The 69,726-nt window shown below is 37.0% G+C and overlaps 3 protein-coding genes across 10 annotated transcripts; 2 read left to right on the top strand and 1 right to left on the bottom strand.

Moving 5' to 3' along the window:
- The first annotated feature begins 20,190 nt into the window (after positions 1 to 20,190).
- LOC132644127 (classical arabinogalactan protein 25-like) lies at positions 20,191 to 21,095 on the top strand. The gene is made up of 2 exons (XM_060360685.1): positions 20,191 to 20,842; positions 20,913 to 21,095. Exons 1-2 carry the CDS (start codon positions 20,561 to 20,563, stop codon positions 21,093 to 21,095), a joined length of 465 nt encoding a protein of 154 aa, XP_060216668.1. The 5' UTR covers positions 20,191 to 20,560.
- Positions 21,096 to 24,541: 3,446 nt separating this feature from the next.
- Positions 24,542 to 26,098, top strand: LOC132644126 (uncharacterized). Its single transcript, XM_060360683.1, has one exon. It carries the CDS (start codon positions 24,542 to 24,544, stop codon positions 26,096 to 26,098), a length of 1,557 nt encoding a protein of 518 aa, XP_060216666.1.
- A 16,003-nt stretch (positions 26,099 to 42,101) lies between these two features.
- Positions 42,102 to 48,648, bottom strand: LOC132644464 (beta-glucosidase 12-like). Of its 8 annotated transcripts, XR_009583854.1 has the most exons (6): positions 48,257 to 48,646; positions 47,982 to 48,059; positions 47,504 to 47,759; positions 43,652 to 44,611; positions 43,144 to 43,200; positions 42,102 to 42,375 (listed from the first exon to the last, which is right to left on the bottom strand). XR_009583854.1 is itself a non-coding variant. In XM_060361061.1 (4 exons), the coding sequence occupies exons 2-4, from the start codon at positions 48,274 to 48,276 to the stop codon at positions 44,477 to 44,479; spliced, it is 411 nt and encodes a 136-aa protein (XP_060217044.1). In that variant the 5' UTR covers positions 48,277 to 48,332; positions 48,449 to 48,639; the 3' UTR covers positions 42,102 to 44,476. The 8 variants fall into 8 exon arrangements, 2 of the variants coding, with proteins under 2 accessions (XP_060217044.1, XP_060217045.1); XR_009583853.1 differs by having other exon boundaries at positions 43,144 to 44,611; positions 48,257 to 48,648; XR_009583852.1 differs by having other exon boundaries at positions 42,102 to 43,200; positions 48,257 to 48,645.
- Between the last annotated feature and the right edge of the window lie 21,078 nt (positions 48,649 to 69,726).

Raw genomic sequence — 69,726 nt, 5'->3', positions numbered from 1 at the left:
TACAGAGATATTTTGTATAGATAATTTTTACCACGGCTCCACCCCATCCCCAACCCCACCCCCACCTCCCACCTTCCACCACCCTACCCCCAACACCACCCACTACCCCACCCCTACACCAAGCCCCTACCACCCACCCACCCACTCACCACCAACACAACCCCCACCACCCCCGACCACAACCCACTCCCCTCAACCCACCGGCCACCACAAAAAACCCCACCCACCACCACACACCTATCCTACCCACTACTACTACAAAGTATCTCCACCATTACTAGCAAACATAAATGTTTCATTTTTTTATCAATTAAATAAATTTTTTATTTTATTAAATTTGTATTTTTTTTCTAATATTTAGTAACTTTTTTATTTGAATTGTATATTTATTATGTTTAAATAAATACGTTATGCTTATTTAGATGTTAAAAAACAAATATTCTTAATCATTCAGTGTTCAGATCTAGAGACAACATCTTAATCATTCAGATGTGCATTCAGATTCAGACGCCTTAATCTTAATAAAAACAAATGAGGCCTAGGTCACGAGCCTTTATAAAATATCTATATCTATCTATATTAATTTAAAAGCATGAATATAAATGTTGGTTGACCAAAATGTCCTTCAAATATTAAACGACTTTTCTATCCTTAATTATTTCATTACTTTGGACAAGAATATACAATGAAAGGATACTGGAATAATGCATGTTAGGATAAAAAGTTGTAGTAGACTAGGAATTTAACTTACGGTAATAAACTCTAATCCTATTAGACTAATTGGTTGACCAAAATATCCTTCAAATATTAAACGACTTTTCTATCCTTAATTATTTCATTACTTTGGACAAGAATATACAATAAAAGGACTTAATTGGAATAATGCATGTTAGGATAGAGAGTTATAGTACACTAGGAATTTAACTTATGGTAATAAACTCTAATCCTATTAGACCAATTAACTCACGTTACTCGACTTTTACACTCTCTCTCTCTCTCTCTCTTTCTCGTCAAAGCTGCTATTAACATGTATGATGCAATGGTTTCTCATCTTCTCAATTATGAGCTCTCTTGGTTGTTGGTCTCAAACCCGTAAGGTGAGGCATGCTCATTCCTTTTCTCTTTTTTTCTTTATAATGTTTATTTTGTTAGGCGATATGTTTATAAGGGTGCAATTTTGATAGTTGTTATTTTTTCTCTTCGAGCTTTTTTCTATTTTAGTATTTAATTTTTGTGTTAAAAGTTTGGATGAATGCAAAAGAACTGAGTTTGCAATGATTTATGAATCAAATTAGCTTTCTACAATTAAGTAGTTGGTTATGCAAATTTCGTTTAGGCTATTATATTACTTAATTATTAGTTTTATGCTTTTAATCAAAACACTTTTAAGTCATTAATTTAATTTTTGAGGTAATATAATAGTAATATTTTGAAACTCATAAAATAAATGCATATAAAAATAATATTATCTAATATATTTACTATGATAGAGATTGATTGGGAATAACGTGTAACTGCACGTTCGTCGAGACTAGTTATTTTAAAAGCATGAATATAAATGTTGGTTGACCAAAATATCATTTAAATAATGAACGACTTTTATGCCATTTTAATCTAATTGCACGATATTTCTATTGACTATTTCTAAACTAAAATATATCACAGATTGGAAATAGAGTTTTAGACGGATACTACTTCTGAATTTCGGATGCCAAATTATTAATTAACGAAAAAGTCATGGTCTGACGTTCAAAACTTCAAATGCGTGTCCTTGCTGTCTATGAAGTTTGTATTTATAGTTAACACCGTCTTGCTACTATATCACAAGATTAGTTTTATTACAAAACAATAAATGTAATTTGTAGAAAAGAATTTTACGATATTGCCAAAGAATTATAATTATCCAATTGGTGATTCTTAATGACAACATTAATACTTCTGACGTTGAATTATATTAAAGCCATATGTTACAAATAAAATTTTTGATAAGTCATGCCATGCTATCTTGTGTTTTGGTGTTTTGATGACTTGACAAACGTACTCGAGGAACCAGTTATGATGATAGAAAGACCAGGTCTCCTGAAGTGTTGTACAGTTAACTCTACAATTGTAAAGCTGCTGCCACTGTAGCAGTACAACAGAGCAGCATACAACAGCAGAGTTGCTTTATGGGCTGTCATCTTCACTCTTTCTCTACATATTCAAACATCATGCTAAAGTGAAGATTTGATTCTTGCAAAATTCAAAAATTGTTCAGATCTAAAAGTGCAAGTCTCCACACATCAAGGTGTGTTCAAAAACAAAGTTTCAACAAATCCAAGGACCTGTTCTTCTACAACTGAAGCTGTGTTAAGTCCTAGGAGTGTTAAGTTTCTGTTCTTTTGTTCTTAAACTTGTAAACCTATTCTTCTCAAAAGGAAGGTGTTTGTAGGTATCTCAAAAGTTGCTTGTAAGAAGTTTATCTCCTCAAGCCTTTGAGTGGTACACTAGGCTAGAGTTAGTCCAAGTGTATTAGTGTGTTGGTGGCTAGAGTTAGTCACGGTATTGAATTCTCAAAGGATGCCTTTGAATGGTACACTAGGCTAGAGTTAGTCTAGGTGTATTAGTTCGCTTGGTTAGAGGTAGTCAAGAGTTACTTACAATCAAGTGTATTGTAAGGGTTGAGGGATTATGTGAGTTAATTCCTAGGTTGCGGGAGTTGTAATCTGAATTTACTCGGTGTAATGGAGTTGAAATCTTACGTGGTAGGTCGTGGTTTTTAATCCCTTGAGCAAGGAGTTTTCCACGGTAAAATCCTGTCTGGTTTACTTACTGCACTGCATAAGGGAACTGGTAGAGACGAGGTCCCTTCATATTTCGTTTGGTAAACGCATAGTTTCTATCAATTTTATGAGTTAATTTGTTAATTAAATTAATTATGTTCAATTGTCAATGTGTTTTCAAATTGACTGCACATTTAATATGACGATAGTTATTTTCTTGAAAAGGAATTATTTTCTTTCAATTTTGGGTTAGAGTGTGAAAAATATTGAAAACTTTTATACCCTTAAAAAGAGGCCAAAACGTAGCCAGTTATTGATGTAAACACAAAATCTAAATTGTCCAATCCTATTTAGTTAGAGTCCATAAAAGTTGTGTTAGTCCCTACAGCTGCATGGCAAAGTGTATACATTAAATTATCATCTTTTTATGACCGCTTGATGCTATAATCAATTAAATTAAGCAGCATATATAGTTTAGAAATAGAGCGTTGTGTTTTCTGTTTAAAAAAAAATCATGCAGTTACCATCTTCAATAAAATAATATTAATGTTGAATACAATTCTGATTTCAAATGACCAAGTGGTAACTTTTTGCCTGTATCAGTTTCTACTGCATGACTTAACATTAGATGAATAAAATAATGTTAATATTAACAACGTATTTTGTTTTCAAATGACATGCGGTAAATTTTGACATATTTTTTTCTTGCTAAAAATTACTTTTGACATTAGTTGCTAAAATTTACTTTTGACATTAGTTTCTTATTTGACCTAGGGTCTAGGTAAGAGCTCTTAATATTTAGTAATTTAAAATTGTAGTAAAATTTGATTTATATAATCACTTGCCTTGGAATACTTGATCATTATTTTTTAGAATATATGTAATCTGAAAGTTTATTATTATAAATACGCATTTCATAATATTTGACGCAAGATATATCCGTGCAAAGCACGAACATAGACACTAGTTGAATAAAAAATCTGAAAACATATATTCTTAGTGTATACTTCAGAATAGTAAAGCAATTTAAATAGACAATAAAACTAATCTGGCAAGTCCCACCAAAGAGAGAAGCAAGAGGAAGCTGGATTGTGAGTCTGTCCTAAGTGGTTGCTCTGTGAACGGGTCTACTAAATCTGTATATAAGAAAATGAATGGAGGCCTTCACGGGCTAAATATTACTGGCAGAATAGTCGGTATATTTCATAGAATACATTCTAAAAAGACAAAGCAAGCTTTCTAGAGTAAAGCATATTAATACTCGGTAAATTTCATAGAATACATTCTAAAAAGACAGAGCAAGCTTTCTAGAGTTAAGCATAGTGTAGGAAATCAATCCGTGATTTGTATTAATGTATGAAAGTCATTAGATACAAAGTAGGTATCTCCTATTAGAATGATACTAGGCTAAATTATAGGACCTAATTACTATACATAAGGAAGAGAATATTTACAATATTTACATAGACTATTACATAGTTTATCACACCCCCACAGTCGAAGCGGGAGGTTGTCGTACGCTTAGACTATCCCTGAAATCATCAAAGAGCACGCGCGGAAGACCTTTAGTGAAGATATCTGCGATCTGGTAACGGGACGGGACGTGAAGAACACGAACTTCTCCACGGGCAACTTTTTCACGTACGAAATGTATGTCCATCTCAATATGTTTAGTGCGTTGGTGCTGAACTGGATTACCTGATAGGTATATGGCACTAACATTATCACAATAAACCAATGTAGCTGTCCGGATGGGACAATGGAGCTCCAAAAGAAGGTTGCGAAGCCAACAGGACTCAGAGACGACATTAGCGACGCCACGGTATTCGGCCTCGGCACTCGACTTAGACATAGTAGGTTGCCGTTTGGATGACCATGAGAGGAGATTATCGCCAAGGAAGACACAGTAACCTGATGTGGATCGGCGAGTGTCTGGACAACCAACCCAATCTGCATCTGTATAAGAAACAAGAGAGGCAATGGAGGATTTGTACAGATGGAGACCAAACTCAATAGTACCTTGAATGTATCGGACTATGCGTTTAAGAGCATGCATATGTGCAACCTTTGGATCATGCATGTGAAGGCATACTTGTTGAACCGCATATGAGATGTCTGGTCTTGTGAATGTAAGGTACTGCAACGCGCCGACCAATTTACAATATTGGGTGGGATCATCGCAAGGAGGCCCGGCCGTGGCACCAAGTTTGGCTTTGGTGTCGACCGGTGTCTGACTTGGCTTACAAGCAGTCATGCCCGCACGCTCTATAATATCTGCTGCATAATTTTTCTGAGAGAGAAACATGTCGTGTGAAGTCCGGGTAACAGCGATACCCAGAAAATAGCTTAGAGGGCCCAAATCCTTCATAGCAAATTCGGCACTAAGCAGAGACATGATAGATTTTCAGAGAGCATCTGAGGAAGCTGTGAGAATAATATCATCAACATATAGCAGAATGTAAGCAATGTCAGAACCTCGACAATAAATAAAGAGAGAGTGATTAGATCGGCTATGTGAAAAACCAATAGTGGAGACATAGTCTGCAAAGCGTTGGAACCATGCACGGGGAGCTTGCTTAAGTCCGTACAACGATTTCTTCAAGAGACAGACATGATGTGGATGCTTTGGATCCTTAAACCCAATAGGCTGATGCATATAAATAGTCTCATTAAGATTACCGTGTAGGAAAGCATTCTTGACGTCCAACTGATGAATGGGCCAAGAGTGTGCAAGTGCAATGCTCAAGACAACGCGAATAGTAGCCGGTTTGACAACCGGACTGAAATTCTCGTCGCAGTCAACTCCAACCTGTTGAGACCTGCCATCACAGACAAGACGGGCTTTGTGCCTCTCAAAAGAACCATCAGATTTCTTTTTATGACGAAAAATCCACATAGAACGAATAAGATTCACATCAGTGGGACGTGGAACAAACTCTCACGTCTTATTACTAATTAGAGCATTATATTCATCAACCATGGCAGCTTTCCAATTTTGGTCATTTAGAGCACTGACAGGATTTCGTGGGATAGGCGAGATGGAGGGAGTGCTAGAAGTATTTAAGTTGAACGGTTGTTTGGGCTTAAAAATCCCATGTTGGCTTCTAGTGACCATGTGGGTGGGCTGCTGGGCATTCACGGGTGGGGCAGTGGGGGGTAGGGGCTGTGGGGCAGTGACCGTGGGGTTGGACTACTGGGCAGTGGGGGGGAAGGGCTGCTGGGCAGTCACAGGTGGAGCAGCGGGGGGGAGGGGCTGCTCGGCAGTGGGGGGGGGGGGGGGGGGAGGGGCTGGACCGAGGGAACGACGGGTGGAGGAGGCTGTGACAGAAAATGGAGGGTATATGGAGAAATCCCATGGTCCAAAAAATCATAAGAAGTTGGGGTTGGTGAGTGTAATTTGGAGAAGGGAAATTGAGTTTCCTCAAAGATGACATGCCTTGAGATGATGATTTTGTTGGTGGATAAATCATAACATTTATATCCTCTATGATTCAACGGATAGCCCAAAAATACACACAGAGTGGATCTTGCTTGTAACTTATGAATAGTTGTAGATGGGAAAAGTGGATAGCATAGACACCCAAAAACCCGGAGATGAGAATAGGAGGGGGTTCGTTGATAGAGAACTTGCGTTGGTGATTTATACCCAAGGACTTTGGTGGGAAGTACATTGAGGAGGTATGTGGCCATTTGGAGAGCATGATGCCAAAAAGAGGGGGGCATGGAAGAGTGGACAAGAAGAGTGCGCACTATGTTGTTAATGGATTTAATTTTTCTTTCCGCTTTGTCGTTTTGAGGAGAGGTATGGGGGCAAGAAAATCGGAAATTTAAACCATTTGAGGCGCAAAAAGATTGAAAATACCCATTGGCGAACTCCCGCCCATTATCACATTGAATGTTTTTAATGTCTCTTTCGAATTGAGTCCGTATTAATGCCTTAAAAGATAGAAAAGTGGAATAGACTTGCGACTTGTTAGAGATTGGAAAAGTCCAAAGAAAATTACTATAATCATTAAGAAAGAAAACATAATAGTGGTGCCCATTAGAACTTAAAACAGGAGATGTCCATAAATCACTATGAATGATATCAAACGACATAGTAGTAAATGACAATGAATCATAAAATGGCAATTTAACATGTTTCCCCAAAGGATAAGAGGTGCAAAAATAAGTTCGGGCCCTATTGCATTCAATTAAGGCATTACTACGTAGAGAAATAAGGATAACATTTCCCGGATGGTCGAGTCGGGAATGCCACAAGCTAGGTGATGCGGCCATGAAGGTGGATGGTGGAGTGGTCCATTTTGTGGAAATGATAGGATACAATTCCCCGGTGCTCTCACATCTCATTAGGCGGCTCCCCGTCGGTAAATCCTTCACAGAAACCCAAGAGGATCAAACTCAACAGAAACATTATTGTCCTTAGTGAATTTACGTACGGAAATAAGGTTTTTGATGAGTTTTGGAGCATGTAAGACATTTTGGGAGACGTAATTGAGGATTAGGTGGGGGTAGGGATGTATGACCATAGCCTCGAATTGGAATAGTTCTACCATTACCAACAATGATTCCAGAATTATTGCTCAAATTAAAATAAGACGTGAGAGTACCTGAGTTGGCAGTCATGTGGGAAGTCGCTCCGGTGTCCATGTACCAATTATCATCCGGTTGATGCATGGACAGAGTGTGCATGGCTGCCTCCACGTCTGTCGGAGTGTACCCAGAATAGGTCGGACAATGCATGGAATAGGCCTGCTGAGGTCGTGGACCCGCACCGAGAATGCCACTGCCGGGCCGCGGTGTGGTGAGACGTTGCTGCCACTGTCTCGTCAGATACGAGCATGGAGGCATTGGCCACTGCTGGGGCGTCCAGGCAGGCCAGTAGTAGCCCCCTACCGGTGGCTGTCCCGTCGGCCACTGGCCGTTGCTGGTCTGTCCGCCGCCGCCACGGCCGGATTTCCCGCGGTTGTTGTTGTTGTTGTTCCCCTTTCCCTTGTTCCTGTTAGAATTCCTGCCACGATTATTATCACGACGGTTAGTTGAATTATTGTTGCCGCCAGGTGGCGGGGAGGGAGTATCATTATCAACAAGTAGAGTCGCGGGACTGGAATCGCGGGCACGTTCCTTGGCTGCTGCGTTTTCGAGCTTGAGTCTGGAGCACACTTCAGAGAAAGAGGGCAGCACATCCTTCTGCTGGATGGTGGTGACAAAGTGTGCATATGTCTCCGGTAAGCCTGCAAGGAGGCGTAAGACCATACGTTGGTCGGACACCGGCGACCCCACGTTGGCAAGCTGATCCGCGAGAGACTTGAGCCTATTATAATAGGCCATAGCCGAGCCGAAGTCGGCCATTTTTGTGGTGGTGAATTCAGTTTCAAGGTACGCTGCCCTTGAGTGCTTGTTATCTTGGAAAAGTTGAGCAACTCGATTCCAAGCCTTCTCTGCAACATCATCCGCCACGATAATAGAGGTAAGAATATCATGGGTCCGCCACGAGAATAGAGGTAAGAATATCATGGGATACGGTGGCATATATCCATTGAAGGACCACCACATCTAGCCGTTTCCAGAGCGGAAGGTTAGCCGTCTTTGTTGCGTTGTACGCGGTGAGTTCAGTGGTGTCAGTTGGTGGTATGATGTGTTCAAGTACGAAGTGGACGCGAGCTAGAACTTTGAATAGTGTCGCCCATTCGTGATAATGGCCGGTTTCCATGTCTAGAGTGATTGGGATTAAAGATTTCACATTCGTGACGGTTAAAACAGAATGGAAATTTTTGTTGTCAGCCATTGAAGAGAGAAGAGGGAGGAGGAAGGGGTGGCGGCTACGGCTAGGGTTAGGAGATAAGAGGGAGGTGGACGGCTAGGGTTTAGGAAGCTAGGGTTTTTAGGAGAAACCTGCTCTGATACCATGTAGGAAATCAATTTGTGATTTGTATTGATGTATGAAAGTCATTATATACAAAGTATGTATCTCCTATCAGAATGATACTAGGCTAAATTATAGGACCTAATTACTATACATAAGGAAGAGAATATTTACAATATTTACATAGACTATTACATAGTCTATCACATAGTAAGCAAATAAATAAATAATTTTACAAGCAACACACGTGGGTAAATTTCTTGAATGGTCACTTAACTATCACCTTTTTTCACCAAAGTCACTTAACTATGTTTTCTAACACAAAAGTCACATAACTATCACATTTTTTTTACCAAAGTCACTTCACTATGTTTTCTAACACAAAAGTCACATAACCATCACTTTTTTCACCAAAGTCACTTAATTATGTTTTTCTAACACAAAAGTCACATAACTATTATTTTTTTCACCAAAATCACTTAACTATGTTTTCTAACACAAAAGTCACAAAAATCACACCTACAGAAAATTCGACTTCCGATGGGTAATATTTTTATATTTTGTTTATTTTTAATCTAATAGATACAATCAATTAAAAAGAATCAAACCGATGCAAACTCATGCAAATATTAAAATATTAAAGAAACAAATCAATCCTTCACCAAAAATACGATCCTTCTCTCTAAGGGCTCTCAAGCCAAAAATGTGTGAATTTTGTTGACCCTTTTTTTCGATATATTTTGAAAAGTGTTACATGTTGTTGGATAGTAGGAAATTGAATTATACAACGTAATAGTTATTACTATTTGCATCGGAAGTAATAATCTTGTGATATTTTTTTTTCTTCAAATTTTCACCCTTTTGGTATTTTTAATATCTGCATGAGTTTTGGACGAGGTAGATTCTTTTTAATGAGTTTGTGGGTATTAGATTAGAAATAAAAATATTACCCATCGGAAGTTGAATTTATCAGTAGGTGTGATTTTTGTGTTAGAAAACATAGTTAAGTGACTTTCGTGAAAAAAAGTGATAGTTATGTGACTTTTGTGTTAGAAAACATAGTTAAGTGACTTTGGTGAAAAAAGGTGATAGTTAAGTGACTTTCGTGAAAAAAAGTGATAGTTATGTGACTTTTGTGTTAGAAAACATAATTAAGTGGCTTTCGTGAAAAAATGTGATAGTTATGTGACTTTTGTGTTAGAAAACATAGTTAAGTGACTTTGGTGAAAAAATGTGATAGTTAAGTGGTCATTCATGAAATTTACCCCAACACACGTAAACCCTCCCTTTAAAGTCTGAAAATTGATATTGTACTAAAATTGAGTTTGTAGCTGATAACTGACATTTAAGCTAGAAATTACGTTATATTTAAAGAAATAACTGTTCTGAAAAAGAGTTTACACATTGTTGTCCTGCCTACATAAGATCTGGCAACACGCAAGGGGAATCTCCTCATATATGCAACAACAAATAATAGCCTTGCAAGCATGAGGTAGCTAACTTTGGCCCTCGTGGCACTTACACAAGGGCAAGTTGGCTAGCTCTTCATTCTGAATATGACTACATCAGTAATTGAATACGAATTGTGCACAAGCATTACAAATAATGACACATAGCAAGAAACGATACATGCAAACATACAACTTTTTAAAGACTCAGAAAACTAGCATACGAGTCATACTGAGTAACGATACATGCAAGCATATAACTTTTTAAAGACTGAGAAAAATAACATACAAGTCATTCTGAGTAATACACATTACATTAATATTGTAACTTTCTCGTGTCATTCTAGCAATCTAATGACAATTTACGATTTATCTGATAACAGGGTTTAACTTACATCAACGCATGTCCAAAGATTTCAACTTTATACACTTTATCTTAGGAACATTTGTTCAAGTGCTCGAACTTATGAGTGTTTCACCAGTACGTGGGAAAAGTTTACCCTCTTCAATTTTATAATTTAATAGTTAAAATCATCATTAATTAATAATATCACCAATCGTAAAATTTAACACTCCAAAATTTTCATTTTTTTCCAGGTTCGCCCATGTCATTGTGGGCTACTCACAATTCAGGGGCGGCTTAAAGAATAGGCGAATAAAGTTTTTGCTTTAGGCCTCAGAAAATTATTGTAGTTTCAGTTGTTGAGTATTTACTTTATACACACAAAAAAACTGTAGAAAGTGAGGAAAAAGGGAATACACAATAAGTAGGAGTTTGGCCATGTGATTTGGAATCATGATTTCATATATTGATTTTAAATCAACGTTTGTTTATGAAATTTGCACAAAATATCAATTTCAACTTCATAGCTTGATTTCAAATCCAAATTCTCTAAAAAGTAGGACTTGGGATTCCAAATCTTGATTTCAATTTTTTTTTAAAATGTAAAACTTGACCCATAAGTTTATATTTTGTAAAAAAAGACTCATCGTTTTAAATTATGCAAAACAAAAGACCCAAGCACGTGAAATAATTGTTTATGCCATATGGAAGGATTATATTAAAGAATAGATAGTTACTACTATTGTTGTTTTTTTTGGACCAACGGATCTTTATCAAATTATGTACATGTGTTTGAAAGTTTGTAATTGCGAGCATTCATTATAAAAGGAACATGGAGATACGTGATTTATTAATGTAACACCTTAGAATATTTCAATACTCTCTCCGTTTCTAAATAATTGGTGTTTTAGGCTTTTCATTTTATTTCAAAATAAATGGTTTTAGGATTTAAAAAGAAATTGATCTTATTCTTCCAAAATTACCCTTATTTACATAATAAATCATTAAGTAGCTTTTCTAGGAAAAAGGTAGCTTAGAAAGGGATAAAATTTGATTAGGGGTAAGTTAGTAAAAACACTCTTAATTTTCTAGGAGTGAGCAATTTCTTAAGGGGCGTGCATAAGCTAAAGACATCACTTATTATGAAACGGAGGGAATATCTTATTTATGAACAAATTGTGAGGTTTTCATGTTTATGATAAAAAAAATACAAAATAAGAAATTCAAACTGCATGTTCAAACAAAATTTTAATTTCAAATCAACATGATTTCAAATCAACATGATTTCAAATCACTCCTCAGACCCCACATTGTGGGATTTCACTGGGTATGTTGTTGTTGTTGTTGTTGTTGTTGTATGATTTCAAATCACTGATTTGAAAGAAAAAAAAACTGTAGAAAGTGAGGAAAAAAAAAATACACAAGAAGTAAGCGTTTGGCCATGCTATTTGGAATCATAATTTCATATCTTGATTTCAAATCAGAGCTTGTTTATGAAATTTGCACAAATTTTTAACTTTAACTTCATATCATGATTTCAAATCTCAAATTCTCCAAAAGTAGAATTTGAGATTCCAAATCTCGATTTCAATTTTTTTTTTTTTTTTTTTTTTTGTAAAACTTGACCTATAAGCTTATATTTTATAAAAAAAAAAGGCTCATCATTTTAAATTTTGCAAAACGAAAGACCCATGCGCGTGAAATAATTGTTCATACCATATGGAAGGATTATATTAAAGAATAGATAGTTACCACAATTGTTGATTTTTTTGGACCAAAGAATTTTTGTCAAATTATATGTATTTGAAAGTTTGTAATAGCATGCAATTGCAATAATTCATTATAAAGGAACAACATATATGCGATTTATTAATGTGATGCCTTAGGATATTTCGATACCTTGTTTATGAACTATGGTTTGCTCATTTAGTAAAATTGTATAAGAGTTGGAGAAGTTTTGATAACTTTCACAAATTATGAGGTTTTCATGTTAATCATAAAAAAAATACAACATAAGAAATCCAAACTGCATGTCCAAACAAATTTCAACTTCCAATCAAATCATTGATTTGAAATCATGTTCAAACGGCCCTAATATGATACTCCCTCCATTCCATAATAAGTGACTCTTTTAGCTCATGCACACCCTTTAAGAAATTGCTTACTCCTATAAAATTATGAATATTTTTACTAACTTACCCCTAATTAATGCTTAGAAAAAGAAAAGTTATTTAATGATTCTTGATTATAAATAAGGGTAAGTTTGAAAGAATAGGATTAATGTTTTCTTGAAATCCTAAAACGTCACTTATTTTAAAACAAAATAAAAAGCCCAAAAGGTCACTTAATATAGAACGAAGGGAGTAGCATGATTAAATGGAAAATGACAGCAAGCTGGGATGGAAACGTGTTACTGATGTCACGGGTTAAATTCGTTTTCCTTTTTGGGTAAAACACGAGTTATGCAGCTGGAATGTGTGCACCTCATATTTCTAATGAGCCAAGACTAAGAAGCAGACAATTAAGGAGTGTACGGTTGCATGCTATTGAGCCGTCTATATCACAATTCTACCAATAAATCTCTTCAAATACATTAAACAACACTGCTGTTTATTAAGTGGTTAAAAGTCTTAAGATCCAAATCTTCCAACTCATTACCAACTTCTTAATATACAAATTAAATCCTAACTTCTATTCGAAATTAAATATAATCATCTCAATTATATAATTGACAATTAAAGAAAGAGAAAGGACGAGAATCTGAACGAGAATGCAACGTTCCTTATGAACCTAGCTTCTCTTTCAAAAATCATCAAATATATTTGACATACTTTCTAATTTGTCTCTCACGTGAAATCCTTTGTGGGCTTGGTCCACCTTGCTTTATTAATTCGTCCGCTAGTAAGATTTCTTTTCATTCTTATTTTTTCCTTTGATCTTTTCTCCCTACGAATTTCAAATCACTTCCATGTGTATCATGTGTATATTAGGATATCTTTGAAGACTTTGTTTAGATTGTGTGGATCTCATACTTCTCGGGCATCTTAATTATGTGATTAAACGGCTAAGGGTGTACAAAGGAAACCGACAAACCGCACCAAATCGAAAATCCGGACCAAACCGAGAAAACAACTTGACTAGTGATTTGGTTTGGTTTTAAAAAGAAAAACCTGACCACTTTTGGTTTGGTTTGGTTTTAACTAAACAAAGTCAAACCGAATCAAACCAACCCGACATTACACGAATAAAATATTCAAAAATATTTTATACATAAAAATATTTATTTATAATGTAATTTATAAATATTTCTTAAACTTTTTCATATTTTTTTGTCTTTTAACATATTATTTCAAGCTTGAAATTAGAATTTGAATGATCCAATAGGTTGTATAGCTCATAGCTATTAGTAACTCAACTAAAACCCAATAAAAATCAAATCAATACTAATGCTAACAAAAGAAAATCAATTCTAACACTAAAAATGACAATATGTTGGATATCTATTCTTTAGTTTTATATTGTTTATACAATGAAAATAAATAACTTAATTTTATTTTTTTCTTTAATATTTAGCCATGTAATTAATATTTATTAGTCGTACTTATTTTAGCATGACTTAGTACTTTTAGATTATGATCATTTTCTATATGTCTTATAAATTAGCCGTATTTATTATCGCATGACTTAGTGCTTTTAAATTATGATCATTTTATTTTATGCGATTTCATCACATTTTTTGTTCAATATTTTAGTATAACGTAATCTCTTATCTCACATTTTGAGTTATTTTCTTAAAAATATCTTAATTAGATAGTCGTATCTTACTAGGACTAAAGAAATATTGAAGTACAAATAATATATTTGAGAAAAGACATAAATCCCCCCTCAAACTTGTCTGCAAAACTCACTTAGCAATTTAATTTAACGGGCGTTTATTTACCCCCCTGAACAACTTTCAGGTTAATTAAATGGGGAAATTTCAGTAATGTACAATTTAGCATACAAAATTACATTTGGGTAGACATATTTTTAAATTTCAAACCTATGACCCAACAAATTATGGTCGCAGCTTGTATATATAGCATTATAATGTACACTTTATACAACAATATACAACTTTATACACCTACTGTAGACAATGTATAAACCTTGTATAAAAATGTATAATAACGTATAAGAGGTGTTTATACACACTTCTACGGTGTTATGCAGTGTTATACAGTGTTTATACAGTGTTATACAGTGTTCATACAGTGTTAAAAGTGTAACATAGTGTATGTGTTTTATACACACTTTACCCTTAAAAAACACCAACATTAGAAAGAGATTTGGAAGGAAAAAATAGCATCTTAGAGTTTGATATGGAGGGGAGGGGGGGGGGGGGGGGGGGCTATCTTGGGTAATAACTTTAAAAAACAAAAATGGGATGAAGGCTTAAAAATGTAAGAAAAACAACTATGGCCATTTCGGGTAAATACTTTACCCAAAATGCCATAGAGTGTTATTTTCCCTAATTAAATACCACCCTAAGATTATAATACCACTCTCACAATGGAAAGTGTATTACACACGCGCCAAGTCCCTGCCTTGACAGCACCACCTCAGAGCCACGATATAAAAATAAGGCGGCCCGCTGATGTGTCTATTATTATAATATAATTTAAAATAAAAAATAAAGATTGACACCTTCTTCTTCACACCCCCCACCCCCAACCAAACCCACCTTCTTCTCCCTTCCTTCATCTTCACACCAACCCCCCCCCCCCCCACCCCCCGGACCCTGAACCAAACAACCAAATATCAGAGACCAAATTGTATCATATTCTCACCTCAAAACCCCTCCTTAAACACTTGCAAACAGCCACAACCTCAAAACCCCCAAAATCAACTAAATGCATTTCCTCTTCCGTCGAACCCAACACCACTACCAACGTCAACAATGGCGAACACTCTTTAACAATGCTGCACTTCCCATCAACCACATCAGAGACCGTGGACTCGACCATGTTGTCGAAAGAGAAAAAAACCTCTACTCTTAAAAAACGATGTTGGGCAACTCCGCCATGGTTGTCCCTTTCCCCTCGACCAGTTCCCACCTCTTCAACCCAATCTCACATATGAAATTATCATCAATTGGCTTCGAATTTCAAACACCCTTTTGAATCTTTAGATCTAGGTAGTGAAAATTATCCCAAATTTTGAATTTCATCATCTTGGTTTAGTATATTACTGAAACATAGTCGTCTTCATCATTGCCGTCGATCAATTTCATTGGAAAAAATGGCGTCGGCGATAACTTTCCGGCCGACCAAACCCACATTAATTAATCTATCTAAGAAATGAATTTCATATTTCTTTTATCATGTAATAAAACACATTATCCAAATTTGTTTACAAAGAAAAGGAGAATGACATGGAGAAGGGGAAACAATATTGACGGAATTGGCAGAGGATGGGTGGAAAAGAACAAGAAAGAGAAAGGAAAAAGAGGAAAGAGAAAAGATAACCTAAAATGAAAATAAAAATTAAGAAAAACATAATTAAGTTTAGCTAATAATAAAGCGGGTTGTTGACACCCAATTTTGTCCCGCCTCTCCTCCTGAAATACCTATTTACGCTTCTAATATTTTAAAAAAATAAAAAATAATATATATTATAATTATTAGCCTCTTTATCAATACTGGCACTTCATTATTCTATTACAGTTACTATTATTATTATTATTATTATTATTATTATTATTATTATTATTATTATTATTATTATTATTATTATTATTATTATTATTTATTACTATTATCGTTTTGGTATTTTACCAGCTTACGCACATGCATCGCATTTATCTTTGCATAATTGAATAATAATATTTATTTTACTGTGGATTTTCAGAATATTATTGCACGACTATTACAACGCCATTTGTTTATCTGAAGACTCATAATTGCATATTTTATATTAAATAATATTTTAATACAAGTTATTTAAATAGGTCCTTTATTTAAATGTAATATCCCAATCGACTCATATTATTTGCGGACAAATTCACAAAACCAGCCCACATTTTAATTTACGTGGCCACATTTTAATTCACCCCAGCCCAAATAATTAACCAACATTTCAGACCAGCCCATCTTTTTAATTTTGACCAGCCCATTCACTTAATATCAGTCCAAAAGATATTAAACCAGCCCATACCACTGACCCGACCCGGACGGCCCATTCTTTCCCTAAAACCTAATCACCCCCCCTTTCCCTATTATTTTCTCTTCTCTTCTCCGCCGCACCTCCCCTGCTCCCTTCTCCCTTTTCTATCCCTCATCTCTCTCATCTCCTTCATCTCCCCCAGGTGATCTCTGCCACCCCCACTCCGCTTTGTCCCCCCCACGCTTCTGCCGCCCCATTTCACCCTGTTCCCCACGCTCTTCCCTCTCTCTTTTTCACAAGCAAACCCGAAATATACCCTATAAAGGATCCGGTCTTGAAGGGAGAAAAGAAGGATTTTTTGATTGGGAAAACCCCCCAAGAACCGGGAGTAGTTTTTTTTTCGATTTCATAAAATTCCCCAAAGAACAAATTTTAAAATCGCAGAAAGCCCCCCTAAGAACCAAGGCTTTTGAATCGCAAAATCCCCCTGAAATGAAGTTCTGAAACAAGCTCGTTTTGTTGTTTTTTTTTTCTTTTTTAATCTCGAAAATCTCTAAAATATAAGCTTTTTTTTTAGCCGCATAGAATTCCTTAAAAATCAGTCCTTTAGCAGTTAGTTTTATTGTTTTAATATCGAGTCAAAGGTTGCTACATCAATTTTGTTTCGTTTTGCCTTTGGTATTGCTTTGAATCCGAGCATCGCAAGCTTGGATTCGATAGTGTTCGAGTAGATTGGAAACCCCATATACCCACTTCGCTGCACCCGAAGAAGGTAATTCTCTCATTATCTTAGCATTTCTATTTTAATTCTTCGGATTATAATATTATGTTATATTAGTTTAGAGATTAGTTGATTTATTAGCTTTATTAGAAGTAGATTAGATTAGTAGTTTCAGTAATTTCCTTCTTTATCTCAGAATCCTTCTACTTTTAACTCTATTTGTCTGTTTCGTATAAGATTAGCTTAAGTTTGTTTTATCTAGCTAAAAAATAGTTTTCTTTGCTACTGTATGAAAAATATGAAGTTTTACTATGTTCTCTTTGCGTTTTCTCCCTTAGTATATGGTGAGGGTCAATATTAAGAGCAACTAGTTAAAACTCAACAACTTGTTATCTTTAACGGAGATAGAACTAACAATAACCAATACGTACCTTTTCCGGATCTGGATTTCGATTAAACATTGAGCTAATTTTGTTCACGATCCAAGAATAGTCATACATGATAAACGTAACTAAATGTTAGCTGTTTGCCAACGGAACAGAGTCATTAGTTATGAATATTTTGTTAATTTCAAGTTTGGTTCCGCCTTAGCTTTCCCTCACTGTGGTGTTTTCAATTAATGAGTTTCCGGATAACCGTAGTTAACGGATTCTAAAGGATGCCTAACCCCTTCCCTTTAGGATAATATAGAACCCTTACCTAGAATCACACTGATTAAGCAGACTATTAACGGAGGTTTAGTTAGCTTTACCTTAGTTAATAATTAGGTGCCCTAATTCACCTTAAAATCAATTAGGTGGCGACTCCTTAAAATAAAGCAATTTAGGAATCTCCAATATGTTATACCCCATTTTAACCGGGTTGAAGCGGAGTACAACATACATGGCGACTCCGCTGGGGAGCTTTAGGTTCTAACCATAACAAACTTAGGTTGATAATTAATTTGTTGGATGTTTGGTTGTTTCCTTTATGTTTGCTTTTATTGTTGCCTTGTTTGTTTCTTTTATGTTCTTTTAAGTGATTGCTTTATTATGTGAAATTTTCTATGTAATAATATGTTACTGCTTTCCTTAAATTGGCATTCCGGTCATGTTTCCTCCACTTCTGGAAAACTCACACTATCACACGTACACGCGAGGTGTGTTTTGCGCACCCACAATTATTTCTTCGTAGAATCCAAATTTTAGGAGAGTTGGCGTATGCGCGGGGTGCCCGAGTAACGGGGACCGCGTAGCCTTCTCACTCGAGTAGTCTGCTCGGGAACCCTGTGTCTAGTAAGCCAAATCTCAGAAAACCTTAAGATAGAGCTTTGCCACCAATTTTATTAAGTCATGCATGCATAAGCCTTAGGTGGGTCGGTCCCTGGTATCGACTCCACAATTAGGAAACCTACCAAATTGTCGACGGGTTTCATAACCCAACGACCGTAAGCATATTATGTGTAACGTGATAATGATAGAAGGATCCAAGCCTAGTCATGATGATAGTTTTAGTTTGGATCTCTTGAATGAGTGAGAGCTTGGGAAGAACTGGTTTGCCATTTACTGGTTTCTTGTTTTCAGTGTTCTTTTCTTCCTTGTTAAATTACTTTGGCCATAATGAGAATATGTGGATATGTTCACCTCCTCTTCACATATGGAAACTAATACTGTAGTCCTCTTAGACCATTTCAAAATTGGGTGTCAAACCTGAAAACATGTTAAGATTTGAGAGAACTTGTGTCTAACATTCTGTCTTAGTGGTTAAATTCCTGAACTTTTCTTTCTTGGTAAAATAAAGGCTCCTTATCCTTGCGATATAAACTCCATATGCATCTAAATTAAACCATGTAGGCTAATCTGTTTACTTTATCCCCCTTTAAAAACCATATTTTAACCTTGTTTATGAAATACACATCTTCTCAAATATAAAGATCTTCAATTTGGTCTGACCACCATGAGCTGTGCCTTAAAATGTGGTATATCTTCCTAAGGTAAGCCAGTAGTGACTTTCTTTAGCAACTCACAGTGCTTTGAGATATTTGTGGCACTTCATGATAAAGGAGTACTTATAAATAGCTAAGTTTTGAGAAGGCTAATGCCGAAGCTAACTAGTTTGTGTGTATTGAGATTGTGATACTGAGATTAAGTCATTTAAATAGCTACAACTCGACCATTTTCCTTCGGGGCAAGACATGAGATTAAGTCATTTAAATAGTTGCTCTAAGTTGTTCTCCCCTTTGTTTTGCTTTCAACATGAACTGATTTTCAACACAAGGATGCTCTTTGGTTCTACTTTAGCATTAACTTTCTCCCCTCAAAACCAGTTTTAGAGAAATTGATCGTTAACTTTTGTTGAAATTGGACCTTCATAGCTATAAGTTTTAAGTCTTGAGCTAAGTTACAGTTAACTCTTTGTCGTATGCTTGAGTAAGAACAGTTATAAATCAGTAACTTCTCATTTTTAAACAGTTATAAATCAGTAACTTCTCATTTTTAACTAATTCAGTTGGCTGAAATCTTTTGGAAGTTAATTTCAAACCATAAGTGAGTTTGCTTCAATGATTGATGTAGATCTAGTTTTTACTTGTATGTTTTTGGCATGCTACACTAAGATTCTGAAATGACTTTGGTTCCTCATTCTTCTGCCTATTGGTTTAAGTCATGTTTGCGTAAAACAAAATGCAGAGAATTTTAAATTTATATTCTTCAACCAGTAATGACTGTGTTCCTTTGGGGAATTAAAAAAAAATGGGATAACTAAGCAAGCTTTTAAGTAGTAAAGTACTTTAGCTAACGTTAAACTTCAATTTTGGTCTAAGTAAATTAGCTATCCCATGAGAAGTATAACTGTTAAGTTGAATTATTTTGCATGACTGCTGAGATCAATATATGGTTCAGGTTCCCAGTTAGTTATTGAGAACTTTTGAATGTTGATATATGTTCTAAAGGTAATCCTGGTGAAGCTAGAGGAAGCATTCTCAGGGACTGGAAACAAGAATTGGTAGTAACATTTTCTGGGTGTTATGGGATTTTCTCTAACAATGTTTTGAGAAGGATTTTCTGTAACAATGTTACAGACTAGAGTCATATTGTTAGTCTTATGTTGGTGAATTCATAATCACTATAGCTATGTTAACATAGAAACTTATAGGGCAACTGAAGAGTATTATCCATTATATTAGAAGCCTGATGACTCAATGATAATTTGTTATAGGCCACTGTTTTAGGAGGCTAATATGGTAGCAAATAAGCTGGATAACTTGGGTGTTCATAACAAGTCGAATACGTTTCTCTAATGGAACAGTTTCTTGCAAATCCACCAGTTCTAGTGCCAGTGGCATCTCCATTTTCAGAGATATCTCCAGATATTGCACCTCTTTTGCCTTCTTCTGGTGGTGTTGTACCTCCAGTTTCTTCTGTGCCAATTATTCCTTCAAATCCTAGCAAAAATCCAGATGATATGATGTACCCTATTGGCCCTGATTCTGCTGCTCTTGCACCTTCTGCTTTTTCACCCATTTCTTCTGTTGTTTGTTGTGTTTCTCTTACAACCTATCTGTATATTGCAGTGTTTCTAGTAGTCGGATTATTTTGTTCGATTTAGACATCTGATATCTGAAACACACTGATTCAATTGGAGCTAACAGAGGAAGGCTTTTAAATCATTTTTGTTACTGCAACTTCTGAGTGAATGTCACTATGTTGGGTTCGTTATTTCTGTATTTGAAGTAAGTTCTCCTGTTGCTGTGTTGGGGCTGAATATTTGCTGTATTTCGGGGCTAAAAGGTGCCATCTTTTGTGTCAATTTGCTGTTTCCATTTGGTTTGTAACTGCTACATCTTGTCTGAATGGTTCCTGCGTATTTGAGGTTGAAAATTGCCACTATTTTGAGTAAATTCGCTGCTACTACACTAGATACAAGTGTTGGACCTTGCGCAAAACTGTTGCTGCTTTATTTGAGCTTTGAGGTTACTGTTGCTGCATTCCTAGAGCCAATTGCTACGGTGTTTTCTTGATTAAAAAAAAAACTGCTGCTGCTGCTATACTATTTTAAAGAGCAGATTGCTACACTTAGTTTTTGGGAACTAATGTTATAATTGATCTAGTCTTGGACCAATTTGCTACTGATGGCTATTTGTCGCTATTGTCTGTGTAGTCTGTTTGTTGTATGTTAATCATCAACTGTTGTCTTCGATTCTAGTAGAAAGAATACTTACTTGAGCTCACGCTCACATTTTGTGATTGAGCTGCAATCATGTGGGTGGCTAAGTTGTTGGCCTCAAATAAACAGATGCTGAATTGGTGTCCCAATGCTGCACTTTAAAAGGCAACAACTGCTGCACTCTAAAACAAACAGACGCTTCATTTAAGCTGTTATATTTGATAGACTATTGTTGCACTTCAATGAGTTTGTCGTTGTATTCTATGGGCTGCATCTTTAGTAAATATATGAGTTTGGAGGCTAAATATTATTTTGCTTTTCCTGAAGTCCGAAATGCAATACCTTGAGCAAACTGCTTTCATCATCTATTCGAAATGACGCTTTCTGATCTCGTTTGGTATTTTCCCAGGGAAAATTTATATGTGGTGTCACATAGTGTGCGAAATCACCTTTGCTCACTATTCATTGTCCGTTGAGCATTGAGCAAAATCCTTCAAGGATGGTGAACATGTGCAACCTTAAGCACACAAGAATGTTTAAAGTACCCATATGGATCACTTTCTCATGGAAGACGAGTGATAGAGAGGATAAAGAACATGTTAATTTAAGTGTTAGTTCGATTTATATGCGGTTGGTCAATATCACAGAAGTGAGAAGTTGAATTTATTGGTGGAAAAGAAATCTATAGCAGGAAGAGTTAAAAGTAGTCACAGTTTGGGTGTGGGAGTGTAATAAAGAAATCTCAAGTGCTTTTTCATTCAATAATCGGCAATCAGTGAATTAGTTAATTTTTTTTTTTTTTTATATATTCCTAATACAATCTCTCGTCTTGGGTGTTTGTAACGTCAATCTTCCTTGCCTGTTTTTAGAAGATCGGAATTTGCTACTTAAGCTTTCATATTGTTTTAATTGATATTTATCAGTTGAGTTGTAGTTTCTTTAGGGACCTATGCTTTGATATGTTTGATTATGTGTTTGTGAGTCATTCAGTAGGTGATACATATCCTTTTGATGCATATGAGTGATTGCAAGAGAATTGATGTTAGGCTTTATTTGTATTGCTTGATATGATAGTTTGTGTTGAGCAGGAAATAGCTTTATTGACTTTTAACTTTCCAAACTAATGGTGGTGATCCCGCTGTCCTAAGGTGAGAAGCATTCGTGCTTGGCCGGACGAATGATATTGTGGAGACCGAAAAGCCGGAACGTGGGAATTTGTAGTCTAGTATGTTACATTGTCATCTTTGAAGCGTGACCAAGTGCAAAAGATTTAGGCCAAGTCTTAAGATTGTTTTTACATTATATCATCTTCTATGTATTTTAGTCACTTGCCTCATCAACACACTCGTTTTTATTTATTTCAATGAAACCTGGCCTTTTATTTCCAAACTCAAGTTTCTCAATTAAATGGCATGGATCACTCTATCATAATCTCGAATATTTGGCGTTAGGCCTACCTCTGGCACAAAGAGGTCCCTGCATATTAGGACGTCTTATCAATGTTTGTAAGGCGTTTGCTTGCTTGCTAAGTGGTTTATTTGAATTTATTTGCAATATGCTTGCTTTTGAATTTATTTGCGATTATCACCTGATGCCAAACTCATTACTTAAACTTATTTGCAGGCTCTTATTTGAATTTAGTTATTACTTGATATTTACTAACATCATTTTTGTTTCAGAAGAAAAGAAAAATTCATATTTGCTTTGCCGCACAATTGCATATTGTTCATTAATTATTTTGCATCACCTTCACTTCAAAAAAAAAAAAAAAAAATCCGCGTTAGCGCACTTTAGCCACTCTAGAGCACCTTTAAGATCGTTCGCATTCTTAGCATGACTCCCGACAAATTTCTAATCGTCGGAGGGAATTTCCTAATTTTCGCATACATGAACTAGCCTTGAAAATCCTTAAAGTTAGCTCTTATCATTCCAACTTTGTTTCAATAGGCATTCTCTTATCATTATTTGCTTACTAACTCAAATCTGTGTCGAACAATTTGTCTCGCATCAAACTGCAAATTCTAGAGCTTTTTGTGTCCTTCTTTTATGGGTATGGTCTTCTGTCTCAAACGACGGAACATTTGACCCATTAGCTCTATGTCTCGTAGAATCCATTTTGTACTCGGTTTACGTCATGGAACTTTTACTTTCAAATTCTATCATTTTCAGCATTTATCGTTTCTTAAATTGGTAGATGTCCAAATTTATTGGTCCAATCTATCAAACGACACTTCTCGATAATTGTTCGATTTTTGTCATCAAGTTGTTCAAGAATGACTGTTCAAGTACCTTGCTTCTGCGGAGCCTTCGCTCAGTCAATCGCGTCATTCTGGGTCGCTGAAATTCATCTTCGCGCACCTATTAATTTCAATTTTTGGCGTACAGGTCGAAGGACAATCTCATAGGTCTCATGTCCTTGACATTTTGCAACCCGCCAGTGCTTCATAACTCTCGGGTATATTAAATTCAACTGTCTTGCGCCCGATCAATCATGATCTTCTCTAAGCTAATCTCTTGCATTATTTAAAAAAAAAAAAAAACTTTTACACACCATCCGAACTACGTTTGACCTGATTTCCTGTCGGATACAGGATACGTAGGCAGCCTATATAAGGCCCGGTCTTATTTACTACAAATTTTAATATTCCCCAAATGAAGGAGCATGAAACTGGGACAATTTTGGAATGCAACCCAAGACATTTTTTCAAAACGTCCTAAAACTGGGGCAAATTTTTTAAAAATATGTTGGAATTGGTAAGAATTAACTCAGAACCAAGCTTTGGCGTTCGATATGAGTCAACCTTTTTCAAATGGCATGTTCTACTCCAATGTAGTCTTCTTTTCTTCCGATTCATTCTCAACCGTCAGAGCTAAATAGCTGATGATTCATTTTCGTCCATTCGTTTCCTTTATATGACTCAAGTCGTCTCTAATCTAGAGCCTGCTTAATTAGATCACTAAAAAAAAAGATATATATATATATATTGTTTATGAAGCTTTTGCTTCGTGCACTAACATTTTATTTTGTTTATGAAGTTTTACTTTTCTCTTTAAAAGGTTGTCTGACATTGAACATTGTTTTGGCTGCGAATCTGCATTAAGGACGAGACTACAATGGCAGAGAGATTTGAAGCTTTCAACACCGGTATGGGTTTGGTGCAAGAACAGAACGATAGCAAGGGAAAGGTGGTTCGAAAAAATATTGTAGCCAATCTGGGAAATACCTTAAGCCTTCTTCCTAACGCAACCTCAACTTCCAGCAACGTTTCCTTAGCCATTTCGCCTCACTTAGATCCTACCTATACCATTCCACAAATGCCTTCAACCTACACTCCCGATCAAGTAACGATAATTCCTAATCCTCAATTTTCCATAACCACCACTCAATTCGAGAAAAGTAAGAAAAACGAACTGGCAATATCCCCATACAGGAGGCCTGGAAAGGAAATCAAGTCGCTTTACCATGAAGAGTTGGGAAAAGAACTCCACAATTTGAGGAAAGTCATTAATGAAGAGTTATGTTCAAGGAATTTCCAGATTTTGAAGTATGAAGATTTGTGTGTGCATCCAAACGTTGAGCTTCCGTTAGGGTGCAAAATACCTAAGTTTAACACTTTCAATGGGAAGGGAGATCCCGTCGCTCATTTAAAGGACTATTGCAGCAGATTAATTGGTATTGGACATAATGAAGCCGTACGAATGAGATTGTTCATTCAAAGTTTATCAGGATCAGCACTCTCTTGGTACACTAAGCAAGATTTTAGCAAATGGCTTACGTGGGAAGATATGGCCCGCGGATTTATAAAGCAATTCGAGTTTAACAATGGAGGCGATCCGCACATAGCCGATTTGCTCAGAGTAAAGAAAACGCCACATGAGTCTTTCCAAGAATATGCCATACGATGGAAGTTAGAAGCTTCAAAAATACATCCTCCATTATCCGAGAGGGAATTGATCTCAACCTTCATCCAAATTCAGGAAGACTTATATTATGATACGTTGCTCGGAGCTTGTGCACACAACTTCTCTGATTTGATTAGGATTGGTAGAGAACTAGAAAATGCCATTCAAGAAGGGAGAATTACAGATAGCTCAGCAACACAAGCCGTTCACCAAACCTTCCAAGCGGAGATACTAGGAAATTTGCAAACTGAAATGAAGCAAAACCAATTTGCTTCCATGACTATGCATCAAGCGCAATGCCATAAAAATCACCAAATTTTTCAATCTTATGCCACTATGCAATGTCCTCGTCAGCAAAACTCCCAGCAAGGCTACCAACGACGGGTTCACCAAGCACAATCAAGCTCTCAACATAAAAAGAAGAGGAAATCTTTTTGCTTCACTACTCTAAACGAACCATTGGCAAATATATTTAAGAGGTTGAGTGCTAAGGGTATTCTACAACCAAATAAGGGATTTATACCTAAGCATCCACCGCCAAACTTTGATTTATCTAAGAGTTGTGCTTATCACTCAAACATTCAAGGACATGACATTGAAGAATGTCCAGCACTAAGATTTAAGATTCAAAGCATGATTGGAAGTGGCAAGATAAAGCTACAGCTAGAGCCTTCAACCGGTAATATTGCAAACACAAAGACAACTGTTGTTAAGGGTGATTCATCGAAACTGGCACCAAGGCATTTGAAAAGAAAGCGCGCAGACTGACAGGGACATCATCTCGCCACTCGAGAATATCATTCTCCACATGCCCATCTTTAGGAATAGCCGCTATCTTGTAATCGTTTCTAGACTTTTTTTCAATGAACTACGGTCGACCTGATTCCTGTTGGTAGCAGGATACGTAGGCGCCCATGTTGGGTCCGGTCTCAATAAATAAAAATTCCAATTCCCCCATAGCCGAACTGGAGAAATTTTGCAGACGGCTTATCCCAAGCCATATTCACATAATCAGATTTCCGCAATGGCATAGCAACAAGAAGCGCAGATTCAAAGCCAAAGCTCAATGTTCAACGCAAGGCAACCACTTCCTTTTATACTAACAAATTTTCTTTGAGTAACGCAGAACCGATTTTTAGCTACTCCTCAACGATAATGCACGGCATACGAATCTTAGCATCAAGAAAACATCACGAAAGTCATGAAGCAAAGGATGATTCAAAATCAACACGAATTTCGAAACTCATAATTTTCTTTGAGCGCAGAAATTTTATTCATGGAAACATTTTAGGAAGCTGAAATATCACCCAGGCTTCTAGTTGCGGAAGCCGAGGTATGCTTACAGCTTTGCAGGGACTGCGCATCGAGCGGTTTGAATCTTCCTATAACACGCACAAATATTATTGCTTTCAAATGCTCTGCGCATGCACTACTATTTTAAATACCACGCACCGCATATGCACTACTGCTTTAAATTCCACGCACTGCATGCCGTACTATTTTAAATACCACGCACTGCATGCACTATTATTTTTAATACCACGCACTGCATATGCACTATTGCTTTAAACTTCCCGCACTGCATGCACTACTATTTTAAATACCACGCACTTCATATACACTATTGCTTTAAATTTCTCGTACTGCATACGCACTACTGCTTTCAAATGTCCCGCACTGCAAAAGCACCGCACCTGCATTGCATTATTACTTTCAAATGCCCCGCAAAGGCACAGCATCATTGTTCGCAAACGCACAGCATTTGGGTTCGTCCACCCTAAAATAGGACATATTGGGTTCTTCCACCCTAAAATAGGATGCTTGGGTTCGTCCACCCTAAAATAGGATACTTGGGTTCTTCTACCCTAAAATAGGATACTTGGGTTCTTCCACCCTAAAATAGGATACTTGGGTTCTTCCACCCTAAAATAGGATATTGGGTTCTTCTACCCTAAAATAGGATACTTGGGTTCTTCCACCCTAAAATAGGATGCTTGTGTTCTTCCACCCTAAAATAGGATACTTGGGTTCTTCCACCCTAAAATAGGATATTGGGTTCTTCCACCCTAAAATAGGATACTTGGGTTCTTCCACCCTAAAATAGGATATTGGGTTCTTCCACCCTAAAATAGGATACTTGGGTTCTTCCACCCTAAAATAGGATGCTTGGGTTCTTCCACCCTAAAATAGGATACTTGGGTTCTTCCACCCTAAAATAGGATATTAGGTTCTTCCACCCCAAAATAGGATGCTTGGGTTCTTCCACCTTAAAATAGGATATTTGGGTTCTTCCACCCTAAAATAGGATGCTTGGGTTAGTCCACCCTAAAATAGGATACTTGGGTTCGTCCACCCTAAAATAGGATACTTGGGTTCGTCCACCCTAAAACAGGATGCACGGGTTCTTCCACCATAAAATAGGACATTTCGGGCTCAACCGCCTTTTATGATGCATGGGCTGCGCACCGCCCTTTGCATCGCCTTCATATATTGCCTGGGCCATGCACCGCCCTTTTAAATTTCTGCATAAGGCTGTGCACCGCCTTTCATATGATGCATGGGCTGCGCACCGCCCTTTGCATCGCCTTCATATATTGCCTGGGCCATGCACCGCCCTTTTAAATTTCTGCATAAGGCTGTGCACCACCTTTCATATGATGCATGGGCTGCGCACCGCCCTTTGCATCGCCTTTCATATGATGCATGGGCTGCGCACCGCCCTTTGCATCGCTTTCATATATTGCCTGGGCCATGCACCGCCCTTTTAAATTTCTGCATAAGGCCATGCACCGCCCTTCGTAATTTCTGCATAAGGCTGAGCACCGCCTTTCATATGATGCATGGGCTGCGCACCGCCCTTTGCATCGCTTTCATATATTGCCTGGGCCATGCACCGCCCTTCGTTATTTCTGCATAAGGCTGTGCACCGCCTTTCATATGATGCATGGGTTGCGCACCGCCCTTCGCATCGCTTTCATATATTGCCTGGGCCAAGCACCGCCCTTTTAAATTTCTGCATAAGGCTATGCACCGCCTTTCATATGATGCATGGGCTGCGCACCGCCCTTTGCATCGCTTTCATATATTGCCTGGGCCATGCACCGCCCTTTTAAATTTCTGCATAAGGTTGTGCACCGCCTTTTGCATCGCTTTCATATGTTACATGGGCCATGCACCGCCCTTTAAATTTCCGCATAAGGCCATGCACCGCCCTTTTAAATTTCTGCATAAGGCTGTGCACCGCCTTTTGCATCGCTTTCATATATTGCCTGGGCCATGCACCGCCCTTTTAAATTTCTGCATAAGGCTTTGCATCGCTTCCATATGTTGCATGGGCTGCGCACCGCCCTTTGCATTGCTTTCATATGTTGCATGGCTGTGCACCGCCCTTTCATAATTTCTGCACAAGGCTGAGCATCGCCTTTCATGTTGCACGGACTGCACATCGCCTTTGGAAAATTTTCTGCATAAAACATCGCACCGCATTTGCTTTGCTTTATTATTACTTTTAATGCCCCTGCGTATGCTCGCAGCCGCATAACACCGCACTTGCATCGCTTTATTTCAATATTTTATTCTTACTGACTATTTTTATCTAGTTTAAAGTTTCGCAGGAGCTTTAGCGCAACGTGGAACTATTTCTTCGGCAGCGAACTGGGGCAATACGTCGGGAAGGATAAGCAGACTTTTCGACAAGGGTCAAAGATCTACCTCGAACACTTGGCTCCAAATCCAAATATCCCGCTCGCGTTCCAAAGGGTTCTATCACAATACCCAGTGTCATCATAACTCGACACTGGGACAATATTTTTGCGAAGATTCGCATCAAATCGTGAGTTGCCAGTCATAGGTGTCGTAGTTGTCCCAGAACTACACTCGACCTGATTCTCGTACAACCCGAGATATGTAGGCAACTCAGAGACCAGAGTTCGGTCATAATCCTCTCAAGTTTCCTTTAGCCGGGACAAAATAGGCTACTGAGTCAACGTCTTTGCCCGACAACTCTTTCATCATTACCGGGCAAAGAGGGACAAGTTGTTGACACCCAATTTTGTCCCGTCTCTCCTCCTGAAATACCTATTTACGCTTCTAATATTTTAAAAAAATAAAAAATAATATATATTATAATTATTAGCCTCTTTATCAATACTGGCACTTCATTATTCTATTACAGTTACAATTATTATTATTATTATTATTATTATTATTATTATTATTATTATTATTATTATTATTATTTATTACTATTATCGTTTTGGTATTTTACCAGCTTACGCACATGCATCGCATTTATCTTTGCATAATTGAAAAATAGTATTTATTTTACTGTGGATTTTCAGAATATTATTGCACGGCTATTACAACGCCATTTTTTTTATCTGAACACTCATAATTGCATATTTTAATACAAGTTATTTAAATAGGTCCTTTATTTAAATGTAATATCCCAATCGACTCATATTATTTGCGGACAAATTCACAAAACCAGCCCACATTTTAATTTACGTGGCCACATTTTAATTCACCCCAACCCAAATAATTAACCAACATTTCAGACCAGCCCATCTTTTTAATTTTGGCCAGCCCATTCACTTAATATCAGTCCAAAAGAAATTAAACCAGCCCATACCACTGACCCGACCCGGACGACCCATTCTTTCCCTAAAACCTAATCACCCCCCCCCCCCCCCCTTTCCCTATTATTTTCTCTTCTCTTCTCCGCCGCACCTCCCCTGCTCCCTTCTCCCTTTTCTATCCCTCATCTCTCTCCTCTCCTTCATCTCCCCCACGTGATCTCTGCCACCCCCATTCCGCTTTGTCCCCCCCACGCTTCTGCCGCCCCATTTCACCCTGTTCCCCACGCTCTTCCCTCTCTCTTTTTCACAAGCAAACCCGAAATATACCCTATAAAGGATCCGGTCTTGAAGGGAGAAAAGAAGGATTTTTTGATTGGGAAACCCCCCCAAGAACCGGGAGTAGTTTTTTTTCGATTTCATAAAATTCCCCAAAGAACAAATTTTAAAATCGCAGAAAGCCCCCCTAAGAACCAAGGCTTTTGAATCGCAAAATCCCCCTGAAATGAAGTTCTGAAACAAGCTCGTTTTGTTGTTTTTTTTTTCTTTTTTAATCTCGAAAATCTCTAAAATATAAGTTTTTTTTTAGCCGCATAGAATTCCTTAAAAATCAGTCCTTTAGCAGTTAGTTTTATTGTTTTAATATCGAGTCAAAGGTTGCTACATCAATTTTGTTTCGTTTTGCCTTTGGTATTGCTTTGAATCCGAGCATCGCAAGCTTGGATTCGATAGTGTTCGAGTAGATTGGAAACCCCATATACCCACTTCGCTGCACCCGAAGAAGGTAATTCTCTCATTATCTTAGCATTTCTATTTTAATTCTTCCGATTATAATATTATGTTATATTAGTTTAGAGATTAGTTGATTTATTAGCTTTATTAGAAGTAGATTAGATTAGTAGTTTCAGTAATTTCCTTCTTTATCTCAGAATCCTTCTACTTTTAACTCTATTTGTCTGTTTCGTATAAGATTAGCTTAAGTTTGTTTTATCTAGCTAAAAAATAGTTTTCTTTGCTACTGTATGAAAAATATGAAGTTTTACTATGTTCTCTTTTGCGTTTTCTCCCTTAGTATGTGGTGAGGGTCAATATTAAGAGCAACTAGTTAAAACTCAACAACTTGTTATCTTTAACGGAGATAGAACTAACAATAACCAATACGTACCTTTTCCGGATCTGGATTTCGATTAAACATTGAGCTAATTTTGTTCACGATCCAAGAATAGTCATACATGATAAACGTAACTAAATGTTAGCTGTTTGCCAACGGAACAGAGTCATTAGTTATGAATATTTTGTTAATTTCAAGTTTGGTTCCGCCTTAGCTTTCCCTCACTGTGGTGTTTTCAATTAATGAGTTTCCCCTTTTCTTTCCGAATCTGTTTAAGTGATTTTCCTTCTTCCTTTCATTTTACAATAATGTTCTTCAATGTGGTTTGCTTTCAATTCTTGTTTCTGTTTATTTGCGTTCATGTTATAAGTAGTTTCTTAGTTGCTGGTATTAATTAGCTTTTGTTTGCTTTTCTTCTATGTGGTTTACTTTGAAAATAATGTCGCTCATGTTTTAGCTTCTTTTTGTTGTTTTCTATACTTAGGTTAAAGTAAAGGAAGAACTAATTAATCTGTTACCTTTTCTCAGAACAATAATAGCTTTGTTACAGTTGGATGCTAATCTTTATCTCTTTTCTCCTTTCTTTTACATGTACACATCAGAGCAAACGGAGTCTTAATTCAGGACTTTATCAAAACAAAGTCTCAAGATGAGACTCGGCACACCCATCCATAGAGTCATCTCGTTCCGCAATTTTTAGATCACATCGGGCAGGCGAAACTCGTTAGAGGCCGCACATTTGTTTCTTTTTTTTTTCTTCCTTATCATTCATTTTCTTTCATCCATTTTTTATGATTGCTAATTTGTCTGCGTTTTGGATTGTGTGTGGCTTAAAATTGGGTGGAGAACCTATGATTCATGTAGGATTAGAAAGGGGTAGATTCTATCATGTAGGATTACCACTCTGAACATTAAGTACTTATTTTCACCATATAGAGTGCATCATTCATAAAATAATATTTTAAACTTTGTTAGCTATAAGTTTTTTTTTTTTTTTTCAAAAGCTATTTTCTTGAATTTTAAACCTCAATTAATTAACCTAAGATTGGCCGGATAATCGTAGTTAACGGATTCTAAAGGATGCCTAACCCCTTCCCTTTAGGATAATATAGAACCCTTACCTAGAATCACACTGATTAAGCAGACTATTAACGGAGGTTTAGTTAGCTTTACCTTAGTTAATAATTAGGTGCCCTAATTCACCTTAAAATCAATTAGGTGGCGACTCCTTAAAATAAAGCAATTTAGGAATCTCCAATATGTTGTACTCCGCTTCAACCCGGTTAAAATGGGGTATAACACGGGCCCCACTTAATTTTTTCTTCAGTTTTTTGTCATTTATACGCTAATATTTTTTTTATTTGCCACGTCAACCGTTAAGGTTGTATTTAATTAAGATGAAAGTTGTTTATGGGATATTTAAACGCTCATAAAGTTTAGTTGCTAAAGTGAGTTTTGCGGCCAAGTTTAGGGGGGAAGTGATGTCTTTTCTCAATATATTTTGTATGAAGACTTTACCGGAAAAAAACCCGAAAAACCTGAGCAACCCCAAAAACAGAGAAAACCCGAAGTTGAAAAACACGACTTTTGTTGGTTTGGTTTGGTTTATAAATTTAAAAACCCGATGCAATTGATTTGGTTTGGTATTTGAAAAACCCGAACCAACCCGGTCCATGTACACCCTAATTAAACCTGTTATTACAGGAATTTTAAGTCTAAAAATTATTGGGTTTTAAGTTTGGGTTTGGCGTGTGAATGAAAAATGGAGGAAAATGAAAATTTGAATAAGGTTCTTTTTATACAGGGAATTTTGTCCATCATTGATTAAAGGGAGGAAATTAGTTATTGTGCTTCTTCTTCTAGCTCTTAAAAAGTTGAGAAAAAAGCAAGCCTCACGCCATCGTCGTTGTCATCAATCGTTCGATTTTGGCTTTTTCTGTAAAGTCTCATGGCATTTCTCAAACGGTTATTAACTAAAATTCGAACAGGAATTTTTCGAATATGCTTACCTTGTTCCGAATTGGCACCATTTCTGAACAGTCACAACTTGTTTCTGAACAGAAATTTTGCCCCATTTGATCTGCAACTCACTGGTTATAAATTCAAAGGCTTAACCTCAGTTTCAAAAACACCGAAAATTTGTAAACCTTTCTCCCCTTATTTCTGCATTGTTTTCGGAACAAACATAAGTGTTCAGTGTGATCTGCTCCGTCGTTTTGAGTTCGATGAAATTTTGTAATTTGAAGAGCCGCTATTACAAAATAGCTTTCCTTTCTATCCTAAGAGGATTTAATCCAAATACCTTGAACAAATGTGAGGAGATTAAATCCTAAAGGATACACAATGAATTTTGTGGGCTTGAAATATGTTTCCTAGTTATAAAGCAGATTCTGTTTTGTTTACAACTGCATTTGAACACAGTTTAACAACAAAAACCTCTTTGCATAAACTACTTAAAGGGCACGAAGGTAGGAGATTAGCAAATCACTATGATACAAAAATTAAGATCCAGATTTTCTTTAAATTAATGATGTTTGTTAATTAATGCTGAATTGGCTCTTGTGTTTTAATTGTTTTATTTTGATTTGAGTTAATCTTGATTCTGCATTATGCCATAACACTATACTTAGCATCACGTTTTAATCATAGTTTGTCTTTTCTTTTAACACAGAGTCTGCACGATGTATCTATCAGACCTAATCAAGTTTTAAAATATTAATTCTGTGTCATCATCTCTGGTCACATTGTTATAATAATATTAGTCAAATGCAATTATATTAATCTTACAGATAGAATTTGTATTTATTGATTTTTTGTCTTCTCTTTTTATTTTATTTTAATCCTATCTGGTGTATGCTTATATAGGAATATTGCATGACGAAATCAAATTGAAAAAATATTTCATTCTCATTTCAAAGGCTAGTGTCCGATGGGCAGTCTCTATCTAGCTAGGATATTGTTTAATCACTCAAACCCAACTTAAACTATATCAAAATTTCAAAGAAGTTACTCAAGATATATTTCGGTAGCAGTGAATCCGTGGCCCTCATAATTAGAAATGTTACGACTTACGCATGCATCTCATGTTTATTTTTTCGTGACAAAAAAAAAAAAGTTTCAAATGATAAATTTTTTGTAATATTCCAAAACTGTTTTATCTGGTCTTAACTATTGGATGGTAAGTCTGTAAGTTTTGAATGGCCAGGTGAACTCTAATGGACTGTAACACATGCAAATCGGAATGCTGCCACTGCAGTGATTTATAGAACGGAAAAGGGCCAAATATACCTCTATACTATTGGAAAAGGGCTAAATATATCTTTCGTTATACTTTGGGTCTAACTATACCCCACCATTATACTGTTGGTACAAATATACCCTTCCACCGTTAAAGTTGTCCAAAGTGGACATCCAATCCTACGTGACACTAACAATAGATAAAGTGGATGCCACGTGGCATGCCACCTCACCCATTTTACCCCTCCCTTCTATTTGTTCTTCCACCACTAAATTTTCTTCCCCTCACCACCATTGCCATCATTGCCATCATTATCACCACATGGCAGAAGGCAAGACCTCATCCAAAACGGATAAAATGTCCAGATATATCAAACGTCGAATGGTAATAGAAGCGCAATTTACTTATTAATGACGAGCATTTTACATAACAAACTCAGTTTATAAAATGGTTGCAAGTAGCTTTTTCACAACAATGTCAAACTCGAGATACCAAGACAGAATAAACTCAACCCTCACCTCTGTAATACAGGTGGGACATTGGATATCGAAAGTTTATTAATGGTACTGAATGTTAGATCCTCAATCACTCAATGTGCTCCAATGATATTTCCGGTCCAATTGATAGGCATTTAAACCCCAAAAGAAAGTGGTGCAATAGGAACGAAGATTTTCAAGCTATGTTGATAGATCCACCTTCTGCCATGTGGCGGCAATGATGACAATGGTGGTGGAGGGGAAGGAAATTTAGTGGTGGAAGAACAAATAAATATGAGGGGTAAAATGGGTTAGGGGTGGTGAGGTGGCATGCCACTATTGTTAGTGCCATGTAGGATTGGATGTCCACTTTGGACAACTTTAACGGTGGAAGGGTATATTTGTATCAATAGTGTAACGGTAGGGGTATATTTGGACCCAAAGTATTACGAAAGGTATATTTAGCCCTTTTCCAATAGTACAGAGGTATATTTGGCCCTTTTCCATTTATAGAATAATTGTAGTTGCATATGTATATACCAATTGTGGCAAGAGAGAAACACAAGGATTTTCCAAGGCAAAGACGGACCACATTAGGAGCCCGTTTGGATTGGCTTATAAGTTGCTTATAAGCTGTTTTCAGCTTCTTTGAGTGTTTGGCTGGTCAGCTTAAAGTCATTTTGTGCTTAAAATAAGCTCAAAAAAATAATTGGGCCCATTTGACTTAGCTTATCTAAAGCAGCTTATAAGCCACAAAAAATAAGTTAGACTACCCCAACTTATTTTTTTTAGCTTATAAGCTGCAAACAGCTTATAGGCATAAGCCCATCCAAACAAGCTCTAGCTTATCATCAGAACAATCATTCAGGAGGTGGTCTTCAGGGGAGCTAATGAGAAGGAGACTAGATACACAGCTTAGGAAGCTTAATTACTATCCATAAGTTTTGTAATGAATTAGTTACTTTAATATTTTTGGATAGGAGGATATATGATGATTGCAAACTTGGGGCCTTTTGTCCAAGTACTGCTCAGTTTGGACCCTTACTTTGGTAAATAAAATTGTTTAGTTGCCAATAAAAAATATGGATATCTCATCAATATTCTTTTGTGAAAGGATGTTTGCTGAAATGTCAATTGAGTAAGAAAACCCACCAGATCACCACTCAACTGTCCTTTCACTTTGTGAAAATTATAAGAATACAAAGATAATCAGAAAATTTAATGTTATGGTGAGAATCTCCCACATAATAGCTATAGATTCAGTTTTCATTTTCCCATTCCATTGTACCGCACCGTATCATGAACACTTGGAGGGCCTGGCTATAAAAAATTTGAAATGTTCCATCATGTTTATGCACGATATCATAGTAGTAATTGGTATTCCTTCATTTAAATTAAAATTGGAAGTTTTACGACAACCCCTTCAAAGAGCGGAACCTATAAATTCTCTTTCTTTCCCATAAGTTACAGCAATAGGCATCATATTGTTACAAATTTAATTTCTTCTCCTTTTATTAGAAGAGAACACCCCCCTTTCATAAATAAATTAAAAAAACAGATAATGAATATATGGCCGATAGCATTTAAGTTCTTCAAGATTTGATTATACGAAAAAAAAAAAAAGATACGATCATGCATGATAACTTTATTTGAGAAGGAATCTCTTCATCCAAAGAGCAGAACGTTTGGGATATCATTTTAGATTATTCTTGTAATCTATGAAATTGAGGCCGAACCTCTGCGTGTATCCTGACCCTCATTCAAAGTCGTCGAAAAATGGCCATGCAAAGAAGCCCTTAACATTTACTCCGTCCCTGATGAAAAAAAAAACAAATAAGTAGTACTTATTTATACCATTCTTGTGAATCTGAAACAACAAAAACTGATTGGTTTAGATTCATTTTTTATTTCAACGAGCGTATTAGAAACCTGTTGGCTCAGCTAATCCGAATATATAATATCAAATTGGCCCACTTGAAGTAGAGGGTTTGCTCTTTGTCAAAAGGTTTATATTCCAATGTTCAAAACAGGACCTCTAATTATGGATTAAGGAATTTCAATAATAGACACCATACTCCTTGGTGCTAGAGATGTGTGTGTGTGTATATTAGAAAATATCTCGGGCAATAAACAAAATAAAGGAGTACTCACCTAAAAGACCTATAAAGAGCCTTAATATGGCGTTGGTAGAAATCAACCCTCTGAGCATCAGTGATACCTTTTGTAACATCGTCAATATTGGAATCACTCATTCCTGATAAGGAATTTCAATTTAGGAAGTAAGGTTTAATTCAGAGATATTAATTAGTTTATTCAATAAATACTTGAAAGTTTATTTAATATATATATCATTTTAAGCTCAACGAAATAATTTGCTTACCGCACTCTGTGACGTAAACAATTGGATTCTTGTAGTATATCTTTATGTAAACAAGAAGCTTATAAAGTCCCGTTGGGGTAACAAAGAAAGTACTGTAACCAGTCCGCAAATATTAAAATTTATCAAAATTGTGAAAGAGAAAACGTCTAAAGAATTTTATTTCCTTACAAAAGTCAACCTTTTTATTTTTCCTCATTACTTGCAGTTCAAATTAATAACATAATTTGCTAACATGAACCCAAAAAAAATTCTAATTTCGAACTTGTCAAGTATTATCGTATAACAAAATTTGAAAACACGCCATTAGTTGAGATTAAAGAGGTCCAATGAAAAAGACAACAAAGAAAAGATAATTAATTAATGGTGTAAGCATGAAATGTCAATCGAGAGAGATATACTTACTGGATCACCAATCGGCTTTCCGTTTTGCGAAGCTACAAAAACATAAAACAATTTTAAAAATTAATAATCAGAAAAATCATAATGATCAAATGAAGATCAACTCTGCAGTTACACGATATGACGCAAGTATGAGTATGATCAAAATGGCTTATACTTCTATGGTGCAGGTGAGAATCTCCACCATGAGAAGTATGGATTCAGTTCTCATTGTCCCCTGTTCCTTCCCTAATCCTCAGTGTAATTAAAAAAATAAAAATAAAATAAAATAAAAGTATGATTTTGGGTATTGAATGCATAGTTCCAAAAGCTTACTTGTTTGATTGACATGATTATCAGTTGAGGAGCTGATATTCACATTATTTGGTGGGGTAGAAATCTGAGCTGCAAATTTTGAGGTGTAATAATTCATTCCTATGAAATCAAAGGAGTCTTTCACCAATTTAGATTCGTTTAGGGTAAACTTTGGTAGTCGCTTGCCCACGAGTTTCCTCATAGTTGTTGGATAATCTCCATAAGTCAATGGGTGCAAAAACCTGCCAGCATAATATATTTCACATTTTTTTTTAATTAAAGTGGAGGGAAAAAACTTTAAACCAAAGAACCATTATTAGTTTTGTTCTTACCATCCAAGCATAAAATCAAGAGCTCTTTTAGAGAGTCCGGAACCAAAGGTTCATATTAAAAAATGCATGATTTTCAGCTCGAAAAAATCATTGCAAAGAGTTGTTAAGATTTATAGCATCCAAGGGATGAGGGAGTTCAAAGTTGACGATTCCACTCGAAAACTTTGGCGATTGGTCTGCAAGCTAAAATATCAAGGTTGTGAATGGAAACTTGTTGCTCCCAAACGCACACGCAAGTATACGTGGTCGTACAAGTAATATAGACTGTTAAGTCCAGATATCGATCCCACAGAGACTTATAATTAACTATTTATCAAATTAAACTAATGCTAATTATCTAAACAAGAAATAAAATCCAAATTATATTTGTAAACTAATTAAAAATAAAAGAAAACAATTAATGAACTTCAACCAAGAAAGAACAATTTTTTATCGGAGAAGAGATAGATCTAGGGCTATGACCACTAACAATCCAGTTGAGTTTTCAAATCGTTCTACCTATGGGTTAGTAGTTGACGGGTTAATTATAACTTTATGATATTCTCTCGAACTACTCACAAGCCTGTAGATGCTACTATAACGCCTATATCTCTATGGTCGTCAGAGGTAACAAGAACGCATTTATTTCTCCGTATTCAACTAAGTAGGGCTAAAGGGTATATCTCTATCCTCAGTAGCAAAACGATTAAATCGAACAAACTCTATTTATTCTTATTACGTGCGTGAATTCCCTTTCTCAAGTCCAATTCCCGCACCACAGATAGTGTTCAATTAGTGATCAAGTAATCAAACAATTAAGACCAAGAATAAATAAATAACCCAAAGATAGAAAATCAATAGATAGAAACGATAATCAAACGTCAACTTTCATGTTTGTGTCAAAGCCCTAGAACTAAAGAGTTTAGCTCCACATAGACATGGAGGAAAAATAACAAATCATCCGAATAAAAATATCAAAATAAGTGTTACAGAGAAGAGAAGATAAAACCCTGTAACTATGGCCTCCACGGCGGCTCCAAGCTCTCTCTAGGTCCAAAGTTATGAACTAAGGGTTACAAGCTATCCAAAGTTGTCTCAAAACCGTGTAGAATATGTATTTATAGGGTACTAAAAGGCCTAGGCTTTTAAAAACCAAATCCAACTCGGACCAGGAAAAATCGCGGGCTCGCATCACACCCGCATCGCGGATGAAATGCGAAACCAACAGAGAGTCAGAGAACAGTTCTGCATTTTCTTTCGTCTTCTTTGCTAACTTTAATGCCACATAGACAAAAGCTAAGGTAAGCTCCATTAAGCTGCTTGCTTCATTTTACTCTTATTTGTTGGCTTCTTGTCATGCCTTCGTCCCTTTTTTTTTTTTGTTTATTTATTTTCTTTTTTTGTAACTTCAACACTTTTCAATCGATTTTGCTTCAAATCTCTTCACCTTTACACCTCTTTATTCCTACATAGTAAAATATAATATTAAGTACAACTCATTACAATTAATACTCAAAAGACAATTAAAAGTACTAAAATGTGAGGCAACAATGGCTAAATATATGCAATTTAGGGCCGAACATCAATGCTCCGTGGTAAGGAGACTGTTGAAAAGATGTGGACTATTTCAAAGTTCTACACAAAACACACTTGTGATATGGGTGATCTCCCAGATGATCATTGCAATCTAGATACAAATATGATTGCTCGAGTGTTAGTTGGCGACATTGGAAAAAGCCCAAGGTATCCCCTTCGCCTAAGTTTATTTTAATTTTGATGTTGATACGAAGTTCCTCGTTGTTATATGCTGATATTTCAACTTATCCAGGTATCGTATTAAAGATTATATTACAGCCGTCCTGAAAGTATATCGCAAAATCGTTAGTAGGCGGAAGGCGTATCTTGGGCGTAGGAGTGCACATGAGATAGTCTACGGCAATTGGGAAGGCTCTTTTAAGAAATTGCCGAGATACATTGTGGCTCTACAACACTTCAATCCTGCTACTGTTGCTGAATGAAAGCTCAAATCGAAGCCTGGTGTGCCCGATAATATTTTTGAGTTTGTGTTTTGGGCATTCAAACCATGCATTGATGGTTTTGCTCATTGTCGGCCTGTAATATCAATAGATGGAACACATGTTTACGGAGTATACGACATAAAGCTGCTAATTGCAGTTGGAATGGATGCAAATTGAGCTATATTCCTTCTAGCTTTTGCAATTGGATGTGGGCGGCTGCAACAGAGCATCAGGAGAAGAAGTTTCACCTGCAGATGGAGATTATTAGGTAGGTGGATCAGGAAGCCTTCCACTGATTGAATGGAATTGATAAAGACAAATGGACATTACACCAGGATGAAGGTAGGCGATGGAGATGCTAACAACAAACAGCTCTGAGGCATTCAACGGGTTGTTGAAATCTGCACGGGGACTACCCGTCACTGCAATGGTGAGAATGACTTTTAAGCAAGTTGTGGAGTGGTTCGTCAATAGATCAAAAGAGGCCAAAGCACTTGCGGTAGACGGTCTAAGATGGATGCCAAAACCGTCAAAAGTGTTCGAGTATCACAAATTTAAGGCTCAGCAACACGACCGGATGGAGTACAACTACGCAAAGCGCATATTTGAACTCACAACAAGTGTGCACCAAGGTAAATGAGGTAACGTCCACACAATTTGTGAGATTCCAAGAACATGCACATGTGGCAAGTGGCAATCATATCACATGCCATGTTCTCATGCCTTCAAGTGTTTTATCGCAATGGCAAAGAACGTTTCCACGTACATGGCTGAGGAATATACAGTTCAAAACTATGCAAAAACGTATGCTGGAAGGTTCTACCCACTTGGTAGTGAGAGTTATTAGCCACCGGATCCATTTTCCATGGTTGCAAATAAAGTATTTATCTGTAAATTCAAAAAGAAAGCATACTTCCGTATTCCTAATGAAATGGATGTTCCACCAGGGAGATACACTCGAAAATGCTCATTTTACAATTATGTTGGTCATGATAAGCGCAAGTGCATGGTTGTCAAACTACATCTCGCGGTGGAAGTACATCTCGTAGTGGAGGAAACTTTCATGGTGGTATCAGATCTAGTGGTGGTGGCACATCTCGCGGTGGTGGCGGAAGATCAACTCAAGGGCATTAATTGATGAGTGTTTTTTAAGTTTTTTTCTTTCTTTGATGATTGTATTTTAAAAAGTTTGGATTTGTTATTAATGAACAAGTTTAAGTATTTTCATATTGTTATGAATGATGCAATTTAATTATTTTAAGATTGGTATGAATGATGCAATTTAATTATTTTGAGATTAGTATGAATGATGCAATTTAATTATTTTGAGATTAGTATGAATGCTGCAATTTTGACTAAAAAATGACACACTTAAATCTAAACCCTAAATCATAAAGAACGTAAAGCTAATGACCCCAAGTCTTCAAACACTACTAAAAAAACGGAAAAAACCGTTGACAAAAACCGACGTCAATCGTCGGTTTTTTTAACCAAACCGACGGGAAACCGACATTTTAACGTCCGTCGATTTTCATAGCCTCGCTTTTAGAAAACCGACGGACAACGTCGATTTTTACCGACGGACAGCATCGGTTACGTAGTCCGTCGGGTTTTATTCAAATATTTTTAAAAATTAAAAACCGACAGACAGGGTCGATTTTATTAAATTCGGATTTTTTATCTTATATATAAATAATATATATTTTATGAAAAAAACGACGCACGGCGTCGGTTTTTTATATAATTTTGTTTATTTTAATTATAAAACCGACACAGTGAGTCGGTTTTTTTTTATAAAATATAAGCATTAATTCCAGAAAATCGACGGACAGAGTCGATTTTGTCACGACCCAGTTAGGGGCCGCGACGGGTACCCGGAGCTAGTTACCGAGCACCGCTCATTCTACTACTTATCTTGCTCATTTAATATTCTTTTATCAATTTACATACCAGTTGTAGGAAAATCATAATTAAACAAACATAAATACTTTATATACAATTGCCTTTCGTCCATCAAAATAATATACATGCATATGAAAACGTCTTGTGAGACCATCTAACCCACACTGCGTATCTACGAGCCTCTACTAACATACTGTATATACATGGACGGAACAAGACTCCGTCGTGCCCAAAATATACATATATACCAAAAGGATAATCCTAAGCACCTCCAGACAATGTAGTGCTTTCAACCAGCTGACTGCTACTGAGGATCTGGGCCAAGCTCTCCTCTCTGTCTACCTGTGGGCATGAACACAGCGTCCGAAGAAAGGACGTCAGTACGAATGTTGTACTGAGTATGAGAAGCATAAACAATGAAAGAAAACATCAACAACATAGTGATAACATCAACGTGAAATATCTGGATCTGTCTGATAATCATAAAGGAAATCCTGCGTGCCATCTTACTCATACTCATCCTCATAACATATATGCATCATATGCAAGCTGCCCGTCCATGTCAGAACGGTGTGATAATCAATAATATTAGCCCGCTTCCAGGCCTCCCGCGTCCGGGGTACCATCTCATGCCGCCCACTAGTGGTGTCTGCCCATGCCCGAAGGTCATGGTGTATCCGTATAGCTGCCCGCCTTGGCGGTGACTGCCCGGCCAACTAGGCACGGTGTGAAATGCTCATGTCATGCTTATCATAAAATGATCATAATAATAATATACTCCTCATAAAATACTTATCTCATTGTAATACATGCATAAGGATCAAGATCAACTTTATTCTATCGGGGTGACGTAAGGTCGTGATCCCCCGATTCCATTATGGAACAACTATTGATACTCTGCCTCACCTTGAAGGAACTAGTACATAAGGTGAGTGTAAGCGATAATTAACATCATCATTATACTAGCAACATCATATCGTACTCCTCATCTTATATAGACATTAAGGAGTTAGACTCTTAGCCTTTCGGACTATAAGAACTCATGAAGAGAATAGGAATTTCGTGCTACAAGATTCGTGCCATCAGGAAGAAGGGACTAGCCTCACGTACCTTGGTCGTTTAGCTAAGATATCGCTCACTCGTTCTCCTTCAATATCGCGTCGTTACCTTCATAAAGAATTCATATCAACATTAGCATACTAACTACAAGAACGCGTCGCTAATTCTAGGAGAAGTCGGACAGCGCTTCTCTTGTTTATACTATTTTTTTTCCATGTTTTATATTAACTCCCAACATTCATAGCATTACTCACAATACCGAAATCAACAATCGTCGTTTACGTACATTTAGCAAAATCCACCATTTTCCTCCAATTTCCCTCATAATTAGCCTTATGACTCGTCCTTGCATTTTCATGCGTTTAATGCTTGTTTCATGATATAAGCATCATTTACAACGTATTTGTATTCACAACACTTCAACATTCATAATTCAATCCCACTATCATTCATTTATGGCACTATTCACCCAGTAATGGTCCATTTCTATGTTCTTCTACATTTCAGGTGTCTAAGCTTTTCAATACTTCAAACAACATAGAATGATCATGAAACTTACCTTGGATAGTGGTTGAACAACCCTTGAGTTGAAATTCTTCACTTAAACAAAACCCTAGTTCACCTTCTTGGGAATTACTTGACTTAGATGATCCGTTGATGTGTTCTTGCACTTGATTTCATAGGTTTTGTGTTGTTGATCTTTAGCTTTCCCTTGATTCTCTTGGATTCTTATGGAGGAAGTAATTGGAGAGTTCTAGAGTGTTCTTGAGTTGTATAAATGAAGAATGAAATAAAATGAGGCCTAAGTCCCTTTTAATAACTCAAAAGCTGATGTTTAATGAATTCTCGTCGGGTGAACAGTGGTCGTAAACTGCAATTTACGGACCATATTTTGATTTACGGGTCGTCCACTGTGGTCGTATTTAAGCATTCCAAAAACAGAGAGTTTGGCTGGTGGACATGGCAGTTTACGACCTGGTTTACGGTCCGTAAACCAGTTTACGGGCCGTAAACTGGATCGTATTTAACCATATTCAACATTTAGAGAAAGTCTTGGCTGAGGGACCTGGTGGTTTACGACCTGGTTTACGGGCCGTATTCTGGGTCGTCTTTAACCATTTCAACACTTAACAGAAACTTGAGATTTTTGACGCAATGAAAGACGATTGCACTATACGGTCCGTAAATCACTTTACGGGCCGTATAGTGTCATATACGACCACTGGGTGAAAAATTTTCTGCAACTTTATTATTTCCAAAAATGCAAAATTAGCCATTCTCGACTTAGTAAAACACCATACACTCAAGTCCTTCATTGTTCTACTCATCACACAAGTACGGAAAAATTTCCGAGGTGTAACAGGTTTCTGGAAAATTTGCAAAATTAATTTCCAGAAAACCGACGGACAGAGTCGGTTTTCTGGAAAATCTGCAAAATTAATTTCCAAAAAATCGACGGACAGAGTCGGTTTTCTGGAAAATTTTCAGCATGCAAATCATGCATTTTCTGCAACCACACCTGCACAGAAACCAGTACCAAAAGCTGCTCAGAAACCAGTAACAAAAGCTGCTCAAAACTAGCATTAAAATGCTCCAAATCAATTCTAAAAGAGCTACAACACATAAAATCATCCTAAGTAATAATAAAACACATCAAACACTATCTAAACACATCAAATACGATCTAAATAAACCTTCAAAGTTCAAAAATATTTAAATGACCAACCAAAAGTACCATTAACTAGTTTTAACATAAGTCCATTATTAAATTCAAACTGCTACAACTAAATTCAAACCCAGACTTTACGCCAAAAGCATCATTAACCATATCATTAACTCTATCATATTGGACGTGACTATATTCCTGCGACACACTACTTTCACCGACAACCATATTGTAAAATATACCATTGACCCCATCAGTCTCTCCATGATCAGTCCAAACATAATATTTCTGCTTAAACCCACGACTATATAAATGAACCCTAACCGCTTCCGGTTTCAAATACTTCATACACCGGCAATGAGAACAATGACACCTAATTACCCCTTCATTTTGAAAAGGGTAAAGTGTCATTGCATGTGTGATAAACCCATCATCACCTTCAACAAATTCATCATGTACACCCACACAATTACTATTATTCATATTATACATCCACATACGATCCATTTACAAAAATATACCCACAAATTATTGAGGTTATAGAAATATATTATAACTTAAGAATTCTGACTTAAAATATAACTTAAGAAAACACAATCCCAACCATTTCTAACTTTGGATTCTCAATAACAATTCTAACTTTAATAATTTATAAATTAACTTTAATAATTTATAAATTCTAACTTTAATATAATTTTGAAAAGCACAATCCCAACTAATTTTAACTTTGAATTCTCAATAACAATTCTAACTTTAATAACTTATGGATTCTAACTTTAATTCTAAAAATTGAAAAGTAAATCTAGTCAAATAAAGTCTACATTTTAGTTTTGAGGTTATAGAAATATTACAACTTAATAATTCTAACATAACTTAATAATTCTAACTTAATTTGAAAAGCACAATTCCAACCAATTCTAAAAATTGAAAAGTAAATCTAGAGAAATAAAATCTACATTTTAGTATTGAGGTTATAGAAATACTATACCTTAACAATTCTAACTTTGAAAAGTACAATCTCAATCAATTCTAATTTAGAATGATCAATAACAATTCTAATAACTTATGGAATTCTAACAAAAAGCACAATCCAACACAAAAAAAAAAAAAAAACTAGTCAAATAATTAAAGTATATATTTTTGCACATATTCAACATCAACAATATTACAAAGAATGATAACTAAGCTAACACAAATACATTGACAAAGAATATGAAATATAGCACAATCTCAACCCAAAACAAAATGACAAGTAAATTAAACTAGGCAAATAAAGTTTACATTTTGTTTTCACAAATTCAACATTAATAACATTGCAAATGATGTTTAACAAAGCTAAATAGACGAGCATTAGGCCTAAAATCTACAAATAAAACTAAGATTAAAAGAATTTTAAATGCCCTAATTTAAGAGAAACTAACCTTCAAAATGGGTTTGGGGAAGGGGCTGCGCAGGCAGCGGCGTTGGGCGGCGGCGAAATGGGAGGCGGCGTCGGGCGGAGGGGAGGAGGGCGGCGGGTAGGGTTTGGGGAGAGTGGGGTTTAATTTTGAAGAGGGATAGCTGAAATGGGGAAAGAATCCCGCTGCTGCCAATTTATAGGAAAAATCGACGGACAAAACCGACTCTGTCTGTCGGTTTTTTCCGCACATTTGACCGGATTTTGACCCCAAAAATTTTTAAAAAAAAATGAAACCGACACTGTCCGTCGGTTTCTTCAAAAAAAAAAATTATTATTTTTTTTAAAAAACAAAATGAATTGTATATTATTTATAATATTTTTTAAAATAAAACCGACGTACGACGTCGGTTTTATATTAATTATTAATTATTATTTTTTAATTAAACCGTCGTGGGACGTCGGTTTATTTTGGCGGAATTATATTTTCAAAATTCTGCCAAAAAAACCGACGTTGTCCGTCGGTTTTCTGATTAAAATAATTTAAAATAATTAAAAATACAAAAAACCGACTCTGTGAGTCGGTTTTCCGTCGGTTTTTTGAAGCGACCCAGTGCGTCGGTTTTTGATCCGTCGATTTTTAGCAGTTTTTTAGTAGTGAAACAAAAATGGAGTTTCACTTTTCAACCACTAAAACGGGAATCCGGAGTTTTGCTTATCCTTGATGTATTAAGCCTACCTTATTAATCGCACAAAAATAAGTAGGGTTCTATGTAAAATATTGAAGTTTCGGGATCCCCAAGCATGATTAATCTATGGCTAAAGTATGTTAAAAATGTAAAGAAAGAGGAGTTAACCAAAAGAAGAAGAGAAGAAAAAAAAAAGGTGGGGGGGGGGGGGGGGGGCACCTAACGTCACCGTTACAGTTAACTCCTTTAGATTTTACTGCGTTAAAGATAGTTATGTCAACTTTTTTTTTGTTGTTGGGGTATATTCAAAAGGTCTTTTTTGGGGTCATTTTGGTTCCGGACTCTCTTTTATATACGTTCATTTCCTATGGTTTGTGGGAGAAAGACTCAAACCAATGTGACACCAATACAATTCCTATTTCACCCTTTTGAATTGGCTGTATTTGGGTTCGTGACCACCAAATTAAAGAAAACCAAAGTTAATTCACTTTTGTTTTCACAAATTAAGTCACATGCACTTGATTATGAGGAGTAATTTATTACTCCCTCTATCCCAATTTATGTGATATGATTCGGATATTTTGAGAACCAAACTTCTTTATTTTGACCGTAAATTCGGACATACAATCTTTAAGAGGGAGTATTAAAGTTTAAGCTCACCTTGTATTTTTGTCTGTATAGTTTGGCAGCAGCTCCATGAGCAAGAAGCATATTGTGCCCGACTATATAAGGCTCAGTTGCAGAGTTTCCGGCGGAGCAGTTATTGTTCCTCCAGGCAGAACACCGGCCAGGCGTCATCGAACCGGCATCATAACCATTTGATGCAAATATCCATGGCTCATTCATGGTTGTCCAGAGCTTCACTCTCTCTCCAAAATATTTGAAACAAATCTCCACAAAATCTAGGTAATCATCCCTGTCAAAATTAGATGCAAGGCGAATTCAGAATTTGAACTTGATAGATTAAGTTGTTAAAATTTTAAATAATATATTCTGAATCCATATAATTTCAAAAGTATGTATTTCTAGTAACCTTATCCAACGAAATACCCATTTTGGTCTAAAAAAAAAAAGCATACTATTTTGGGCTAATGGCTGCAAAAATAACCCATTTTGGCTCCGGACTCTAAAGTATTACCACGGGCTATTATCTCATTGATGAGATTGTTGTAGTAGTCAATACCAACTTGATTTACTCCTTTACTTAGCTTGCCCTCTAAAAATACACAAAGTAAAAGATGTATAAATAGATCATGAAAACATTCTGGATATAGATATCACTTGATTGAGAGTTTTTTCTTCTTTTGCGGGATGGAAAATAATCAGCTAATTAAGGTTAATCAGGGCACTAATTTACATCTTAGACAGGACAACCTAATTAACAAAAGGGCAGATAATTGTAAATAATCTTACGAGGTAAAATTCTTGCCCATGCGATAGAAAACCTGAAAGCGTCCAGTCCTTCGGATTTTGCTAGTTTGACGTCCTCCTGCATACGATGGGCAGTAATATTTGTATACTACTACTAGTTTTTGTTTTTATTGTTTTATTAAGATAAAGTATTTCTTCATCTTATTTCCTTTTAACCAAATCAATAATTAGTACCTTGTAACGATGATAAAGTCCAGAGCTATGTCTCCATTGCTACCGTCCGATATTTTTTCTGCATAGAATTCACAAAAGTTTACAATCTAATGCTTGAAATATTTCTTTCCTCTGTTATTGCTAGAAAAAGAAAACATTATCTTTATTTTCTCTGTTATTGCTAGAAAAAGAAAACAAATCCAAAAGATAATGTAGCTTTATGTTGATTTTTGGTCAGACGACTGCATTTGCATGGCCCACACTCTGAGGGAGCTTATCCAAGGGCCCTTCATGATGCCACCCAAATATTGGCCCACATTCTACAAAGTGGATTTATACAAATTATGCTTTGGTCTATTTGGAGGAGGAGGAACCATATACTATTCCAAAATACCGAAAATTTGGTGGATCCTGCTTTCATAACCTTCCAAGCTATCGAATACTCCCCGGGTCCCAAATTAAGTGAATACACTTTCCTTTTTAGTCTATCGTAAAAAGAATGATATATTTTTTTATTTGACTATAATTTAACTTTAAACTTCACCTTTTACGCTTAATGAAATAATTTATAATCACACAAATATTTTTGGCTTATTTTTAGACCACAAGATTCAAAAATCTTCCTTTATTTCTTAAACTACGTGCTCAATCAAACTATATCACATAAATTGAGACGGAGGGAGTATATCGGTCTTCCACAAAAACCTCCACTCTCCACTCTCAATCTATCCCTATTAAGTGGGAAACCCCACCATCTGGGTTTTTCGCGATAAATATAGAGAAATTTTCATATAGTTTAGATCCTAATTTCTTACATAACTATAGTTTGTCTAATTACCATTTGTAGCTAATGTTCTACTTTGGTCCGCTTGTATCACCTGTATGCATTTACTCAATTATACGTATCAATGCAGACAGTCGTGCTGGATACAGTTATAATAGGCGGTATGTGTTTGCTCATTTTCATTGTATCCACGCATACAGTCGCACTATGTACAGATAGGTTGTATGCGCGCGCTCAACAACCTGTATCAACATACAATCTCGCTGATACGCAAAATCGAGGAATAATTTAACATACATACAACATACAGTTGTCCGTCATTGAAGATACAGATTTATACATATAACATACGGTCATCCGCTATTGAAGATACATACAGCATATAGTCGTCTGCCATTTAAGATAACACCAGCCCTCCTAGTGCTACCCATTTTATTTTCGATTTCATCTCGCAATAATTTAATACAGCTATGCAACAAAATCTCCCACCAAATCTGCAAACTAAATTTATTAACAGAAAGCAAATGCTGACAAATGATTCAGCTGATGACCGACAGAACTCGGGGAATTAGATCAAACACATGTAAGAAATCAAAGAATCTCGAAGCTAATAATTGAATGTAGAAAACACATATAGATGTTAAGTGCTGTGAAAATGTGAGGTTTAAGCTCTAAAGCTTCATGCGTTCATCAATGGTGAAAATGTAGAGAGAGAAAATATGCAAAGAGAATGGTTGAGCAAAATAACTGACTCAATTGAACGGTAAGGTATTTGAAATTTCGGTACGGTAATTTCGGTTTTCGGTTTTCGGTTTCTAAAAATACTATACCATTACCGTACCAAATTAATTCGGTACGGTTCGGTATTGTAAAGTTCGATTTTGGTATTTTACGGTACGGTAAGTCGGTACCATAGTTTGTCCGACTTCGACTTACATATACTCATATCGTGGAGAATTATGACTTCCGTTACTTAAGAAACGTCTCAATTATTATGTATTAAACACCTTACACATGTAAAAATATTCAAAAGAAAGTACAAGCAATCCCCTTCGTAAATCAATTGCACAAAAAAAATATTTAAATCAAGATAGAGTAGTCAAATTCCAACATTTACAGAATTAGCTTTCTAATAATGCTAGTTTATATATTTGTTAGTATTATAATTCTAAGATATTTGAATTGTGTAAGTAATTATATACTTCGGTATGGTATTCGGTATTTTCTTTGTGAATACCGAATACCAAACTTTTTACAAATGCATATCAAATACCATAATACCGAAATCGCGGCATAAAAAATTTCGTTTTCGATATGGCAATAAGTATCTACCATACCATGCCCACCCCTACATACAGCTGTACAATGCTATGTATATAAAAAATGAAAAATATCTTCCACCTCCTAACTAACTAACCATCTAATCATTACAACACTTAACACTACTAAAAAACTTAGCTAAATTCGACAAACAAAAAACCGACGGACTGCGTCGCTTTGAAAAACTGACGCAGTGCGTCGGTTTTGTGTATTTCTATTTTTTTTAATTAAAAAACCGACGGACAACGTCGGTTTTTTCCGCAAAATTTTGAAATTATATTTCTGCCAATTTTTTTTTACAAAAACTGACGTCCCACGTCGGTTTTATTAAAAAATTAATTAATTAAAAACCGACGAACAACGTCGGTTTTTATTTTTAAAAATATACTTCCTCCGTTTCAATTTATATGAACCCATTTGACTGGGCACGACATTTAAGAAAGAGTGAAGACTTTTGAAACTTGTGGTTCAAAATAAGTCTTGAATATTTGTGTGGCTGTAAATCATTTCATAAAGTGAATTTGTTTTCAAATTAGGAAAGAGGTCATTCATTTTGGCACGAACTAAAAAGGAAATAGGTTCATATAAATTGAAATAAAGGGAGTATTAAAGAAACCGACGGACTACGTCGGTTTTTAAATTTTTTTTTGGTCAAAGGCTGATCGAGTGTAGTGGAATGATGACTTTATTTCTTCGCCTTTTTGACAATAAATCAGAATTCTCGTGGAGAATAGGTACCGCGGCAGTTTTTTCGTCGGTTTTTTTTTTTAACAATATGATAGAAACGGGTTTGGCATATCATTTGCCATCTTCCCCAAAAAAAAAAATACCCACTTCTCTCTAAAATAAAAAGCCCTAACCCGCCGCCCATGCCCGCCACCTGCTGCTAGCCGCCGCCCACCCGTCGCTACCTGCGCAACCCAACCCCAACCCCACCTACCCCAGCCCCGTTTTTAACTTGTAATTTGAGGTAGTTTCTTTTAAATTAGGGCTTTTAAAATTCTTTCAATTTTAGTTTTATTTGTAGATTTTAGGCTTAATGTTAGTCTATTTAGCTTTGTTAAACATCATTTGTAATGTTATTAATGTTGAATTTGTGAAAAAATGTAAACTTTATTTGACTAGTTTACTTTTCATTTTTTTTTTTTTTGCTTGAGATTGTGCTATATGTTATGTTCATTAATGTATTTGTGTTAGCTTAGTTATCATTATTTGTAATATTATTGATGTTGAATTCGTGCAAAAATGTATACTTTATTTGACTATTTTTTTTTGTTTGTTTGTTGGGATTGTGCTTTTTGTTAAAATCCATAAGTTAGTAGAATTTTTATTGAGCATTCAAAATTAGAATTGGTTGAGATTGTGCTTTTCAAAGTTAGAATTGTTAAGTTATAGTATTTCTATAACCTCAAAACTAAAGTGTAGACTTTATTTGACTAGATTTACTTTTCAATTTTTGGAATTGGTTGAGATTGTGCTTTTCAAAGTTATATTAAAGTTAGAATCCATAAGTTATTAAAGTTGGAATTGTTATTGAGAATTCAAAGTTAGAATTGGTTATGATTGTGTTTTCCAAGGTTAGAATGTTAAGTTATAATATTTCTATAACCTCAAAACTAAAATGTAGACTTTATTTGACTAGATTTACTTTTCAATTTTTAGAATTGGTTGGGATTGTGCTTTTCAAAGTTATATTGAAGTTAGAATCCATAAGTTATTAAAGTTAGAATTGGTTGGTGTTGTGCTTTCTTAAATTATTGTTAAATTTGTGAAAAAATGTAAACTTTATTTGGCTAGTTTACTTTTCATATATATATATATGCTTGAGATTGTGCTATTTTTTATGTTCATTGTCAATGTATTTGTGTTAGCTTAGTTAGAATTGGTTGGAATTGTGCTTTTTCAAGTTATATTAAAGTTAGAATCCATAAGTTATTAAAGTTAGAATTGTTATTGAGAATTCAAAGTTAGAATTGGTTGTGATTGTGCTTTTCAAAGTTAGAATTGTTAAGTCATAATATTTCTATAACCTCTAAACTAAAGTGTAGACTTTATTTGACTAGATTTACTTTTCGATTTTTAGAAATAAAGTTAGAATCCATAAGTTATTAAAGTTAGAATTGTTATTGAAAATTCAAAGTTAGAATTGGTTGGGATTGTGCTTTTAAAAGTTATATTAAAGTTAGAATCCATAAGTTATTAAAGTTAGAATTGTTATTGAGCATTCAAAGTTAGAATTGGTTGGGATTGTGCTTTTCAAAGTTATATTAAAGTTAGAATCCATAAGTTATTAAAGTTAGATTTGTTATTGAGAATTCAAAGTTAGAATTGGTTGGGATTGTGCTTTTAAAAGTTATATTAAAGTTAGAATCCATAAGTTATTAAAGTTAGAATTGTTATTGAGAATTCAAAGTTAGAATTGGTTGGGATTGTGTTTTCTTAAGTTATATTTTAAGTTAGAATTATTAAGTTAAAATATATTTCTATAACCTCAATAATTTATGGGTATATTTTTGTAGATGAATCGTATGTGGATGTATAATATAAATAATAGTGATCGTGTGGGTGTACATGATGAATTTGTTGACAAGTTTACACACATGCAATGTCACTTCACCCTTTTTAAAATGAAGGGGTAATTAGGTGTGCTTGTTCTCGTTGCCGGTGTAAGAAGTATTTGAAACCGGAAGCGGTTATGGGTTCATTTATATAGTCGTGGGGCTTATGTTTTAGTTTGGATTTCATAATGGACTTATGTTTTATGCTTTATGGACTTCTGTTAAAACTCTATAGAACTAGTTAATGGTACTTTTGGTTGGACATTTAAATATTTTTGAACTTTGAAGGTCTATTTAGGTCGTATTTGATGTGTTTAGATAGTGTTTGATGTGTTTGATTGTTACTTAGGGTGATTTTATGTGTTGTAGCTAAATTTAGAATTGATTTGGAGCATTTTAATGCTAGTTTTGAGCAGCTTTTGGTACTGGTTTTTGTGCAGGTGTGGCTGCAGAAAATGCAGCAATTGCATGCAAGAAATTTTTCAGAAAACAGACGCAGTCCGTCGGTTTTCTGGAAACTAATTTTGGAAATTTTCCAGAAAACCGACAGACTAAGTCGGTTTTCTGGAAATTAATTCTTAAATTTTTTGAGAAAACTGACGCACTGTGTCGGTTTTTATTTAAAATAAAAAAATTAAATAAAAAGTGCGTCGGTTTTTTCATAAAATTTATATTGTTTTTATTTAAGATAAAAAATCAGAAATTAAAAAAACTGACTCGGTCTGTCGATTTTTTTATTTTTTTTAAATTATTGGATAAAAACCGACGGACCACGTAAGCGACGCAGTCCGTCGCAAAAAACCGACGCTGTCCGTCGGTTTTCAAAAAGCGAGGCTATGTAAATCGACGAACCGTAAAGGGTCGGTTTCCTGTCAGTTTCATTGAAAAAACCGATGCGGTCCGTAGATTTTTGGCAGTCTTTTAGTAGTGTAAGTTAGCTAATCAACTTGCAACGTGTACAACTAACTAATAATACCGATACTCCCCTGCTGGAGGGTGCAAAATGTTGAGCACACCAAGCTTGCTTAGCAAATGAATATGTTGGACATGTCCCAAGCCTTTTGTCACGACCCAACCCCGTAGGCCGTGACTAGTGCCCGAGTTGGACACTCATATCACCTGTTAACTATAATCATCTACAGCTAGCATATCGAGAACTTATTTGTATAAAAAGGCAAGACGTTATTTTAAAGCTGCCACATATATGCATGTCATAGCCACCTGTCTCTTGAGAAGTTACAATTTTCAACAGCAAACATATATATATATATCTACGCAAGCCGACAAGGCTGCCACTACACGCAACATCCCAAACATATATATATATATATATGCAAGCCGACAAGGCTGCCACTACGAATGGGTACGCCCCAAACATAAGTCATATCCATACAACGAAACAACAACTATATACAGACCCACACAAATGTCCACAGACCTCTAAGAGTAATGACAGTGTCATATGACGGAACAGGGCCCCGCCGTACCCCGAACAAACACATATATATACAACAAAAGGGATTTATACCACAAGCTAGGCTCCGGAACAAATGAGCTTCCCAAAGTAGCTGGATAGATATCCTAGGCTGGCGGATCTCCAAAACGAGCGTCTGTACCTGCGGGCATGAACGCAGCCCCCCGAAGAAAGGGGGGTCAGTACGGAATATGTACTGAGCATGTAAAGCGTGAAATATAGTAAATAGAATCATACTAAGACAAGGAGTGTAGGATCTAATGCAACAAACAGAAATCCATAAAACTTACCTTTGAACATAATTCATATTTATCAACCTCATACCAATATCAATATAGAGTTTAGTAGTCAAAGCTGAATAATCATTCTGTACATAACATATATAACGTGTCCCGGCCCTCTAGTGAGGGGCTCGGTAATTAAAATCATAGCATCATAAACATGTACATATACGTGTCCCGGCCCTCTAGTGAGGGACTCGGTGAAATAATGATCATATGCCCTCCTGGCCGCCATCCCCATATCATCATAACATCATATCATCATGTCATCATATCATCATGTATATATATAACGTGTCCCGGCCCTCTAGTGAGGGACTCGGTGAGTAATATAGTAAATATGCGCACGAAAACGTGTCCTGGCCCGGGACTCAGTGAAGGATGTAACGGTAAGCACGAGCAGAATAATAAGCAACCACATACATGCAAATCATCTTTGGAGACTCAATAGATAAGTAACTAATCAGCTTTCAAGTGTCAGGATAATAATCATATTCAGTTCTTTCTAAATCTTATTACAAACCATAGTAAGGAACGTTTCAGGATTCATATACATGTATCAATTTAACATGATATAGCTTTTGAAGGTCAAGTATGACTCTAATTATGCAATTCTTTAAGAGTAGGAATTTCCATACATCATTTGTTAGTCAATCATATAGTAGGCTCATGACAATAACATTAAGGAATGAATAGAACCATAAGTCATGCTTGGAACTAGAGAGTAGAGTTTACCCCAAGGCTCGTATCATTTCTTACTTACGTCTAGGACATGCCAAAAGAAGGAAGGATTAGGCTTTACATACCTTTAGCGTTTAGTCGTATTATAACTCGTACTCGCTGCCCAATAGTACCTATATCAAGAGTTACGATTAGTCCACGAGGGAATTCAATACGTATTTTAACGTTAATAATCCCTTTCTAACATTTAGACGACGTTTCGTTCGCATTCAACCCAACTAGTACTCCAAGCTAATATTGCTAGTCATACTTTCAAGTACCAACCCGGGATTATTTAAAACATGACTTAAGGGAGCTTCGGACAGCCCGTACATTATTCAAAACAGTCCCCTATTCACGGCCAAATAGCCCACACAACATTACCATTTTCAATTCGAAATTTTCCAACTTTAACTACAACGACAACAACACGTTTAACAACATTACTTCTACGATTATTGGAACTGTTTTAGCATCATATTAACTCCTACAACAGCCCACAAACCATCTCAATTCAACTTGAATCACTAAACTTCATCTTCACTATACGTCCATATCAACAATCAACGTTCAAAATAAACTAATCTATCCCTTTCATTAAAACAGTCCACGGTTTGGACTGTTTTTCTACTTCAACAAAAATCATTTCTTTTACACCTCAATTCACATATTCATAATGCATACAATACACCACAATGTCCATAACAACAACAATCAAAGCATGACACAAAACAGTCCATTAATTCCTCTAAACCAGCCCCTACACGGCTTCAACACAATTTCAACAACTTCATGAATTTCATTCGTTTATTCGTACTACAACACATTCCATCCATTTCCAATACATGTACAAGGAGATTACACGTTATTTCCTATAGACCTATAGCACACGGCCCACTTAAACTTCAACAACAACAGTCCAATACCAACATGCACAATCATATACATTCAATTCACCACAAAACATATGAAAGATGATCAACTCTTACCTTGTCACTCAATCCTTCAATCGGCTAGCCCTTCAAATTCACTTCTTGAATTTCAACATTTGTTCTTGCTATTCCAATGAATGCTACACGTTATTGTACACCTTCAAAGGGGTTAAATTGCTTGAGAAACTGAATTTTTGATCAACTTGGAGCAGCCCTATTCTCGGCCAGCTCTAGCCGAGACCCTCTCACTCTATCTCTAAGTTTCTAAACTTTGTGAAGATGCAAATGATTTAGTTAGTGTAGAACGAATCAGCATTCTTGTTATATATATGTAGTCCATGATTTGGACATGTGTCCCACTCAATATTTGAGTCAATTATCATTGACCACCTCAATATAACTTACACGACCACTTATGGCTATTTTAATGGACTGATTTAGTTTTTTAATACCACTTACTAATCTAATCATGGTTAATTTAATCCCAATTTTCCATTAATACTTCTATACCAAACGAAATTTATAGGCAACTTGTGACTTGAAACGAAACCGGAAGTTAGAGTCTCTACTTCGTATCTTAAAATAGTCTTGTCTTTAACTTGTCGAGTTTAGTTTAAAATGTCCCAGTGTATAAAAATACGGGACATAACATCCTTCCCCCCTTTAGAACATTCGTCCTCGAATGTCAAGTTTATCCCGTCGGGTTTTACAAGAGTCTTGGGAAGGGTTTTCCTTATCGCTAACATATAGATTGAGCAGACAATTGACACAACTAAGCAAGGGGGTTTAGATTACCTGTAGGCGTGGGAAACAAGTGAGGGTATTTCTTTTTCATCTCCTCTTCAGCTTCCCAAGTCATCTCCTCTTTGTTATTGTTCCGCCATAACACTTTAACCGAAGTCACGTCTTTGGTTCGCAACCTCCTAATCTGTCGATCAAGTATCGCTATGGGCTGCTCTTCGTTGGATAACTCTTCTGTTACCTGGATATCATCAGCTGGAAAAACCCTGGAAGGATCGCCTATATATTTGCGAAGCATTGACACATGGAAGACCGGGTGTACTGCCTCCAAATCGGCTGGTAGGTCCAACTCGTAGGCAACTTGGCCTACCTTACGGATAACCTGATAAGGCCCAATGTATCTCGGGCTCAACTTCCCTTTGTTGCCGAATCTCATAACACCCTTCATGGGTGACACCTTCAAGAACACCCAGTCGCCAATCTGAAATTCCAAGTGTCGATGTCGATTATCTGCATATGACTTCTGCCGACTCTGGGCTGCCAGTAATATCTCCTGAATGAGCTTCACCTTATCGACAGCCTGCTGAACCATATCTGGGCCTATCAACTTAGTCTCACCAACGTCAAACCAGCCTATAGGTGATCTGCACTTCCTGCCATATAGAGCCTCGTACGGTGCTATCTGGATGCTAGAATGATAGCTGTTATTATAAGCAAACTCGATAAGCGGCAAGTGATCATCCCAGCTGCCACTGAAATCAATGACACAGGCCCGTAACATATCTAGTAGCGTCTGAATGGTACGCTCGGCATGTCCGTCAGTCTGAGGGTGAAATGCTGTGTTGAGACTCACCTGTGTCCCCAATCCCTCCTAGAAGGATTTTCAGAAGTTAGCTGTAAACTGGGCCTCTCTATCAGAGATAATAGCTGTGGGAACCCCATGAAGCCTCACTATCTCCTTAAGATACAATCTGGCGTAATCCTCAGATGAATACGTAGTCCTGACTGAAAGAAAGTGGGTTGATTTCGTCAATCTATCAACGATGACCCAGACAGAGTCATATTTCCGTGGAGTGCGAGGTAGACCTGTGACGAAGTCCATATTGATTACCTCCCATTTCCAGGTCGGAATCTCCATCTCCTGCAATAGTCCCCCAGGCTTCTGGTGCTCGATCTTCACCTGTTGGCAATTTGGGCACTGGGCCACAAATTCTGCTATGTCCTTTTTCTTACCATCCCACCAATACAAACACCTAAGGTCATGATACATTTTTGTTGATCCTGGGTGAACAGAATAACGAGCATAGTGTGTCTTTCCCATTACCTGTTGCCGTAATCCTGCAACCTCAGGTACACATAATCTGTCTCTGTATCGTAGTATTCCGTCAGATGACATCTTAAATGGGGTCTCGTCCTTCTGAAGTGCTGTATCTCTGTAATGTACAAGAATAGGATCCTCATACTGACGTCTCTTTACCTCTTCTATAATAGAGGACTCAGCAACACCTCGCACAAAAGTTCTACCATCATCAGAATCAGCCAAACGAACTCCAAGACTAGCTAGCTGATGAATCTCACAGACTATCTCTTTCCTACCTGGCTGGACGCCTGCCAAACTACCCATAGATTTACGGCTGAGGGCATCTGCTACAACGTTAGCCTTTCCTGGGTGATATAGAATATCGACATCGTAATCCTTCAACAACTCTAGCCATCTTCTTTGCCGCAAATTCATCTCCTTCTGCTTAAAGATATACTGGAGACTCTTATGATCTGTATAAATATCAACATGCACGCCATATAGATAATGTCTCCATATCTTCAAAGCATGAATTACCGCTGCCAACTCCAGATCATGGGTAGGATAATTTCTTTCGTGCTTCCTGAGCTGTCGGGAGGCATAGGCTATAACTCTACCGTGCTGCATCAATACGCAACCAAACCCAACACCGGAAGCATCACAATAAATAACATAGCCATCTGGCCCCTCAGGAAGAGTTAGGACTGGAGCTGTAGTCAACTTATCCTTCAATAATTGGAAACTTCGTTCACAAGCATCGGTCCACTGGAATTTAGCTGCCTTCTGTGTTAGCCTTGTTAAAGGCGCTGAAATCGAAGCAAACTTTTCTACGAATCTCCTGTAATATCCTGCCAGCCCCAGAAAACTACGTACCTCAGTAGGTGTCGTAGGTCTCGGCCAAGTCTTGACAGCTTCAATCTTCTGTGTGTCTACTCGAATACCATCAGCTCCAATAATATGCCCCAAGAATGCTACTGACGTTAACCAGAATTCAAATTTAGAAACTTTTGCATATAGCTTCTGGTGCTGGAGTATCCTAAGTACCGTCCTCAAATGATTTGCATGTTCCCCTTCTGATCGCGAATAAACCAGAATATCATCAATAAATACAATCACAAACAGATCAAGAAATGGCTTAAACACTCGGTTCATCAAATCCATAAATACTGCTGGAGCATTGGTTAGCCCAAAAGACATCACCGTAAACTCATAGTGCCCGTATCGGGTCCTGAATGCAGTCTTCGGAATATCCGCCTCTCTTACCCGCACCTGATGATAACCTGACCGTAGGTCTATCTTCGAGAAACATTTAGCACCCTGCAACTGGTCAAATAAATCGTCAATCCTGGGGAGAGGATACCTGTTCTTGATTGTTACTTTATTCAGCTGCCTATAATCAATACACATCCGCAGCGACCCATCTTTCTTTCTCACAAATAATACCGGCGCTCCCCAAGGTGATGTGCTGGGCCTAATGAAGCCCTTCTCTAATAAATCTTTCAGTTTCTCCTTCAACTCTTTCAATTTTGCAGGTGCCATTCTGTAAGGAGGAATAGATATGGGCTTAGTGTCTGGCAATACGTCTATAGTGAACTCTATCTCACGCTCAGGAGGAAGGCCTGGAAGTTCATCTGGAAATTCATTAACTACTGGGACTGACTGAAGAGTCGGTACTTCTGCTTTCAAGTCATGCACACGAACCAGATGATAAATATAGCCCTTTCTAACCATCTTCCTTGCCTTGAGGTACGAAATAAACTTACCCCTCGGCGATGTTGTATTCCCCTTCCATTCTATAATTGGCTCCCCTGGGAACTGAAACCGAACTACCTTGCCTCTGCAATCAACGTTAGCATAACAGGAAGCTAACCAATCCATCCCCATGATAGCATCGAACTCAACCATATCTAGTTCTATCAAATCTGCCTTGGTACAACGATTATATATGACCACCGAACAATTTTTATACACTTGTTTTGCTATAACAGAATCCCCTACTGGTGTAGCTACCTCGAATGGTTCTATAAATTCAGATTATATCCCAATTTTACTAGCAACAAAGGGGGAAATATATGATAGTGTGGAGCCTAGGTCTATCAATGCATATACATCTCGGGAGAAAATCGATAGTATACCTGTTACCACATTTGGCGAGGCCTCCTGATCCTGTCTGCTAGCTAAAGCATATATGCGGTTCGAAGGACCGCTAGAACTGGAAACTCCACCACGGCCTCTGCCACGGCCTGCTGGTGTCGGAATACCTTGCCCCCTAGGGCGCATAGCTACCGAAGAGGATGAACTCGCAACTGATCCAGTAGGCTGAGTTGCGCCACCTGCACTACCTCCAAATCGTCACTCCCTCATAGTATGGCCTTGATGGCCACAAGAGAAACAAGCACCAGTAATGCAACGGCATTCCCCCGGATAGCGCCTGCCACATCGAGGGCACTGAGGTATAGATGGCCTCATCTGGCCTGAATCCCTGTGCATCTGGAAACCTGAAGTCATGGAGCTTTGACCAGCTCCTGAATACCCCGTGTTGTCAAACCTCCTACCGGTGAATCGTGGCGGTGCACTCCGTGCCGGCTGAGAAGGATATCTGCTATGCTGCTGCTGGGGCTGCCCGCCTCGAAACTCACCAGAATACCCAGCTGATCTAACTCTCTTATGCTGACCCCTGCCCTACTCTCTATCAGATCGACGCTCTCTATGTCGGTCCTCAACCCCCTGTGCATATGCCTGCACTCGAGCGATGTCCATACCGGGCTGAGAAGCCATTGCCATACAGCTATCAATCAAGTAATGATCCAGCCCCATCACGTAGCGATGCACCCTATCAGCCATGTCAGCTACAATAGTGGGCGCGTACCTAGCCAGCGAATCAAATTCGAGACTATAATCTCGAACACTTCTGCCATCCTGTCTCAAGTGTAAAAATCTATCCACTCTGGCCCGCCTCATCTCCTGAGGCAGAAAATGGCCCAGAAAGGCCTCCACGAACTCGTCCCACACTGCTGGAGGGGCATCCTCACCCCTAGATAACTCCCAGGACTCATACCAATTAACCGCTACATCACGCAACCGATATGAAGCCAATTCAACCAACTCAGTCTCATAAGCTTTAATTATCCGCAGCGTACGCAGCATCTGTCGAATAAAATCCAGTGGATCCTCTGCTGGCTTTGACCCATAGAACTCTGGGGGGTTACAAGTCAAGAAATCACGGACCCTCAAACTATCATGTCTGTCCGCATAATCACCTCCAAATCCGTGTCTGCGGGCCTGCCCCGACACTAACCTAGTCAATAACTGGACTGCGTCTCTCATAGCCCTGTCCTCCGCCCCTGGCTGGGGAGCTGGAGGCTCGGGTGCTGGAACCTCAGAAGCTGGCGGTGGAGCCGTCCCCTGATCTGCAGTTGCTGCTGCCCTAGGCTCATCTGATAATGGTGGGGTAGCGGAGCTCGCTGACTGGAGTCTAATCTCAGGCGCAGATTGGGCATAAGCCCTAGTAATCCTCCGGGTGTGACTGGTCTCTCCAGCTATGGCCTTGCCCTTCTGGGCGGCTGTCGCCTTCTTTGGAGGCATCACTGTAAACATAACAATCCGTTAGGGAGGAATTATCCTGATAATACAGCTCTATCGCACGATCTAGAATAAGAAGGAAAGATGACATCCTAAATGTCCTGTAGCTTCCTGTTTATGGATGTGGTGCACAACACATCGATAAACAAGACTCTACTAGACACGGTCTGTAGACACTCCGAGGATGAACCGCTCTGATACCACTTTTGTCACGACTCAACCCCGTAGGCCGTGACTAGTGCCCGAGTTGGACACTCATATCACCTGTTAACTATAATCATCTACAGCTAGCATATCGAGAACTTATTTGTATAAAAAGGCAAGACGTTATTTTAAAGCTGCCACATATATGCATGTCATAGCCACCTGTCTCTTGAGAAGTTACAATTTTCAACAACAAACATATATATATATATATCTACGCAAGCCGACAAGGCTGCCACTACACGCAACATCCCAAACATATATATATATATATATGCAAGCCGACAAGGCTGCCACTACGAATGGGTACGCCCCAAACATAAGTCATATCCATACAACGAAACAACAACTATATACAGACCCACACAAATGTCCACAGACCTCTAAGAGTAATGACAGTGTCATATGACGGAACAGGGCCCCGCCGTACTCCGAACAAACACATATATATACAACAAAATGGATTTATACCACAAGCTAGGCTCTGGAACAAAGGAGCTTCCCAAAGTAGCTGGATAGATATCCTAGGCTGGCGGATCTCCAAAACGAGCGTCTGTACCTGCGGGCATGAACGCAGCCCCCCGAAGAAAGGGGGGTCAGTACGGAATATGTACTGAGCATGTAAAGCGTGAAATATAGTAAATAGAATCATACTGAGACAAGGAGTGTAGGATCTAATGCAACAAACAGAAATCCATAAAACTTACCTTTGAACATAATTCATATTTATCAACCTCATACCAATATCAATATAGAGGTTAGTAGTCAAAGCTGAATAATCATTCTGTACATAACATATATAACGTGTCCCGGCCCTCTAGTGAGGGGCTCGGTAATTAAAATCATAGCATCATAAACATGTACATATACGTGTCCCGACCCTCTAGTGAGGGACTCGGTGAAATAATGATCATATGCCCTCCTGGCCGCCATCCCCATATCATCATAACATCATATCATCATGTCATCATATCATCATGTATATATATAACGTGTCCCGGCCCTCTAGTGAGGGACTCGGTGAGTAATATAGTAAATATGCGCACGAAAACGTGTCCTGGCCCGGGACTCAGTGAAGGATGTAACGGTAAGCACGAGCAGAATAATAAGCAACCACATACATGCAAATCATCTTTGGAGACTCAATAGATAAGTAACTAATCAGCTTTCAAGTGTCAGGATAATAATCATATTCAGTTCTTTCTAAATCTTATTACAAACCATAGCAAGGAACGTTTCAGGATTCATATACATGTATCAATTTAACATGATATAGCTTTTGAAGGTCAAGTATGACTCTAATTATGCAATTCTTTAAGAGTAGGAATTTCCATACATCATTTGTTAGTCAATCATATAGTAGGCTCGTGACAATAACATTAAGGAATGAATAGAACCATAAGTCATGCTTGGAACTAGAGAGTAGAGTTTACCCCAAGGCTCATATCATTTCTTACTTACGTCTAGGACATGCCAAAAGAAGGAAGGATTAGGCTTTACATACCTTTAGCGTTTAGTCGTATTATAACTCGTACTCGCTGCCCAATAGTACCTATATCAAGAGTTACGATTAGTCCACGAGGGAATTCAATACGTATTTTAACGTTAATAATCCCTTTCTAACATTTAGACGACGTTTCGTTCGCATTCAACCCAACTAGTACTCCAAGCTAATATTGCTAGTCATACTTTCAAGTACCAACCCGGGATTATTTAAAACATGACTTAAGGGAGCTTCGGACAGCCCGTACATTATTCAAAACAGTCCCCTATTCACGGCCAAACAGCCCACACAACATTACCATTTTCAATTCAAAATTTTCCAACTTCAACTACAACGACAACAACACGTTTAACAACATTACTTATACGATTATTGGAACTGTTTTAGCATCATATTAACTCCTACAACAGCCCACAAACCATCTCAATTCAACTTGAATCATTAAACTTCATCTTCACTATACGTCCATAACAACAATCAACGTTCAAAATAAACTAATCTATCCCTTTCATTAAAACAGTCCACGGTTTGGACTGTTTTTCTACTTCAATATAAATCATTTCTTTTACACCTCAATTCACATATTCATAATGCATACAATACACCACAATGTCCATAACAACAACAATCAAATCATGACACAAAACAGTCCATTAATTCCTCTAAACCAGCCCCTACACGGCTTCAACACAACTACAACAACTTCATGAATTTCATTCATTTATTCGTACTACAACACATTCCATCCATTTCCAATACATGTACAAGGAGATTACACGTTATTTCCTATAGACCTATAGCACACGACCCACTTAAACTTCAACAACAACAGTACAATACCAACATGCACAATCATATACATTCAATTCACCACAAAACATATGAAAGATGATCAACTCTTACCTTGTCACTCAATCCTTCAATCAGCTAGCCTTTCAAATTCACTTCTTGAATTTCAACACTTGTTCTTGCTATTCCAATGAATGCTACACGTTATTGTACACCTTCAAAGGGGTTAAATTGCTTGAGAAACTGAATTTTTGATCAACTTGGAGCAGCCCTATTCTCGGCCAGCTCTAGCCGAGACCCTCTCACTCTATCTCTAAGTTTCTAAACTTTGTGAAGATGCAAATGATTTAGTTAGTGTAGAATGAATCAGCATTATTGTTATATATATGTAGTCCATGATTTGGACATGTGTCCCACTCAATATTTGAGTCAATTATCATTGACCACCTCAATATAACTTACACGGCCACTTATGGCTATTTTAGTGGACTGATTTAGTTTTTTAATACCACTTACTAATCTAATCATGGTTAATTTAATCCCAATTTTCCATTAATACTTCTATACCAAACGAAATTTATAGGCAACTTGTGACTTGAAACGAAACCGGAAGTTAGAGTCTCTACTTCGTATCTTAAAATAGTCTTATCTTTAACTTGTCGCGTTTAGTTTAAAATGTCCTTATGTATAAAAATACGGGACATAACACCTTTAGTTAGTATATCTGCCACTTGGTGCTGTGTAGGAACATATTGTGTTCGAACTAAACCAGTCTTGATCTTGTCTCTAATGAAGTGGCAATCGATCTTGATATGTTTGGTACGCTCATGGAAGATTGGACTGGTTGTTATTTGCATAGTAGATTTATCGTCACTGAAAATAGTTTCAGGCATTTGAATAGGAACATCCAACTCTTTAAACATCTCTAGCAACCAAGTAATTTTTGCTACAGTTGAGGCCATACTTCTTTATTCAACCTTAACTGAACTTCCGGAAGAAATATGTTGCTTCTTTGATTTCTAGGAAACTCAAGCTTCTCCAAACTTCACTACATAGCCAGTCACAGATCTCCTGGTGTTGGGGCATGCTACCCAGTCTGAATCACACCAGCATGTCAACCTTTCAGCAGGCTTAGCTTGTACCCAAACACCTTGCCTAACTGAACCTTTGAGATATCTAACAACTCTTGTAGCAGCTTCCCAATGTGATGTTTTGGGATGCTGCATAAACTAACAAAGAGTTTGCACTGCATAGCTAATGTCAGGTCTGGTGATGGTAGCATACATGAGCTTGCCTATCAATCTTTGATAAAGACTAACATCTTTGAGAATCTCATCTCCTGAGGATCCAGTGGCTTGATCATATTCTACTGTAGTTAATCTCAAATTTGACTCTAGTGGGGTTGAAGCTGGCTTAGCACCACTAAGTCCCATATCAGAGATCAGCTCTAGAATATACTTTCTCTGATTCAAAATGACTCCAGTTATAGATCTCAACACCTCAATTCCCAAAAAGTATCTCAGATCCCCCAAATCTTTTAGCTTGAACTGTTTGTGTCGCACTTGTTTGGCCTCAATGATCAATTGTGCACTGCTTCCAGTGATGAGCAAATCATCAACAAATACCAGGATAATCACCATCCCCCCTTTCCTTTTCAATGTGAATAAGGAATAATCACAAGTACTCTGAGTGAAACCAATATCCAAAAAGGTAGCGGTGAGTTTGATATTCCATTGCCTAGAAGCTTGCTTAAGTCCATATAAGGACTTAAGTAATCTGCAAACTTTATGCTCCCCCTTTCTTCTAAAACCTTCAGGCGTTTCCATATACACCTCTTCATAAAGATCACCGTGCAAAAATGCATTATACACATCTATTTGATACAATGACCAGCCTTTTGAAATAACAAGAGCAATAACACACCTGACTGTCACCATTTTTGCAACTGGTGAAAAGGTATCATGGTAATCAAGGCCATCTTGTTGACTATACCCTTTGGCAACTAACCTTGCCTTGAATCTTTCTATTTTACCACTGGCTTGGTATTTAATCTTGTACACCCACTTTGAACCAACTGCATTCTTCCCATGAGGTAAGTCAACTATTGCCCATGTCTTGTTGTCTTCAAGGGCTTGAATTTCTTGTTGCATATCTTGAATCCACCTCTCATCTGTGGTTGCTTCTTGGAAATTGTGAGGTTCCACCAAGGTGGAAAATTTGTCTAGATAAGCAGGACTAATGTGATCATAACACAAAGAATTTGCCATAGGATATCTACTGTTTTGACTCTTACTAGGAGCTGCATAGTCTTTCATCCAAATAGGCTGCTTAGTAGTTCTGGTTGTCTTCCTGGTGGGTTGATCAGGCTGCATAGCATTTCCCTCATCTGATCCTGTCTAAGGAACTGGAGAAGAAGGTGCAACATCATGCACAATGTGGTGAGGTGGAGCAGCAGGCTCCAAATGAATATCATGCCGAACATCCTGCACGTCAGTATTTGGCTCTACTTGTGCATCTATGACATCATTCTCTTCTAGAATACTTGCAACAGGTGTAGAGTTGGAATCTTCATTTGCACAATCAATGAAGCAATCTGCAAACATATCAACATTAAATGAAGCATGAGAAGTGGTTTCTAAGTGCTGAGTGGGTTCTTGAGTGCTAATAAATGAAAAAACATGCTCTAGGAACACCACATCTCTGCTAACAAAAAACTGCTTATTCTCTAAATTCATCAGCAACCCTTTTTGGTTGTAGAATAACCCATAAGCGCTGCAGGTGTGGCCCTAGCAGTAAATTTATCTCCTTTGGGAACAACTGATGCATGGCACAAGCATCCAATGACCCTTAAGTCAGAAAGAGATGGTGGTTTCTGAAACAACAATTCATATGGACTTTTTTCTCCAGTGACTGAAGAAGGCAACCTGTTTATCAAATAAACTGCTGCTGTAATAAAAATACCCCAGTACTTGATAGGTAAATTGGATTAAAACCTGATAGATCAAGCAGCATTGAGTATATGTTTGTGCTTCTTTTCTACTATACCATTTTGCTGTGTTGTATGAGTGCAACTTCTTTGATGTAAAATTCCGAGATTATGAAACAATTCTTTGCACTGAGAGTTGAAAAACTTTGTGCCATTGTCTGATCTTATCACCTTAATTTGTTTGTCAAATTGAGTTTTTACCATCAAGGTAAAGTTTTTAATTGCTACAACTATTTCAGACTTAAGTTGCAACAAATGAACCCAAGTGTATCTGCTACAATCATCAACAACAGTCAGAAAATAGTATTTCTTATCAAATATAGAATTTCTATATGGTCCCCAAAGATCCATATGTACAATATCAAAAGGCAAATCAGATATGGAATAGTTAGTAGGAAAAGACATTCTAGTTTGCTTAGCTAATGGGCAAACTGGACAATTATTCAGTGAATCATTACACTTATTATCTAGGATCAACTCCAAACACTTCATAGCCTGTGCAGAGGGGTGTCCAAGCCTCCTATGCCACAGATAGAAATCTTGAGCTGGCACATTTGCAACTATTTTCTGATGTTTCTTTACTGCATCTTGTCCTTTTATTCCACCTCCACTTCTGAATATGTACAAGCCTTCATCTTCCTTACCAATCCCTTTCACCCCGCCACTGTAAAGGTCCAAAAAGACACAGAAGTCAGGATAAACATAGACAAAATGTCACGACCAAACCGGAGGGCCATGACAGGCACCCGGTGCTAACCCACCCGGGTACCTCTTATCGTACTCTCATATTCACATCTAGGTGAGCCACATGGCTTACTCATAATTTATATGCATCAATAGTGCTAATCTCATTAGGCAACAACACATTTATATCATTATCAATAACAATGCCCATATTCTATATACACAAGACGACGAGGCTATCAAAATGATATACAAAATATGAGTCGACAAGGCTAAGGACATCTAATCATATACAATTGTCTACGAGCCTCTAAAAAGAGTAGAGTATGTCATATCATATAGGCGGTACAAGACCCTGCCATGCCCATAGGTATGTACACAAAAGAATAATACCAAAAGCTGTAGCTCCGGATGAAATGGAGCTCCTCTATGCAGTCCCTGAATAAGATATCTATGGATCAAGCCTGTCTCTCTATCCACCTGCGGGCATAACACAACATCCACAAACAAAAGGACGTCAGTACGAATAATGTACTGAGTATGTAAAGCATAATCAACATCATAATAGGAGCATAAGAAATAGCATAAGATGGGAGAATCAGGAGATAGTAGCCATCATCGTAATTACTTACTTGTCTTTCATAGGGACCTTCCATTTCTAATGCGTGCTCGTGTACATACATATATACATATACAAATATCCATATTCGTATCCATGTTCGTATCCGTATTCATATACATATTCGTATCCAAATTCGTATCCGTACTCATATACATATTCGCATCCATAGCATACCCGACCATGAAGGTTCGGTGGTTTCACATACCCGGCCATGACAAGGCTCGGTGTCGTACATACCTGGCCCTACCAAGGCTTAGTGTAATTCGTACCCAACTGCAGTGGTGGGCATATAAGCTCGGTGTTACATAATAGTCATACATACTTAGACACGTATACATAAAAGTCCATAAGTATTATCAACATCATTGCCATCATCGTTTTCGTTACATCTATGCTTATAGGATCAACTATCATATAAAGGAAGTACTAGTATCGTGAAAGTATCGAGAATCATGAGCTTTGGTACTCTTAGAGGTAGAGTCATTTATAAATCATTATGGAACTCATCAAAGGATATATATATATATATATATATATATATATAGCAAGGGAACCATGCCTTAATGAAAGAAGCGTTAGCCTTACATACCTCTTTGTCTCCTTAACTATTTAACGTTCCCCGTTGAAGCTTGAATAATCTACATTTAGAAGGATTCATAACATGGTTAAGCCTTAATGATACTCCTAAATTCAAACTAGAATAATTCATGACCTAATGAAAATTGGGCAGCATTTCCCCTATTTCGTCAACTTCCACCATATCACAAAACAACTCCCAACAACCACAATAATATCTACAATATCATAATCAAGTATTC

This window comes from Lycium barbarum, chromosome 6 (genome assembly GCF_019175385.1).
Source record: "Lycium barbarum isolate Lr01 chromosome 6, ASM1917538v2, whole genome shotgun sequence".
In the NCBI taxonomy this organism is placed as follows: domain Eukaryota; kingdom Viridiplantae; phylum Streptophyta; class Magnoliopsida; order Solanales; family Solanaceae; genus Lycium; species Lycium barbarum.
This window is presented reverse-complemented; position numbering and strand designations above follow the sequence as displayed.

Excerpts from the sequence above, each read along its gene's own strand:
- LOC132644127 (XM_060360685.1), top strand. The coding sequence starts at position 20,561 with ATGGAACAGTTTCTTGCAAATCCACCAGTTCTAGTGCCAGTGGCATCT. Across the intron at positions 20,843-20,912 it reads TGTATATTGCAGTGTTTCTA|AGGAAGGCTTTTAAATCATT; the intron begins GTAGTCGGATTA and ends TGGAGCTAACAG.
- LOC132644126 (XM_060360683.1), top strand. The coding sequence starts at position 24,542 with ATGGCAGAGAGATTTGAAGCTTTCAACACCGGTATGGGTTTGGTGCAA.
- LOC132644464 (XM_060361061.1), bottom strand. The coding sequence starts at position 48,276 with ATGGGCAAGAATTTTACCTC. Across the intron at positions 47,760-48,256 it reads ATGGGCAAGAATTTTACCTC|GGATGATTACCTAGATTTTG; the intron begins GTAAGATTATTT and ends TAATTTTGACAG. Across the intron at positions 44,612-47,503 it reads TATACAGACAAAAATACAAG|GTGTGGTTGCAGAAAATGCA; the intron begins GTGAGCTTAAAC and ends GTTTCTGTGCAG.